Source organism: Babylonia areolata, chromosome 10 (genome assembly GCF_041734735.1).
Source record: "Babylonia areolata isolate BAREFJ2019XMU chromosome 10, ASM4173473v1, whole genome shotgun sequence".
In the NCBI taxonomy this organism is placed as follows: Eukaryota; Metazoa; Mollusca; class Gastropoda; order Neogastropoda; family Buccinidae; genus Babylonia; species Babylonia areolata.
In genome coordinates this window covers 6,318,560-6,380,734 of record NC_134885.1, presented here as the reverse complement: position 1 = coordinate 6,380,734, position 62,175 = coordinate 6,318,560, and the positions used below count along the sequence as shown (strand labels likewise).

The 62,175-nt window shown below is 41.8% G+C and overlaps 3 protein-coding genes across 4 annotated transcripts in view; 1 reads left to right on the top strand and 2 right to left on the bottom strand.

The window, feature by feature from the left end:
- Positions 1-3,400: 3,400 nt before the first annotated feature.
- On the bottom strand, positions 3,401-13,562 carry LOC143286421 (ropporin-1-like protein). Of its 2 annotated transcripts, none has more exons than XM_076593981.1 (6): positions 13,483-13,562; positions 12,281-12,430; positions 10,556-10,679; positions 9,199-9,360; positions 6,362-6,537; positions 3,401-3,938 (listed from the first exon to the last, which is right to left on the bottom strand). In XM_076593981.1, exons 2-6 carry the CDS (start codon positions 12,415-12,417, stop codon positions 3,872-3,874), a joined length of 666 nt encoding a protein of 221 aa, XP_076450096.1. In that variant the 5' UTR covers positions 12,418-12,430; positions 13,483-13,562; the 3' UTR covers positions 3,401-3,871. The 2 variants fall into 2 exon arrangements, with proteins under 2 accessions (XP_076450096.1, XP_076450097.1); XM_076593982.1 differs by having other exon boundaries at positions 13,460-13,526.
- Positions 13,563-13,857: 295 nt separating this feature from the next.
- LOC143286420 (uncharacterized) lies at positions 13,858-32,985 on the top strand. The gene is made up of 20 exons (XM_076593980.1): positions 13,858-13,894; positions 15,084-15,149; positions 15,687-15,831; positions 16,471-16,571; positions 17,130-17,150; positions 17,642-17,668; positions 18,761-18,825; positions 19,243-19,394; positions 19,876-19,979; positions 20,677-20,817; positions 21,991-22,093; positions 22,747-22,829; positions 24,057-24,173; positions 24,914-24,976; positions 26,346-26,509; positions 28,495-28,603; positions 28,959-29,078; positions 29,518-29,592; positions 30,575-30,691; positions 32,350-32,985. Exons 2-20 carry the CDS (start codon positions 15,105-15,107, stop codon positions 32,443-32,445), a joined length of 1,848 nt encoding a protein of 615 aa, XP_076450095.1. The 5' UTR covers positions 13,858-13,894; positions 15,084-15,104; the 3' UTR covers positions 32,446-32,985.
- Positions 32,986-57,964: 24,979 nt separating this feature from the next.
- LOC143286419 (kinesin-like protein KIF3B) overlaps positions 57,965-62,175 on the bottom strand; it is a 31,411-nt gene continuing 27,200 nt past the window's right edge. The window contains exons 21-24 of the mRNA XM_076593979.1: positions 61,940-62,045; positions 60,418-60,557; positions 59,360-59,416; positions 57,965-58,222 (exon numbers count right to left, since the gene is read on the bottom strand). Coding sequence (XP_076450094.1) covers positions 58,153-58,222; positions 59,360-59,416; positions 60,418-60,557; positions 61,940-62,045 — 373 coding nt within the window. The 3' untranslated portion in view covers positions 57,965-58,152. The remainder of the gene's footprint in view (positions 58,223-59,359; positions 59,417-60,417; positions 60,558-61,939; positions 62,046-62,175) is intronic.

The following is a 62,175-nucleotide window of genomic DNA, read 5'->3' as shown; positions in this document are numbered from 1 at the left end:
GTGTGGTGATCGAGACAGTGCGCGCGCGCGTGTGTGTGTTGTTGTTGTTTTTGGTTTCTCTTTCTTGCTTGCTGCTGTGTGGTGATCAAGACAGTGTGTGTGTGTGTGTGTGTGTGTGTGTGTGTGTGTGTGTGTGTGCATGTATTTGTGTGTGTGCGTGGAAAAGAAAACTCACCCCTCTCCCAGCCCCTGTGTGTGTGTGTGTGCGAGAGAGAGAAAGAGTGAGTGCGTGCGTGCGTGTGTGTGTGTGTGTATGTGTGTGTGAAAACGAACCTCATCCCTCTCCCAGCCTCCCCCCCCCCCCCACACACACACACCCCACTCTCCCTCCTAGCTCCCACCATCTCGTCCTCTCTTCTCTTCTCCAGATTTGAATACACGTCCGCTTTTGTCGGTGATTTTTTTCTGCTGCTTCTTCTTCTCTCTAATCGACCCCCCCCCCCCCCCCCCTTTTTGTTTTTCTTTGTCTTCCAGACTTTGTTTGCCCTTCCAAACCTTCTATATACTTGAAATTCTAACTTTCTCTTTCTCTCTCTCTTTTCTGTGCTTTCGATTATCTCGGCTCCTTTCTGCTTTTTTTAAAAATTTTATATATATATATACATATAAAAATTCCCTGAATGCGCGTGTTCGTTTGCAGTGACAAATTGTAATTATGACAAACTTATGAAACATGCTTTCAGCATTATTGTTTTGATGGAAGGCGCAATAGTATGAACTATTATTATTATTATCATTATATGCTTTCTTTCGTTCCTTGCTCTTTCATTTTGTCTCTTTTCTCCACTCCAGCTTTATTTCTCCTCTTCTCTCCTTCGCTTTCCATCTTACCTCCCTCCACCCCCACACCCCCACCCTACCAACCAGTCCCCCCCCTTCCCCCCCTCCCCCCCCCCCCACACACACCATAAACGTTCATTTAACTCTCTCCATACGAACGGCGAAAGAGACGACGTTAACAGCGTTTCACCCCAATTACCATCATCAAAATATTGCAAGCGAAAGGCTCTTATACTGAAGACGTGAATGTTGACAAAGAATACCACAATTCTGACGACGGAAGCTAAAGGCTGGGTCATTCAGACACCCACTGGACATCCGAGGGGTCTGTGTAGAGGAGAAGAGAGGACTGGCCGTACTGAGTGAGTTAAACGCGTTGGGTTACGCTGCTGGTCACACATCTGTTTTGCAGATGAGATGTGGTGAAGCGAATATGGATTTATCCGAATGCAGTGATGTCTCCTTGAGTAATAAACTCAACTCATGTATGCACACTCCATGACACATATAGACCCCCCCCCCCCTCCCGCAACAATAAATTATTAAACACAGACCTGCTCATGTGCTTGATACTGTAAGTGTTCAAATTAATGCACACAGATATAAGAATATACCCGTGTACAATTTCTGGGGTGTTTAAACTCAACCTACCCCTGTACATAAGCTGCAGAATAGTCAGGCGCTTAAATATTCTTAAACCAGCTAAATATTCTTGCTTTCACACAATTGCATTAATTTTGTATTCATTTGTTTGATTTTAAGTAAGCAGAGGTATGTGTATAATGGCTGCAAAGATGTTAAATTGATTCAGTTTCCTTGAGAGCATTGACACAACACACATACGCACACACACACGCATACGCACACATGTACACACAAGCAAATACCACACACATACATCATTCAAATATTCTAATAACTGATTCAACAGTGACACAATGAATAATATTTTATTGCATGATTATAAAAGGATGTTGACAGATAAAAAAAAAAATTTTTAATTAAAATGGCATAATGTACTACTGAGTATTACAATGAAACAAACAAGAAAAGCTAGAAAGTTGACAAACGCATCCCCTTCCTTCAAGAAACAAAGACAGCGTCATCCTCTGACCCTTATTTGGGGCATGAAGTATAGACATGATTTGCTTCGAAACACATTAGTTTAGTCAAAGAAAACACATCAAAGGTCAACTTACCAAATTCATTGGGTGATTTGATGAGCCAAAAATATTAAAAAAAAAAAAAAAAAAAAAAAAAAAAAAAATCTGAGCAATTATTCTAACACAAGAAATCGGTGATAATGTAAAGACAAGAACATGTCATATACCAATCTTTTCCTTATGATTTTTCCCACCTTTAAACACACTACCCTCTCTTCACACACACACACACACACACACACACACACACACACACACACACCTTGTCTGTGTCTTAAACCCAAACAGCCATTCCCAAAGCTTTACAAGCTTTGGTTGAAACCAACCAGTAGCGGTACGTACACACTGCACTGTCACATCATCAAGGTGCATTCTTCCATACTCTCTGCAAACTGTGGTACCTTCTCTCATGATTGGAACCCAAAGCTTCAACGGCAAAATCAATCCCTAATGAAATAAACTATCATGAAAAAAAAAAGAAAAAAAAAGAAATAGACAAATCTTGCCAGAAATAATCGGTTACGTTCTATAACTTTCGAGTTTTCAATTTATTCATCTCATCTCGTATGCAGAGGTTTCAGTGTTCTTGAAAAATACAACACCAAACAATTAAAAAAAAACAAAAAAAAACCCCACTAAATGCCACATTCACTTAACAAAAACAACATTTCGCCTGTCAGTAGCTCTCTTCATAATGTAGCTCACAGCTCTAATACATGGTATCCATCACTCTGTGCATTTTTTTAATGTGTTCAAATCCTTTGTCATCAATTTATAATTCATTCGGTGTCAGTCAAAACACATGCAATTTTTGAGACGCAAATGCCAGGGGAAGCAACTACATGATAAAGTTGTGTCAGATATTTCTATGGGCAGATAACCATGACAGACACAGCAGACCTATTCTTTCAACAATGCACTGTCAATGTTGGGAAAAAAGCTTGTTGATGTATTTTTAAGACATACTTCCAGTCTTGATATTTGGTATCCAGCTTGAAATCTTGGTATGTGTGAATTAACCCTCACTATTCAACAGATCAACACGACATTTGCTTCAAATCAGGAAGATGTATCAAAACTAATCAGTGTGACAAAACGCAGCTTCATTGTAAGAAATATGGATATGCATAACAGCTAAATACAAAAAAAAAAAAAGAAGAAAAAAAAAGAACATTACATATGCATGTAACAAGTGACAGGATAAAATGTAAACAAGAAACCATTCAAACTGGATGGATTTCTAAAAAAAAAAAAAAATAAAAAAAAACCCAATCAAAAGTATTCAGAGCTGGACGGATTTCTCTGTTTATAATAAATGTTTTCTTTACTTTTCAGATCACAATGCCAAACCATCACAGACATACATATTCTACATTATTCAAACACATACAAACACACACTCACAAACTGAAAATGTGCTCTCAGCATACACAGACATCTGCTCTGGGTGTAAAAAAAAAAAAAAAAAAAAACCTGCAGAAATCGAAGCTACTTTCTTTTGACCAAACAATTCACTGTCACTCTTAATTCAAGAGTGTTTTTAAACACTGCTCTTGACAAAACAGTCAGTGACCGTACCTCTCTGCATAAAATGCTTTCACCAGCTCTCATGGTACAATACACTCACCTCTCATATCTGGTCCAGGAAGAAGCAACAACAACAACAACACACACACAGGGTAAAAAAAAAAAAAAAAAAAAAAAAAAAAGTCTCTCCCTCTCTCTCTCTCTTCGCTAAGCAAAATTCCTTGCATGCCTCCTGATGCAGCTGAGAGGCGTTCTCTCCCCCCCCAAGTCCTGAGCTCTGATTCGTCTGCTGTGGAAACTGGCAACTTTGCCAGCCGCACACACACACAGGTTGATTGAGGCAGGGATGAAAGAGGGGATGACGATGCGGCGATGACGACAACGGCCCCGATGTTACCGTCCTAAGACATCTGAGGGCAGTCGGGACTGAGGAAGTTCCGCGGCATCACGTACCCGTCTTGCTTGTCTCTGTCAACATACCATGAAAACAACGCCTTCATCCACCTGAATATCTAGTCATCAGCCCCCATCCACATGTAATATGCAGCTTCTTCTGTTCAAACGAGTGTGTGTGTGTGAGTGTGTGTGTGTGTGTGTGTGCGCGCGTGTGTGTGTGTGTGTGTGTGTGTGTGTGTGTGTGTGTGTGTGTGTGTGTGTGTGTGTGCAGTGCGTGCATGCGTGAGTATGCACAAGTTTTTATACTGATATGCACTTGTACGTATCTTATTTCTACTGTATCTGTGTTTGTGTATGATTTTCGATTTATGTTCGTCTCTCGTTATGTACTATCCCCCCTTAATATTCCATGTGACCCCGGTACACTTGGTAATAAAGACATATTCTATTCTATTCTATTCTATGATCAAGAGTGAGAAACACAACTGATCAAAATCATAGTTTTTAGTTTCTAAAGGAGGCGAGGCGTCACTGCATTTGGACAAACCCGTTAATGTAAAAACCACATCCGCTAGGCAGACGACGGACCAGCTGCATAACCAAACACACTAGTCTTTTTTTATTTTTTTGTTTGTTTTTTTTTGGTTTTTGTTTGTTTTGGGTTTTTTTTGGTTTTTTTGTTGTTTTTTTTGTTTTTTGTTTTTTTGGGGGGTTTTGGGGGGGTTTTTTGTTTGGTTTTTTTTGTTGGTTTTTTTGTCTCAAGGCCTGACTAAACGCGTTGGGTTACGCTGCTGGTCAGGCGTCTGCTTGGCAGACGTGGTGTAGCGTATATGGTTTTGTCCGAACGCAGTGACGCCTCCTTGAGCTACTGAAACTGAAACTGAAACTAGTATGGCCTTAAGTGCATGCATATATGATTTATTTGTTTACGGTCAGAGAGTGGATTTTTTTTCCACAGAACTCTGCCAGAGGACAACACTTATGTTACCATGAGCTTTTTTTTTTTTTTTTACAGTGTGTCAAGTACGTGCTGCACACGAGACCTCAGTTTATCGTCTCGTCCGAATGACGACGTGCTCAGTTTGATTTTCTAGTCCAACTTGGAAGAAGGTGCGAGACTGGGATTTAAACCCATACTCTCACCGACACTTTATGACAAATGATGTAAGAGATAAAAATGACAAAGAAAGTAGCTGACCAGTTTTGAGAGAAGTGATACTTTCTAGACATTTCAATCATTTTCTGAACACACATAGTGTATCATATGTAGATTGCTGCCTTTAATACTTAACATAATCCATTTCTAAACAAGAGAGGCAAAGTCTTTCATGAGTCAAACATTCTCCTTACAAAGCTCAACATACAAATTGCTGTCAGAGTGACTTTTTGGTCACCGGTGTCTCAATATTGACACAATAATGTTATGAAAATTGTGCTCCCATTCAACATGTTACTTGCCAGTATTAATTCCCAAGGGCATGATAGACAAACTGTTAAAGAAATACAAACCATCATTCAGTTGAGAGAAAAAAACAAAAAAAACTTGGGTCCTGTGTGTAGCATGATAAACTGAGGTCCTCTGTGTAGCATGCACTTAGCACATGTAAAAGAACCCAAGGCAACAAAAGTGTTGTCCCTGGCAAAATTCTGCAGAAAATCTTTGATAAAAAAAAAAATTTTAATAAAAAACACACTTGCAGACCAAAAAAAAAAAAAAAAAAAGAAAACAGTTGCACTGTAGTAAAATGCTCTTCCTGTGGAGAGCAGTTTGAATTTCACACAGTGAAATCTGCTGTGAAAAAAACCAGCATTGCTATACAACACAATACAATCTGATCTTATCTTCACAGGATCTGTTTCATTCTTGTGCAACATGTTTGTAAAAATACAAATTGGTTTTACAAATATCTTGTCACCTCACCAGCTTCAGTTTCTTTGCTATCTGTGGTTGCTGAGAATGTTATGAATTACCACAGATGCTCACACACACACACACACACACAACCAGACACTACATACATATCTGGAAAGAAAACACACACACACACACACACACACACACACACACACACACACACACACAACCAAACACTACATACACATCTGCAAAGGAAACAAACATATACACACACATACACACACAACCAAACACTACACACATATCTGGAAAGGAAACACACACACACACACACACACACACACTTGACACCGCCCCCCCCACCCCCCACTCCCCCACCCTCCCCAAACCCCCTTCACATACTCCCCCTGCCCCTCCTCTGACCCCCAAATCCCTGAAAAGGAAAAACACACACACACAAACACACATGCAGAAACACACACACAAACCCAAACAACACACACACAAACCACCCCCTACACCTCCCGCCCCCACCCCAACCCCCACCCCACCACCCTCCCAACCACCAAATCCCCCCCCCCTCCCACACCCCCGATCCACACCAACACTGTGCGGTCACCCACCCCACCACACTTACACGTCATACTGGAGGTGGTTGATGACGTCGCTGACCTGCTCCTGGGAGATCTCGCCGTCGATCTTGGCCAGGTACTGGAAGAGGTCCTTGAACAGTGCGAAGGGGATGCGGGCAGGGCCGCCCTCAGGGTCAGCAGTCAGCACTTCACACACCGTCTTCATGGCGTCCGTGATGTTCTGTCACACACAATAGATTTGATTTGATTTGATTTGATTTGATTTGATATGGATACTTATTCAGCAGTGCCTATCCTCGGTCACGGGACCAAGCTCTAAGCTCTTTACTAACTCGGGGGGGGGGGGGGGGGTCATTTGCATAACTGGCTGTATGCCTTCCTGGGTAGAGCCGACTGACGGCTGTCATGATGACATGGTTTCGTGCAGGTAAGGCTTCATCAAATCACAGGCAAAATTTAAATGCTTCACTGACGTATCACAGAAACCCGCATCACCACACCCACTGCCAACACAGATGGTTGACACTCTCAGTACCAGGGACGAAAGATTGCAACGATGATGACAGTGTTTGACTGCTTGTCGACATCACTGAGATTTTACAAGCAGAAGATTCACACACTTAAAGAGGTGGATGAAGAACGAAGATTACCGCAGCATTTCTGATGATGGAATTTACATAGCTGGGCCATTCAAACACCCACTGGAAGTCAGATGGGGAAGGAAAGAGAGAAAACTGATTCCATCCTGAATTAGTTAAAAAGGTTAAAAGGTCCCAAAGTCTTTGGCAACCATCAGGGGCGGCAAACTCATATCCACTGTGTCCGGGGGCTAAGCATTGGAAGGCGGGGCCCAGTCCTCTCCTTCTCCAGTTTAAAATTTCCCCTGACAAAGTCCACACCTGGGTGGAGCGAGGAAAATCTGAGTAAAGCACCTTTCCCAAAGACACAACGCCATGCCCAAACTGGGTCTCAAACCCTATCTCTGGTACACTCGACACAGCTGGACTCAACACCAAAAAGTGATGGCAGTGTTTTTCAGGCATAGATGGGACATGTCACTCATAAATCTGATAATGACGTCTCGCCTGGTGACATCATTTTGATTTCACGTCATGATAAAGAAACATTTGCCTGATGAAGAACCTGTTGCTCAACACGCTGCCTCTTTTATCTCATGTAAGTTAACTTTTACCAAGATTCTTTTAGTCCACCCCATCACTGGTACTCATAAAGCATCTATCCTCAGTCAGAGACCAAGCTCCAGGTGCTTTACAAACTTAGGAGTCATTTGCACATTAGGCTGCCAACCTGCAGGCGCTCATCATTCGTTTCCTGTGTCATCAAGTCAGCCTTCAGTCACGCACGAACCCTCACCCACCCACCCACGCACACACATGCAATGTATATCAGGGTGGATTTTACTACAGAATTTTGCCAGACAACTCTATTGTTGCCCTGGGTTCTTTTTAAGTGCATGCTACAAACGGCACCTCAGTTTATCCTCTCATCCTAATGATTGCGGTCCAGACTGACAGTCAAGGTCTAGTGGGGGGGGGGGGGGGGGGGGGGGAGAAAACTTTGGCATGTGTGCACCTGCATCATCACATCTCTAATCTGCAGATGAAAAATGAATTGTTTTAGGACAAAATATGTCAGTCATGTTTCTTGCATCTGTGGTGCTCACATAACAGCCGATCATATACCAACTTGCGATATGTTAAAGTCTCAAATCCCTAACTGAAATCATCTTCAGTGTTGACAATCTTCAGCAGTCCATTGCTAATGTATGACTTTTTCAACTCCTTGTTAAATAGTCCAGTTAGTTCGCTGTTATAGTTGTTAGTTTTTCATTAGAAATATGTTATATTGTTATGATTTTTTGTTTATTTTTTACACAAAACTTAAATCAATAATTTTCACACACACACACACACACAACAAAAAAAAACAACAACACCAGCCCCCCTCCACACACACACACACACACACACTTTCACTTACACGTATGCATACACAGTAATTCCCATCCCCCTCCCCCTCGATTTTTTTCCTTCCCTCGTCTAATATCACTTACAGTGAAAAGACGTTAAACTAAAGAACGAAGGAATGATCATCACATCCACTGTTTGCATAGAGCCAAAATGCAGTGTGCTCTTCTTCTTCTGCATTTGTGGACTGATACTCCCATGTTCACTTGTACACATGTACAAGTGGGGTTTTATGCGTATGACCATTTTTAGGGGGCCTGCCACACTGGCAGCCTTATTCTGTTTGCAGGGATGGGCTTACTGGGTATGTTCTTGTTTCTGTTACCCACCTAATGCCGACACAGATTAAGGGATCTTCAACTTTCAGCATGCATATACACATGAAGGGGACTCAGACACAATTAAGCAGGACTGTGTTTATTTATTGACCCTGGAGATACAGAAAATAGACAGTATAAAATTAACACACTTTAGCCTCCCCCTCCTGCTCCAACTTCACACACACACACACACACACACACAAAACCTACACGCAAACAAAGGGAATTATTCACATCACACAGTAAATGTAAAACCCCTCCCTAACACACACACACACACACACACACACACACACACTCACACTCACACACACACACTCAACCCTACACACAAAAAGAAATCTTTCACATCACACAGTGAATTTTAGACCCCTCCCTAACACACACACACACACACAACCCTACACACAAAAAAGGAATCATCCACAACACACAGTAAACTTTACCCCCACCCCCACCCACCTATCACACACACACACACACACACACACACACACACACACCCTCCCCCCAGCCCCCCCCTCCCACACAACCCTCAACAAAAAAAACAACAACATAACAACAGCCACTCACATCGCCCAGTGCCGACGCGGCCAGAGCGAAGAATCGGTTCCACTCCACCTGGCCGCTGAAGCTGCCAATGCGCACCAGGTCGTCCAGCTGTTCCTTGGTCAGGGCCAGGTCCAGCCACTTGTCTTCGATCACGTTCAAAGCCACCGTCTTCTTGGGGCCCAGCTGCCCAACAACAAGAGATCCAATCGAATAAGCTAACAAAAACAATGAGAAACATGACATGTTTGCTTATGGTCCACCTGACTGCACAGGGCCATATCGGCACTGTCCACTGTCCAACTAAATATATTAAAAACTTTAAAAAAACAAAAAAAAAAAAAAAACCAGTATTAAGCACAAAGTTCTATCACATCACATAAGGAAAAAAGCAAACAAAGAAACCTGCAAAACTGCACAGTTCATGATATTTTTATTTATGTTTTAATTGCAACCATTTGACACTGAGACATAAGTGACAAAAGAATAATAAAATACACTGCAGTAAAGTACAAGACAATAAATTCAGCTCCTTGAGGCAAATAAGATCAGGCTGCCCTTCCGACTTAATTTTTCATCCCTAAATTTACAGCAACAACAACAACAACAAAAAGAGAGAGTAAAAACAATTAAAAAAAAAATGAATCTTAAAATTCTTTTAAACTTCAAACAATCAAAACCCAAACACACAAAAAACAAACAAAATAATGGCCAACCATGGTTGAATCATCTGACTAATCTTAGTTGCATCAAAGAACCCCAGAAGTGGCAAACAAACTAACAAAAAAAAAAAAAAAAAAAAAAAAAGAGAGAGAGAGAAATTGTGGTTTGAACATTTCTGGAGAGTAATAGCTGCATTGAACAACACTCCTTTTTGTGACTGATGAAACAATCAGGAAATAACAAATCAATGAGCAAAGACACACACATGCACATACACATACACAAATCAGGATTAACAAATAAATGGGCAAACAAACACGCATGCACATACACATACACACACACAAGTGCAAACCCATGGATCTGTAAAAAAAAAAACCAGGTCTGAACCAGGCCATGAATGTTCAACAGGCAACAGTCATGCAGCAAGAACAGCTTCTGTACTGCTCAACAAGGCATGGCACCCTACATCAAGCCAATGATGAGTAAGTCAAGAAGGGGCCCATCAGTCTACAGACTGTCTGAAAGACAGAAAGATAAGACCTGATAGATAGAGACCTGTTTTAAGATAAGACCTGACAGACACAGATCTGTTTAAAGATAAGACCTGACAGACACAGACCTGTTTAAAGATAAGACCTGATAGACACAGACCCGTTTAAAGATAAGACCTGACAGATACAGACCCGTTTAAAGATAAGACCTGATGGATACAGACCTGTTTATTCAGCACCTTGAGCAGTCCTGGTGTCAGACCGGTGTCTGTTTTCTGTGTGGCCACTGGCATCTCCAGTCTCTCTTTCACTGGAGGCATCTCCCCTTTGGCCATGGCTCGGAAGTAACTGCCACACATCAAACACACTGATGGCAAACAAAATTCAAGCTTAGAAAATAAATAAAAATAAAAATAAAATGAAATAACATCCACCCCCCCACCCCACCCCCACCCCCCCACCCCACCCTCCCAAAAAAAAAGATTTTGCAAAAGACTGCATAAAACAGATATTACACCTTTTATTTGTATTTTGCTTGTAGTGTTATTTTATCAATTAATATATAAAATTTATTCTTTTCACTTATGGTAGTAAAGATAAGTGAATCTCTCTCTCTCTCTCTCTCTCTCTCTCTCTCTCTCTATCTATATATATATATATATATATATATATCCATAATTAAAAAAAATTATATCAATATCTTGTACTGTCAGTACCTATTAGTATCTACCATATATATTTGTCAATACTGTTTTTCAATACACACACACACACACACACACACACACAAACACACAGAGAGAAATATCTATCTATATCTACCTACCTTCTACATAGATAGATAGACTGACAGATAGATAGATAGACAGACAGATATGGTCCCCATGTTGTTTACTTGTCTATGTTGTGATAATGCACCTGACCAAATTTCTCCAGTTGGAGATAATAAAGTTATTCTTATCTTATCTTCTTATCTTATCTTATCTTATCTAAGATAGATTGATAGATAGATTGATAGACAGAAATATACTGAATGTGATACTTTGGTGAAATTAATAAAAGCAAAGACTCACACACAGTGCCATGATTTATTAATGAAATCACTGATGTTTGACACTATGATATAGAAGGGACTTATTTTTTATTTTCTCTGAAACTAAGAATGGAATATGGTATCTTCACAACCTACACGTTGATGGCAAAATATACATTTACATATATGCTAAAACTGTATTCACCATCCTAATCTTCAACACTTTGTTTTTGACACTCTTGTCCGCTTTTCATGCTCAAACTTTTCTGCAGTTTCTATCATCATTGCATCCATCCCCTACCCACACCCCAAAACAAAACACGCACAAAATCACAACTTACGCAGAAAAACACACTGGTAACTCGGAGTTACATAAGAACATAAAGGAAATGTATGGTTTCATGGGAAAATATTACCATAATGATTTTCATAAGAGGCAAATCATTTCTCTAATCTGCAGATGAAAAATGAACTGTTTTAGGACAAAATATGTCAGTAATGTTTCTTGCATCCGTGGTGCTCACATAACAGCCGATCATATACCAACTTGCGATATGTTAAAGTCTCAAATCCCTGAATTGAAATCATCTTCAGTGTTGACGATCTTCAGCAGTCCATTGCTAATGTATGACTTTTTCAACTCCTTGTTAAATAGTCCAGTTGGTTCGCTGTTATAGTTGTTAGTTTTTCATTTGAAATATGTTATATTGTTATGTTTTTTTTATTTTGTTTATTTTTTAAACAAAATTTAAATCAATAATTTTCACACACACACACACACACACACTTTCACTTACTCGTATGCGTACACAGTAATTCCCCCCCCCCCCCCCCCCCACTCATTTTTTTTTTTCCTTCCCTCGTCTAATATCACTTACAGTGAAAAGATGTTAAACTAAAGAACGAACGAACTTACGCAGATGACCAGGCCAGGACGTCCTTGGGCTGAGTGCGGATGGCAGCCTTGGTGAACTGTTTCAAGATGTCCATCAGCTCTGGAGGGATGTTGATCTGCTGAGAGCAGTAGTACGGCTCATCTGGGTTGGATGGCATGATGGAGGTCTTGCTGAAATCATATTAGATACAAACAACACAGAGTTTTCACTGAAATGAATCTTCCACAAAGCACTCAGTACCAATATACACTGAGTGTCTCCAGATGACTAATTATGACTGTTCAATTTGTTACCATAAGATCTACAAAGGAAACAAATGTTTAGTCGATATGACTTTTTTTTTTTTTTAAACACAAAAGAATTATGTCATCCACATAGAAGTGTAGTAATCCATTTAACAGTGTGGGATGATAGCAAGAGATGAAAAAACACAGGTCTCTCATGGTATCTTAATTATTTCTATTAAGTATTATTCTTTTTTTTCTTTCTTATTATTTTTTTTTTTTTACTCACAGTGAGTCACACGCGCACATTCACCAATATAACTTTTAAGTTTTAATTAAATGTAAAACACCAACATGATGGTGTTACTTCAAATCCTCCATGCCTCAAAAGGGTCAAAGGACTGGCATTCTTCAACTGAATTGTATCAGTATCTGCATATATGTACTGACATAGGATAATACTCTGGCATCCAGTAGTCTGGCATTGCGCAACAGAATGGGCAGCTGTGCATAGTGCTCACTGTTGGGTTGTAACCAGCAGTGTGTGTGTGTGTGTGTGTGTGTGTGTGTGTGTGTGTGTGTGTGTGTGACGATAAAGACGATAAAGGCGTGAATCTGAGAATGAGTCTTGATGATTCATCTACTGACTAGTCACTGCATCGGTGCATGTGTGAAACATGGGTTTCTTGTAAAGTGCATTAATTCTGTGCACGGAAAGCAGAATTCATTCCACTACCTTCACCTATGGTCAGGACCGTTTACAAATGCTCCAAAACTTGCCAAAACAGACTACACACACACACATTACACTATGTGGCTCACAAGTTCATGGATGTGTAGTGTTGTGCACCATCTGACAATTATTTCTTGAAGTTGACTGACTTGAGTTCACTTCTGCAGTTTACTGGCACCTCCTGAATAAAACCCAATAGATAAGTAGATAGCGTACATATATCTTAGCAGATACAAACTTACTGTAAATCAAATCGCCCACTTACTTCCGAGTATTCGCAACAACGCTGATAATGTAGCAAACCAAAAGTCAAACACAACAGAACTGATGGTTGTTGCTGGCAACGATTGCGCAGACGCAGGAAGTCAGGGAGTTGTGTTTCCTTATTTCTCGCCTCATAATCTCAGTTAAAACTTTCGTTGCTTCAGCGCTATTGTCGGCATACTTTATCTGAATCAATCATAAAAAGGAAAAGAAAATGCAGTCTTTTTGTGAAAATATTTATGTTGCGGCTCAAAAGATATAACATTCAAGTCTAACCAAAATCAAATTATGAATCTCAGAAAGACGTCATAAATTATCGTCTGCTACATGCTTCCAGACGATCGAGCATCATTGTATAAGACCTTACCGTTTGTTACTGAGGCATAGCATTAAAAAAATCAGCGAAACAAAAGGTGAGAGACCTTTACGACAATGCACTAGAGAAAAGTAGGGAATAATACAGATTTTTTTAAAAGTCATTTTAAGGTAGTCCTTTTAAAATCTGATTCAGTAATTATTTTCCATCGTGGTCACTGAATTTTCTCTGGCATCTTAAGTATCTCCTTTTACGTTTTAGATACATTTGATTTACATGACGAATCAAAATCTGCTGGCAGCGCTATACTTGATGGTCTACCGAGTTAACTGTTAATCGAAAAACAAACACTGAAAACAGATAAAAGTTAACTGATGAATATCGATTTCTGTTAAAGAAATAAAATCGTCAGCAGTGTAATATCGACGAATATGGCACTGTTCTTATTTTTTTCTGTCTTTGAAACGCATTTTGCCTTCTTGATTATGACACATGGTTATGATTACCGATAAGTTTTTACGAATCAGTTACGCTGTGAACGCCCGTCAAAATACTATTTTGTTATCATCATCATCATCATATTATCGTTGTCATCATCGTCATTTTTATACAATAAAAAGTGTTTTCAAATCAAACCATGTATACATTGATTAAGTACTACAATGTGTTGATTTGTACTGAAACAGTAAACATGCAGTGTCATAATAATTATAGCCAGTACACTCTTGTCTGACAAAACGCAATACTTGTAGACACCACAGTGTGGCGACGTGCTCACTTGCGTACGTACGTGCGTGTTCCGCAGTTACTGTTTGTTTTTTATCTTTTAACAAAATTCATTATTTCTTATTTTATTTTTTATTCTTTTTACTTTAAGATTAGCGATACGAAGAGAAGAAAAATCAGACAAAGGTACATAATTCATACCATTTTGCCGATTGGTAGTGCAAACAACTTTGGGTTGAATTATGCCCCTTCGTCTAACTGTAGCAACAATAATTATCCCAGTTAAGTTGTTCGAGAATATTGATTCTTGCATTTGGAAGAAAACACAAAAGAGGAGTAGTAGACAAGAAATTATTTATTGTTTACCACTTCTCTCTGTCTCAGTCTCTCTCATTCTGTCTGTCTCTGTCTCTCCTACCAAAACAGGAATATGTGAGTTGAGACATATGGATGTCTGACGATGGCTGTAGAAGCTGAAATAGCACACACACACACACACACACACACACACACACACACACACACACACACAAGGATAACCATGTCACGCACTGTTACAGAAAACTGCTAAACAGTAGAAAATGGCCACATCCCAGATGGTAAGACCCGAGGAGAAAACTGGAACGGTAAGGAACCATTCCTACGTCCCTCGCTGTGATTCTCTCTCTCCCTCTCTCTTCCTTACTGTGTAATGTATAAGTATGTCCTATATTGGGCGAGGAGTGAATGAAAAAAACATAACAAAAAGCAACAACAAAAACAAAAACACGCGGTGATCGATTATCCCCGAAAATAAAGAATATGTCATAGTCTTTCTGTCACTCTCTCGCCCCCTTCTCCCCAAATGCACATGCTCAAGAAAAAAAAGTATGTGTGTGTTAGGACGGACAACCGTTGCCCGCGTACTAAAGCTCAAAGAGAGCAAACAGTCAGCACCCTTTTCGTTAATTCTAAAGATTTTTTTTTTTAATAGCAAACCGTGTGCTGTTGTTTATTGTTTGTAAGTGTTTGTAGCATTGTGTGCTATTGATTACAATTGTGTTCATGCTTTTGTGTGTTGATCAGTTTATGTTGATAAAAAAATAAAAAATAAAAATAATGACAACCATAAAACATCAAAATATTATGGATTGTTCATATATCGTTTGCTGTGTTTTCAACAGTGGGCGTCCATGTTTCCAGTGGAGCAAGTGACAGAGCAACAGTCTGCTTTATTTGCGAAAAAACTGTTGGCAGTTGCTATTTCAAACATCACCTACCTCAGAGCCATTTTCCCAGAACGTGCTTATGGAGACAGACGCTTAGGAGGTTGGTAATATTTGTCTTCCACTTTTGTACCATTCAGTGTGTGTACTTATATGACTACGTAGATGTGAATGTGCACGCTCGTGAGTGCGAATGAAGATGGTAAGCGGCAAACTGTGTAGGGTTGAAGGTGGGAAGCAGTCAACTGTATAGGGTTGAAGATTGGAAGCGGTAAAATGTGGTTGAAAATGGGAAGTGGTTATCTGTACTGGGTTGAAGATGGAAAGTGGTCAACTGTGTAGGGTTTAAAGTAGGAAACGATAACGTGTATGGGGGTGAAAATGGAAAGCGATAATCTGTGTTGGTTTTAAGATGGGAAGCATTATACTGTATTGGTCTGAAGATGGGAAGCGGTATACTATACTGGGTTGAAGATGGAAATCTGTAAGCTGTGTTAGCTGGAAGCTACGAAGCAGGAAAATGTATTGGGTTGATGGGAAGCGGTATTCTGTATTGGGTTAAAGATGGGAATCAGTTAGCTATATCAGCTTGACTGAAGATGCGAAGCATTAAAATGTATTGGGTTGAAGATGGGGAGCAGTAAAATGTATTGGGTTGAAGATATGTGTTACACGTACCAAAAGTTTTGCTGTTGGAAGTCAGTGTTTGAGCAGTTGGCTGACTGTAGTCACCTCTTCACAGATCTAAATCTGAAGATTCTGAGGGACGACAGCTCATGTCCTGGTGCTTCTCAGGTTATCAAGTGGGTGAAGGGGTGCTTCGACGCCTTGGATAAGAAATATGTAAGACATCTATCTTGTCAATAATGGTACTAGAATTATTAAGTGGTTGGCCGGTAATATAAAATCTCCTAAATACGCGTAAACACACGAATATGTACACAAGTTCAGAACAGCACACACATATGTGCACATACCATACCATAGGTATACCACAGGTACATATAAGATAACAACTCTCATATTTCAATTATTTGTTCATTTCTTTCTCTCTTTTTTTTCATGTTGGCATACCTTAAATTAAGGAGTGAATCTCTCTCTCTCTCTCTCTCTCTCTCTCTCTCTCTCTATCTATCTATCTATCTATCTATCTATCTATCTATCTCTGGACAGCATTGTGTGCTATTAATATTATATAGATTGGAAGAAAGGGCCACGCCTAAAATCTTAATCCTTAAATAAAGAACGTTTTGAGTTCTGAGTTCTGTCTCCTTCTATCTGTCTGTCTGTCTTTATGTGTATATCTCTCTTTTGTTTGTTTGTCTCTCATTAAGTTTGTTTTTGTGTTTGCTTATGTGTTACAAAACTGAATTCGTGTTTAACTTTTCTATTTATTTTCAGCTTCGGATGCTGCTGATCGGGGTATGTTGTCATGCAATATCCGGCTTTTTTTGTTGTTGTTTATGGGTGTATGGATAAAAAAAACCAACAGTTGTTCAATTGATGACATTGGCATGGTTATTTCTGGGTGTGTGGAATGCATGTGTGTATGTGCGCGGATATGTGTTCCAAGTTCAGTATTTTTGTTTGCTTTTGTTTTGCAGAATATAAGATGGGACACTTAATCGATATGAACCACATTAAATTTTGAAGATACAGTGATTATTTGATTAGCATCAGTCTCCAAACATAAATGCTGAAAAAGATACTTGTTTTTGTCAGTGTTTGTTCTCGTTGCGTTTAGCCCAGATAGAGCAATGTTAGAGCTGTATGACTTTCTGCATGTCTGCACATTTTTAACTGCAGTTGTGAACACAACATAGAATAGATGCTGTTATTCAGTTCAAGGATTATTTCCATTTGTACATGCAATACTACTAAAAATTATTCATTGATTTGTTTGTTCGTTTCAGATTTATGTTGACCCAGATGATCCACAAGTAAGTATGGTGTCTCTCAATTTCATAACAATAATCATGTCACTTAGCCTCACAAAAACTTGTAAGCCTATTTTGATATAGCCGACCTCTTGTTCAAAAGACGGGACAAACTACCAAACTGTAATTTGTGTAAAACACTAGTTTAATTCCACGTAACTATGAAATGAAATAAAAGCGACGAACCGACAGCGTGTCTCTCCCCGCGAAACCCATAGCTCTCCGTTAATACTGTGTTTTGCTCCGGGAAGTTGTTTTTTGATGGACTACGTAAATCAACATAATCAGTGTGCCAGATTCACTTTGTGTGTGAGTCCACTTCTTAGTTCAACATAAACTGGCGAACAATAAGTATGACAGGAAATCGGTTTTGACAAAAACAATAATTAATGGACAAGCAATAGAAAAGTATATTTGTTTGACACATTATTGTCTCCGTGCTATCCGTATTTTACGGGAAAATAAGTTGAAACTGCAATCCGGATTTTACAGAAAAATCAGGTGTAAGTGATATCCGGATTTTACAGGAAATTCAGTTGTCAGTGATATCCGGATTTTGCAGGAAAATCAGTTGTATGTGCAATCCGGATTTACAGAAAATTCAATTGTCAGTGATATTCGGATTTTAAAGGAAAATTAATTGTAAGTGCTACCCAGATGTTACAGGAAATTCCATTATAAATGTTATCCGGATTGTACAAGAAAATTAGCTGTAATTTGTGTGCTGTCCGGATTTTATAGGAAAGCAGTTTTAACCATGTGCATATAGACATAGATTTAAGGGAGAATAAATCATGAGAAAAAATTAAATGAAGAATGTTGAAAATGTTATTATGTTGTAATACAATACAATACAATACAATACAATACAATACAATACAATACTTCACATTTAGTACAGTGCAGCATCGTGCCAGGTGAAACTACTGACGCCATGCCACGCAATACAGTACAACAGTAGTCACGATACATAATTATTGTTACGTCAACTTGTATTTGGACACGTATGATAGGCGTGACCAATATCAATGCAGTCTTGTTTCCAAGGTGAAGGACTGACGTGAGCTATAGGTTGTTCTCGATTTCCTGTTGCAGACTGTGATCGAATCATACACATTCAAGTTCTCATACTCAACCCAGTGTGGAGTCGATGTGTACAGGTTGGTTGTGTCTATCTCAGTCTCAGTCTTTCTCCCCCCCCCCCTCTCTCCCTCCCTCTCCCCCACTCTCTTCCCCTCCTCTCTATCTTCCCCCTCTCTATTTCATCCTTTCTTTCCGTACCCTCTCTCTTCCTCTCTCTCTCTCTCTCTCTCTCTCTCTTAACACTTCTCTCCAGCGCTAGAGCACATGATTATTGTATGTGTGGCAGGATAAATTCACTGTTAAACAGTAAGGAAAACGAACAAAGAACACAGAACAGTGTGTTTGTTGTTTTGTGTGGGAATAACATTATGGCGATCCATTCACGGATGTGGAACCATACTAGCAAACTGAGATTTTCATTCGCGTGTGCATGCGGGTGCACGCATACGCACACGCACACGCACATAAAATCCACCCTCCCCAATGATGTGCAGAAACGGGAAAAAGATTACGAGCGTACATGGCACAGAGCAAACAAAGAAAGAAACTATACAGCTGCTACGCACCATCATTGTTCTGACTCAGAGTCTGCAGCCTCTGCCAGACAATGTTTTGATGACAATGAAGATTCTCTACTATGACGAAGGTATGGAGTGTAACTTTGGCTTTTTTCGTTTGCATAGTGCCTGCTTTGTCCTGTCTCTGAAGCGTGTGATAATCCTGGACTGAGAATCAGAATGAATGCTGCGCGCTCTTTGTGTGTGTGTGTGTGTGTGTGTGTGTGTGTGGTCGGGACTGCAAAAGAACAGGTTTGGCTATGGCATGCGTGTATGGGATTCATTTGGTGGCCTGAACTGGCTCAAGGCAATGCCACCGAGACGGAGTACCAACAGAAATAAATAAATATATGAGATAAAAATTAATAGTAATGGCAAAAAAAAAAAAAAAAATCTTGCTTATGAAAGGTAGCTAATAAAATTACAATGCCACCGAGACGGAGTACCAACAGAAATAAATAAATAAATGAGATAAAATAGTAATAGCAAAAAAAAAAGATCTTGCTTATGAAAGGTAGCTAATGAAATTTTGCTAAATGCTCTTGCTAATGAAAGGTTTTGTGATTGCAGTGACGCCCGCGGACTACGAGCCTCCAGGCTTTAAGTCGTCCAACTTTGACAGCTTCCAGTTTGAAGACGAACCCGTCAACATTAAACTTGGCGATGTCGCCACGGTACATGTTCCACTGTTTGTCGACGTTTTGAGAAACACTGTCTGCTGTTGACTATATATGCATCCTTACAGCTTGTTTGTTAGCTTGTTTGCGTTGCATCGTCCGTCATCTTGCCTGAAAAGTTGGATTCTGTTGGAATCAGCATAGCTACTTTTCTTATGAAGTGTCTGAGCGGTAAAGGCATGGAAAAGACGGGAATAGACTAAAAGTTTGACAGACAACAAAACTGTGAGTCGTTGCAGCTGTGCGTTCATATGATGTTGTTTTTTTACGTTGGATGGTACTCAATACATATGCAAGTATTGGTCTATGCTTGTGTTTTCCTGCTAGTCCTTGCCAATTTTGCACAAAACAATAGAATAAAATCACAGTAACTCTGAATGGAACAAAAAACATGTATGGACATGCACGTGTTTTGATCGCCTTAAAAAGGGGAATGTGATATATATATATATATATATATATATATATATATATATATATATATATATATCATATACATATGTGTGTGTGTGCGTGCGTGTGTGCATGTGTATGTGTTCGTGTGTGCTTGAGTATTTGAGAGTGCGGGTGTGTTTCCGAGTGCACGTAAGTACCTGCATGTTTATCTGGCACAATTAAGAGAAATAAACGTAAATAAGAAAAAGGAATTGTAGACACAGTGTGGAAACACTTTAAATGGGAATTGTTGGTGCAGCCTTTCCACGGCGTGAAGATGCGCATCAAGACGGACAAGAAGCAGTTCGACTTCAAGGACGAGGGATCAGGGGATATCACTGGGGGTCAATCCATCAGCAACAGCGGGCTTGACATGGAGCAGGACGGTCTGTCCCAACAGGTAACGCACACGCGTGCGCGCCCACAAACACACACATGCACGTACACACGCGCGCGCGCGCCATCATTGTGTGCCAACCCATCAACAGTGGACTGAATATAGAGCATGACAGCCTGTCCCATGAGGTCACATACACACACACACACACACACACACACACACACACACACACACACACACTGGCACACACAGGAAGTAGAATGCTTGTTATACATCTAACCTATTCTTTGATAACCCAGTGATGAGATTTATACAGAACAAGTAAACTGCCATAACCTCCTCACTGTCAGTATTATCAAGCTGGCCACGACAAGCAGTACACGAGAATGTGCATCGCCTAATAACAGAGGCGCCGTAGAAGAATCGGTTACGCGTTGGACTTCTGATCCAGTGTTCACTTTAATCAGGCTTTAAAGCCTGCCCGTTTCGGCAAGGTGTTGTGCCCTTGGAAAAGTCGCTTTAATCCGATTTTCCTCATATCACCCAGCTGTGAATGGGTACCCGACTTCGGTAGGGGAAGGTTGAAACGGTTGAAGGAGGGTATTGGGCCCCGCCTCCCTATGCCGAGCGGTAGACACAGTGGATGTGAACTGGCTACCCCGATGGTGCTCAAAGTGGATGGTACCAAGTGGTTAAAGCGTTGGACTTTCAATTTGAGGGTCCCGGGTTCAAATCTCGGTAACGGCGTCTGGTGGGAAAAGGGTGGAGATTTTTCCGATCTCCAAGGTCAACATAATGTGCAGACCTGCTAGTGCCTGAATCCCCTCCGTGTGTATATGCATGCAGAAGATCAAATAGGCACGTTAAAGATCGTGTAATTCATATCAGCGCTGGTGGGTCATGGAAACAAGAACATACCCAGCATGATCACCCCTGAAAACGAAGTATGGCCTGTATGGCGGGGTAAATAAACAAAACGGTCATACACATAAAATGTTACATGTCTGTCTGAGTGCGTATGTGTGCGCGCCTGAAATCTGATTGAATGACACAGGAAAGGAATGATGTGCGCCCAATGGCAGCCGTCAATCGGCTCTGCCCAGGTAAGCAACCTGTTGTGCAAATAACCCCGAGTTTGTAAAGCGCTTAGAGCTTGGTTTCCGACCGAGGATAGGCGCTATGTAATTATCTATATCATTAATTCATACCTTTAACCTTTAACTTTCCCGACAGCCAGGAGCTGAGGATGCACACGAGGACACGGGCAACGCCAACAGTGGACCAGGGGCCCAGCTCAAGGAGGCGGTCGTTCCTGTCAGTAGTCCTGCAAAACCAGGTGATCAGTGCTAAAGGACTCCATACAGATGTGCTCAATGGGCACACACACACACACACACACACACACACACACACACACACAAGCGCGCGAGCATTTCAACACGTATCGGTGGTTGAGTGAGGACGGTTTGTGCACGATAGAGAAAGGAAGAGAGAGAGAGAGAGAGCGTACATTGTCTTCAGACGGATTTTGATGGTCTGATCTCTTGAGACCAGTAAGTTTAGGTTTCTGTTGATTGGCAGGTCTTCGCTTGAAAGGGATATGAAAAATATTGTTGATCCTAAAATACGAGAATCGCATTATTCTGATGTTATCATCGATCTTAATTTTACAATGATAAATGCGTTGTCTTTAATGTCATTGCTTAACCCATACTGATTCTTCTTTCAAACTTTTTTTCCCTTGTTTTTTTGTTGCTGTTGCTGTTGTTGTTTTCTTTCCTTCTCATTCTCACTGCTTTACCAACATCCCACACTCTTCTTTAAGACTTTTTTCTCCTTTTCTTTCTTTCATTCTGTCGTTGCTTTTTTGTGTTTTTCCCTTCCTCTTCTCTGTGCATTCTGTCACTGTTTTGTTGTTTTATTCTTTCCTTTCTCTTTTCACGTCTTTTCTTGTCCCCTTTTTTTACATGCTACCCCTCCCGGCGTCAGAAACGGGGAAGATGACTGCAGATACAGACAACTCCGCTAAGGAAGACGAGTTCAGAGTGTCCTGTCCATGTGGGTGTAACGAGGTCAGTACCCCTGACAGCTTAGTCTTTTGTCAAGGACTCTGACTCTCAAACTAGGAGGCAAAATTGCACTGGCTCTTAGTGCTGCAGCCTTGGGGGCTAGTTGACCTTTGGGGACCATCCCAACGCCGACTGTCCTAAAACCCTCTTGGCCGAGCGAGTGGGAGTGTAATTTGGGCAAGACACTCTCCACTAGTCCAGATAGTTGGGACAGCAGTTACTTCCTCTGCTGTTCCGATGGTCATAGTCGAACACGACTGACTATCATACCTCACACCCTTGCTAGGCTGCTTTCCCTGTGAAAAACACGAAAAATAACAGTAGAAAAATATCAGTTACTTTCTAGAAGTACAGAGATGATCTTATTATTTTCTAATCAAGAGCTTCTTTCCTTCTTCTTCTCTCTCTCTCTCTCTCTCTCTGTGTCTCTCTCTCTTCCCTCTCCATCCCTTTCTTTGTCTCATTCCCTTTCTCTCTGTCATGCCTCCTCTCTACCCCTTATCCTTCCGCTTTCCTCCCTGTGCTCTTCGCCCCCCCCCCTTCTCACTCGTTCTGTCTCTCTCATTCTTTTTCTTTCCTCTCTCTCCCATTCTCTCACTGAATCTCCGCTTCTCTCCGTCTCTCAGTACTTCTATCTTCTTCGCTGTCCTTGTGTCATTCCCTTTCTCAGTGTCACGCTCTTCTGTTCTCCATTCATGCTCTCCCCCCATACCCCCCTCACTCTCTCAGACCTTTCTCTCTTTCTCATTTTGTCCAAATACTGTGTCCCTTCACAAAAGAATATTGTCAATGATAATGAAACATTGCCGATTTCATATTCTCTCTTTTGTTCATATTCTCTCTCTCTCTCTTTCACTCTCCCCCTCTCTCTCTCTCTTACATGTCTTTGTCCTCTACATATAATGTTATTGATGTATAAAAGTATGTGATGTAAATCTACATACTTAATAATTAATTTGCTTTTGTGCATACATTTTTCTTACCCCATTTCCCCCAGAGGGCCGGATGTAAAAAAAAGCATTTGTACTTATTCCCTTACCCACTTGAAATGAAATTTCATTCGTTCGTTCGTTCGTTCTCCCCTCCACTGTCTTTCTCTGTGTATGTCTGTCTGTCTCTGCACCCCTCTGCACCTTGTCCCTTCCCTGTCCCATTAAATATAAACCTCTCTGTCTCTCTCTGTGTGTCGTGAAGTAATGCTATGCCGTGCCGTGCTGTGCTGTGTGGCAGGACGACGGCCTGATGATCGTGTGTGACGTGTGCAGCCAGTGGCAGCACGCCGTGTGCTTCTGCATCCTGAGTGAGGAGCATGCTCCCGAGGAGCATGTCTGTGACTCCTGTGTCAAGGTGATTCAGTTTTTTTTTAACACACACTTCTTTGTGTGTGTGTGTATGTGTGTGTGTATGTGTGTGTGAGCATGTCTGTGACTCCTGTGCCAAGGTGATTAGTTTTTTTAGTTACACAGACACTGTCTGCCTGCCTCTGTGTGTCTGTGTGTGTCTGTGTCTGTGTAAGCTTGTCTGTGACTTCTGTGCCAAGGTGATTTAGTTACCAAGACACAGTTTTTGCCTCTGTGTGTGTGTGTGTGTGTGTGTGTGTGTGTGTGTGTGTGTGAATGTGCACATATGTGTGTCACGGTGAATGCGCGCGCGCGCGCATCTGTGTGTGTGTGTGCGTGTGTGACTGTGCACATATGTGTGTGAATGTGCGCGTGTGTGTGTGCGTAAATGGATCTGGGCCCGGCCTGAGTCAAGTTGGTTAGACATTCTGGAAGCGTAAGTCCCTGAGTACATATCATGATAATGTCAGTGCCACAATCCTTAAAAACGCTATTGTGGATATGCAGCGGTTGGATTGTACGATTCATTTTTAATCGATTTAATTTGGTTTGATTTGTGTCTGTTTCTGTGTGCGAATGTATGTATATATGTGTGCGTGTGTTAGAGAGTGTGTGTGCGTGTGCGCGCATTTGTATGTGTGTGTGTGTGTGTGTGTGCACGCGCGTGCTTGTGTATATGTGTTTGAAATAAGATATTGACAGACAAAAACCTATGTTTGTTTATGTGGGTTTTGTTTACGCGTGCAGGCGGACAGCACAAGAAAGCCTACCGATCCCTATCTGAAAGAGCTTAACTCCATAGCGGTTCAGGTATGTATGTCTCCCAAACACTCAAATACACCCCGTGTTCGTTTGGTTTATATGCAAACAAAAGATGGTTTGATACAAAATGTTTTTGTAGAATGTATATGCCCCCTGTTTTAAAATGGTACAGAAGACGAGACATATTTTGTTTGATGTCATCGGATGATGAAAATATTATATAATGCAGTTTTGCTTTGTATCTTTATAAAGATTTTCAGTTATTAAGAGAGACTATATCGTAGTTTTATTGGAAGCTGGTGATGGAAGAAGTCGCACTGTTTACAGTAACAATTACAATGACACATACAGCATCTTGTTGTCCCCTGTTCAAATGGGTCTATGACCTTAACTGAATAAACCATCTTGAATCTTGAATCTCTCTCTTTCCCTCCCCCTCACACACACACACACACACACACACACACACTCCCTCACATACACACCGCACACACAATCCCTAGTATTTTCCACAGAGAGTGAAATGATTAAAACTACCCACCACGCCCCCCATCTCCACCCCCACCGCCCCATCACACACACACACACACACACACACACACACACACACACTCAATGATATACATACCGCACACTCAATCCCTCCCAGTATTTTCTACACACAGTGAAGTGATGTGGGTGTGATAAGAAACTCTAGGGAGAGCTGGACAGTACAAGGTCTTCAGAGAAGAAGCCCCCCTCAGTCAAGTGTTTCGGCCCTCAACTCCTTACACACCCAGGTCATGACTCTTGGATGCCCTTGTATTGCCGCCTTTTTTTTCTTTCCTGGTCCTCAGCAGGTTCGAACCCGCGCCTCCAGGATGTCGCCACTTCAGGACTGAATCACCTTTTCTGGCAGACGTTTTAACCACTGAGCTATCGTAATCCTTATGAAGTTTACTTTCATTCCTTCTCGCCCAGATCCAACTGAAACTCTTTCTGCTGCTTCTGCAATTGCCTTATTGCCTTGAGAGCCCGTGTTCTCTCTCTGCCAGAAATCGACAGCTGTTTCATGAGGCTGTAGGCAGATGCGCTCACAAACCCTCTTGCACCAATCTCTGTGGTAAGGACTTTGGCTTGGAAGCCAGATTCTCTCAGGCTGCTGGCTAGACTAGCATACTTCTCGGTATTGTAGATGTGAGCTTCCTCTATTCTGCTTTCGTATGGCATGGTGAGCTCTATCAGAATCGCCTTGTTTGTTGCCTTGGAGTGGAATACTATGTCAGGTCTCATGCCGCTCTTGCCGATGGCTCAAACTACCCATCACGCCACTTCCCCACGCCCCACCAACACACACACACACACACTTTAATTGCTCAATACTCCTCGTGTACACCGACATCCACACACACACACACACACGCTGTCCCACGTGCAGGCCACGTGCCTGTGGAGGAGAACCCTGGTGGCGGTGATGGAGTTCAGCCGCCTGTTGCCCCAGCAGCTGGCCGCCAGACTGGGCGTGGACTGCAACGTGGCGCAGGGCCTCGTGCGGCGCCTGGAGAAGGAAGGCTTCGTCCTCGCTCCTAACAGGGACAAAAGGTATACACCAAGCTTTTCGCGGAATATTATTGTTTGAAAAGTTAGCTACGTGGTACAGTGTATTTTCCTTTTCACAACGTCCTTGTTCCTACCAAGGACTAAAAGTAACCCCTGCTTTTCGCGGAATATTATTAGACAAGAGAGGCAAGGCCTTCAAGACTCACTTGTCATACACTTTTTAAAAAAATCCAAGCTTTTTATGTATTGAGTATAATTTCAAAATGTAATGTTTAAGATGAGAAAGATCAGTTTAAAGCAAATTAAGTCCCCTAGCATTAATTACAGAGTAATTTCCCTTTTTTTACTATCTGCACCAAAACGTTTGCAAAATAAATAAAACTTCCATGCTTAGCAAAAGAAGTTCCTGTTTGAACAAAAAATGATAATAATGACTGCTCTAGTTGTTGGGTCAGAATATCAGATCAAAGTGCCAAGTTTAGAAAATACAAAAAATACAAATATAATAGTAAATGCAGTTTGCATATGATTAGGCTTCATTATTTTTTTTGTGTGTGCCCATCCCAGAGGTGCAATATTGTTTTAAACAAGATGACTGGAAAGAACTGAATTTTTCCTATTTTTATGCCTAATTTGGTGTCAACTGACAAAGTATTTGCAGAGAAAATGTCAATGTTAAAGTTTACCACACACACACACACACACACACACACAGACAACCGAACACCGGGTTAAAACATAGACTCACTTTGTTTACACAAGTGAGTCAAAAAGTAGGTTACGCGAAATATTGTCAAAAAAGTAAGCTGCGCATTACAGCGTGATTTCCTTTTCACAGCGTCCTCGCTTCTACCAAGGACAAAAGATATACCCCCTGCTTTTCGCGAAATAATGGTAGAACAATAAGCTACGATTTACAGCGTGTTTTCCTTTTCACAACATCCTCGTTCCTACCAAGGACAAAAGGTATACCCCTGCTTTTCACGGAATATTGTCGGATAAGTAAGCAGCGTGTTACATCGTGTCTTCTTTTTCACAACGTCCTCACCGCAACCAAGAACAAAAGGTAATCCTTGCTTTTCGCCGAATATTGTTTGAAAATTAGGCTACCTGTTACAGAGTGTTTTCCTTTTCACAACGTCCTCGTTCCTACCAAGGACAAAAGGTATACTCCAGCTTTTCGCGGAATATTATTGTTAGAAAAAGTAAGCTACGTGTTACAGCGTGTTTTCCTTGTCACAACGTCCTCACTGCAACCAACAGCAACAACAAAAAAGGGGAGTTGGATACTCCTTATATTGTTAGATAAGTAAGCTACGTGTTGCAGCGTATTTTCCTTTTCACAGCGTCCTCGTTCCTACCAAGGATAAAAGGCATGTCCCGTGCTTTCCTCGAAACATCGTTAGAAAAGTATGCTACGTGTTACATTGTGTTTCTCTTTTTACAACGTCCTCGCCGCAACCAAGGACAAAAGGTATGGCCTTGCTTTTCGCGAAATATTAATAGAAAAAGTAAGCTACGTTTTACAGCGTGTTTTCCTTTTCATAATGTTTTCACCCCCACAAGAGCAGAAAATATACCCACACACCTAACATAAAAATTGACGTTAACAGTGTTGTAGGTCTGGAAGTGTCAGCGTTTTGCTAAATAGGTTCCCGTTTCCCAATTTCCTGGGATGGTTGTCGACGGGTATCAATGTTAAACCCGACTGTAAGTAACTAACGAACACATGGTTATTGATTGTTGGTGCCTATTTAAACATTGTTATACACGGATGACATATTTTTCTTTTCAGAACGAACTGGCGACACGGTGTATTCACTGATACGTTCACTGCATCGCGATGTGTTTTAATACAGTGTATTTTGTTTTGTTGTATGAGCCATCATTGCAGTGGTTGTAACTTCTTATTGCATGCTTTTGTTAATTTCCGGGATGATTTTTGTGTTTACTGAACAGGAATGTTGTCGTGTGATGTTAGCTTTTGTTTTCCAGCACTAAGACAATGTCCATTACTTTTTTTACAGGTTGGGTAAAGTGGTACTGAAAAATAAACTAGAAAAGGAAGGCATCCCAGCTTACTTCAGACCTCCAAAGCCAACCGATGAACACAACAAAGAGAACGACACGAAAAAGGTGGGATAGATGAGTTTTATAATTAACACACTCTTCAGTATTCAGTAACGGGTTAATGTCTTAGGACAAGAGTAATCGACTACTGTTCCAATAGTTTTTTTAGTCCCTCTTTAGGGCAAGGGTTGGATGTAAAAAAGCATGTTCCATGCTCATCTATTACCTTCGTAAATAAAATAAAATTGACTTGGCTGCCTTTGTCTCTCTCCTTCTCTCCACCCCCTTTCTCTCTTCCCTCCATTTTTATCACTTTCCCTGTCCTCTCTCTCTCTCTCTCTCTCTCTCTCTCTCTCTCTTTCTCTACCTCTCTCTTTGTCGATACTTTGTCCATATTCAAATGTGCCCCAACAACTTACAGGAAGAAGTTGGCCCAATGGACACGACAGAAGACAATAACAAAGTTTTGAAAAAGGATGCAGACAGCAAGGCAGAGCTGAAACAGTCTGCCAGCAACAAACACTCGGACGTTCAGTCAAAGGTAACGTGGTGTTTTTGTGTGTGTGTATTTGTGGAGAGAGGTGTTTGTGTGTGTGTGTGTGTGTGTGCGCGCGCGCGCGCGCGTCTGTTTCAGTGAGTCCTTACAGTACCAAAATGTACAGTTCCCTGTAGTAACTAACTGGTTGAGCATTTAATAACCTTTCAAAAACTGAAACACCAATATTTTCTGAAATACTGCACAGTACTACCCAGTATCATTTTTTTTTATCAAACCAAACGGATCTGTTTCAGTATCAATTAGATATTTCCAAGAATATTGTAAAATCGACAATAACCACGGTTTTTAACGAATGGTATGGACTCAACAAAGAAAGAAAAAACGATTATCAAGCTTTTGGGTGAAAACTGTAGCAAGAGCAGGTAAATCAGTGGGGCCTGTTTCTTTACATATTCTTTATGATCGTGTGGTGTATGTGCAGCTGTGTGATGTGACGGAAAAGGCAGCGAACATCAGTCTGCACAGCCATCAACTCCGTTCTTCATCTGCACAAAAGGTATGGTTTGATTACCTGCTTTCTTCGTGACCCTGAACTGCGCTTTGTCCTTAAGTCAGAACCTAATGATATATACTGAGATAATAAAGTTATTCTGATTCTGATTCTGATGTAGGTAAGATCATTGGGAATTCACTCATAAGCGAATAAAAGAAGTACTGATGTTTGTCACTCAAACCAAATATTACCCATTCTCATTGCTGAATGCTTGTACATGAGCAAAATTTTAAACACGAAAGGTTGTGGACCTCGAAGAATTAGCATGAAGAATCGCTGGTCAAGTAACACAATACATGACCAGTTTGTTTATTATGATGATGGAAAGAGTTTAGACGCTACATACCTGTTGACCAGTGCTTTGAGATGCCACCTAGATTCTACCTTGGATCCATATGTAGACGTATTTCTTTATGTTGTTTATTCGTGGGTTTTGTTTGTGCCAGTGCAGGTAAGTTTGTGCGCCCATAATGATTAAAGTATGTGTTTGGAATTCTGTATCGTTCTGACAACGATAAAGACAGTTCTTTCTTTTTTTCAGTGTTGATGCGCATCGACACGCATAGCCTGATTCTGCCGTATCCGCTGTGCTCTCTCTCTCTCTCTCTCAAATTTTTTATAACTAATAGGCTGCTTAGAATCTGGGCGATATATTTTGCTTTTTCTTTGTTTTTGTTTTTTTATACAGATCACTTTGTGTGTGTGTGTGTGTGTGCAAAGAATAATTTATCCACTACAAACGCAATCACGCACAAGGTAGAAGGAAAGAAACTAGACAGGGTGTGCGTACCCGGATAGACGATGGGTGAAATACAACTTCGGAGATAGCCTGCATAAATATGGGTTGAAAACAGAAGAATATGCTCAGTGAATGACTGACAGAGAAATATATTTTCTGATGGTGAATTCCCGAGGTCACATATCAACATTTTTATGAAAACGTTAAAAAAACAAGAAAAATTGTGATCAAAACTGTTGCCGACAGAAGCCACCACAGGCCGTGCTGACAGCGAAGAACGACGAAGCCAGCACCTCGGGCAACACGAACAAAGAGAACAGCAAGAGACGAGGACAAAAGCGAGCTTTCTCTAAAGTGGACCAGGTGAAATATATATATACCTACCAGTGTGACGCCACACAGTGTTACTGTACATTCACTCGAACTACTGTCTGTGGACACTGACTGAACACCCTAAAGCGGATGCGCGCCCCCGCGCGCGCACACACACACGAACACACACACATAAAAATCACATAGTGTTGAAGCGAGGTGCACTGACAATAGTTGTGCAAGCAAACAGCACTTCTTGACACGTAGATGTCTTGTTCCTTAAGTTAACGAGTTTTCACTTTAAGTGCTTTGGATTCAATGTAAGTGTGTGTGTGTGTGTTTTATGCTTGCCTGCCTCTGTGTGTGTGTGTGTGTATGTGTGTGTGTTTATGCTTGCCTGCATGCGTGTGTATGAGTGTGTCGCTGTTGTCATTTGCTAGCAGGTTTATGTTTTATAACGTCTTTCTATTGCTCTCACGAACATCCCCACTCCCCTATCTATCCCTAAATCTCTCGTCTTTGGATAGAGGGTGAGTTCATTGAATGCTAGAGTGGTGACGTTACTTGTAATGTGCCCGACTAGGAAGCAAGTGTCCACTTACAGACCAGGATTTTCACTCCTCCGTCCACTTGACTGAGTGGTGGTCTGGATGCTAGTCATTCCGATGAAACAATAAACCAAGGCCCCGCGAGCAGCATTCTCTTAGCGCACGTAAAAAAAAACCCAAACAACCCAGGGCACCAAAAAGGTTGTCTCTGACAAAGTTCTGTAAGAATAAATCTACTTTTATTGTAAACTAAATACCCTTGATGACAGAAAAAAAACAAGAGGCAAAGCCTTCAAGACTCACTTGTGCTTCACACTTTATCCAGTAAAGGAATTATGATGAGAGAAAGAAAAGGTAAATCGTTAAAAATCGTTCTGTATTAGATATCACAATTATAAAATAAGTTTGGGAGAGAAAAAAAGGCACGCGGGCGGGATTGAACCATGCATGTTCAGTTTTGAAGCAAACAGACTAATCCCCATGGCTGCAACGCATCTGCCGTCACTTGACTAAAGTTAATATTTAATGCTGTTTTCTTCTTCGTGCGATAAATGACGTGATTGCACTGGACGTGATAACACCGTTTAAATAATGTTTTTTGTGTGTTTTTATGTGTTTTTGTGTGTTTCTCGATTATTCTTTTATTTCGGCGGTAAAGGAGACGTTGCCATCGCTTCAAGCACATCGTAACACATGGTAGATCTCTTTGATCTGCACGAACCAGACCACAACGGGCTGACGAACAAATGATCGATTCAGTTTTTCATTTATGTTCATTCCAGTTAATACAGTGTCCACCTTAGGGGACATTTTATATGCAGTAAACACGTTGATGGTGTAGTTAGTATCACTGTATGTGTTCTGTCCAGAATTTATATTTCTTTCCTTTTAATTGTGAACAAGAAAAATTAGGTCATGTCTACTCACCAAACACAACCTGCCTTCCAGCAAGTCAGTGGGAAGCAGTTTTTAGAATTTTTGGATTTCGGAACGAACCTTAACGAAATAAAACTGCTAATGATACCGAGTGTACGAAAAATTTTGCTAAACTTCACATGTCATTTTACATGGCTTTTTATCACAACACATGAACATTGTTAGATTCCACACGCCGAATTAACGCGGTTTCTGACCCCATGTTTGTTGGTTTCCCTTTCACAGGCAGAATTTGAGGTGAGCAACAGTCAAGAGATGCCATCCGGGCGAACCACCCGCCGCAGGAAGTGCAGCGATGTGCACAAGTCTATCATGGTGTGAAGGCCGGTGTGCCATGAATACACATTGACAGATCTTAATCTTTTCTTTGCAACAAGTCAGGCATTCACTGGCTATTCAACATAAAGAATGGACAATAGTGATTGAAAACTTTATCATTTCCCGTTTTACTATTGTTTTATTCTTTTGTTTTGTGTTTCTGATGTTGTTTTTTTCAATGCCTGTGACGTTTGTTTCTTCTCTCTGTCTCTCTCTTTCTCTGGGAGTGCGTGTATACCTTACACGTTTGTAAGTAGTATAAAAACGTTCTCACGACAACCCTGTCTTCATTGTTTTTTTCTTTTCATCTTGTTATTCACTTTCAAGTTCATAAGGTTGGCTTTTGTCTTCATTCTTGAATGGAATATGTTGAAAATACATTCATCGCTTGGCATTCAATGTTTCTATGTCTGACAGATGAACAAAGTTATTGTGGTTTTTCTTTAAGCAACGGCCACTGTTTTACAGGTAAAACAATGCCAGTAAAAATTGAATGCTTTGGAATTGCAGCTGACTACATTCTTATCGTTTCTCAAAGTTCAAATAAAAATTCGTTGATCATAAACAGTTTTCATTGTGGCTGCCTCAGATGCTGTGTGTGTGTGTGTGTGTGTGTGTAAACTTTGTACTGAAAAATGAGCCGCCGCCCCCCCCCTCCCCCCCCCCCCCCCCCCCCCCCAAAAAAAAAAAAACCGTACCGAGTCGAACACTGTTTTGTGAGTGTGTGTGTGTGTGTGATAGATATCTATTAAATGGTGTGCAGGTCACACTGTTACATGATTTAGCTTGGGAACTAAAAATAAATAAATAAATAAAAAGCTCTTAATAATCTAAAGGGTTTTGTTTGTTTTTTGAATAATTCTTGCCCCAACAGCTCTCAGGCCTTTCTACACGGTGCTCTTGTATGTTTTTGCTGTGTAAGATTCTTTATGCACCAGGTAACTGTGTACCATGGCATCAGATGTAGCAGTTTGCACTTCTGCCGTCGATTCCCCGTGCAGAAGAAAAAAAAAGAGCAATATAGCCAGTTGAATAACCAAAGATACGACATCAAGGAGAAAAAAACAAACTATAAAGCTGGATAATGGGGGGGAAAGGTTGTTTTTTGTTGTTGTTTTTTCAGACCAGAGGTGACACTTGAAGCAAACGCGTATTTCGGCCCTTAAATATAAAAAAAAGTCGGGTGAAGCGTTTTTATTTTTCTTTGAAAATCACCTCATGAAAATTACAACAAATTCAAATACAAAATGAAAAGTACACAATGTTGTGTAAAGGCCAAAATATTTTCCTCGACATGAAAGAACTACGCACAAAAAGGATATTATACCCCCAAACTTTTATATATACATGGGTAACTTTCTGCAACAGCTACACATTTTCGCATTTGTCTTGTGTGGTACTGGTCATTCTTCGGACAATATATGCTGCATGGCTGCTCAGTTGTCTTCCGGAGGATGCAAACTACCCACGGTGATTCTGTAGGTCGTTCGTCCAGGTATCTTCAAGAAAGGCAACCCCCACAAAAAAGTTAGAATCTCTATATGTGTAAGAAATATGTTTCGTTTTGTTTCTATCATGGGAAGTATGAGAGTCAGAACGTGGTTGTAGCGAGTTGTTTCCCTTCCAAGGAATTTCAGCTGGAGCAAAAACAAAATTTTATTGCTAGAAATGAAGCATGCAACAAACAAAGGAAAATGTAAGATTTGTGACGCCCTCTCTCTCCGAAACTTTTTTTTTTTTTGCCAATAAACAATGCATAAAATTCATAAATGCAAAAACAAAAAAAACAAACAAGATATTTACCGCTGCAGGTGTGGTTTTAAGTCTTCAGAAAGAATTTCAAAAGTAACACAGGTCTTAATAGTTTTATGTTTGGAGATCTAAACACACACTCACTCACACACACGCACACGCACGCACACACACACACACACACACACACACAGTATGTTCACATGTTTGCAAAATATTTTTTATTCGTACGTTTCAGCAAATCCTTCCACTCTTGAGAGTCGCGATCGGTTTTTGTCGCTTACGATACTTGGTCACAACGAAACTAGGTCACATCGGCATGCAGCCGCTTCTGTTAGATGTCGTCCCAGAATTATTAAGTTCTGACACAAAGGACATTACGCCCTCTGTCAGCAGAAACTAGTATTTTAAAACAAAGTATACCAACAAAAAAATAATAATAAAATTTTAAACACTCTGGAAACTTTTTTTTCTTTTTCTTTTTTTTCTTCAAATTTGTGACAAAGAAGATAGATACATGCACAGATGTAATATAAAAATGAAAGAACAATATTAAGTACCTGTTTTTGTTTCTATCTCGTCTTACCGAAGACCTCTCGCCTTCACTGAGTCCATTTTGTGGACGGGTAACATGTCCCAGGCGAGTGATGCTAACTGCATATCTTACGGGGTATTCTAACAATAAAAAAAGAGAACGGTTCAGTATACAGTTTTTCCACTACAAGATTTCTCCCAGCAGCCAAAAAGTAGTTATGCGCTGAAGATCAAATAGCCTGCACATTTCCGGACACTAGAGACGGCGTAGAAACTGACAAACCTTCCGGCATTACTATGAAAGAGACGAAACAAGGTGAATTTTTGTGTATCTTTTTTTTTTCTTTTTCTTTGTTCTTCATCCTCTCTACGTTTTTTTGTTTGTTTGTTTTTTTGGTGTTTTTTTGTTTGTTTGTTGTTGTTTGTTTTGTTGTGTTTTTTGGGTTTTTTTGGCGGGGGGGGGGGGGGGGGGGGGGGGGGAGAGGGGTAAAGAAAAAGAGAAATGGCTACTTCGTATCTTCCATGTAACGCGAACGACTGAAAAAAAAAATCGCGACAATTCAACGGTTAACACCTGGCCTGAAAGACTGATTGTGTTTGAGAGAGAGCATGGTAGTGGTTTCCACAGTTAAGCTCCTGAGAAAGAAAGAGCTTGTTGGCCATGCTGTGTCAGCAGAGGATCGATGGGCCCCGGAGGAAATGTATAGGGCCTATATGGAGAAATTCATATACATACACGGCAGCAGATCCTGTGATAATTATCTTTGAAGCAAAGACATGAGCACCTGTATCTTATTCTTTGTTCGGTTTGTTCAATCTTCGCTGAAGATGGAAGAACATTGCATGGGGGCGGGAAGGGGGTGCTAAGTGCGATAAAAAGAAAAAAACGATAATGATAATAATAATAAAACTTACATAAATTTGAAAAACATCCAGATTCTGTTAAAATATAAATGCAAGGTACACCCCAAAACAAGTCGAAAAACGCTGCTAAAATACATCATCAGGCCCTTACCTTCTTTCTAAACTGTGTTATTTCAACAATTGTTCACTTTCGAGAAAGGTTGCTCTTTTAACATGGATTTTCTCCTGAACTGGTGAGTGCGCCCATGTGACATGGTGACGTAATTGCAAATGGCGTCAATGTTGACGACTTCGTGATTATGACGCAAAGTTTAGTCACCCTAGCTAAGTAACAGATCGTTTCACCTCATGTCACTGTGAGCCGGAACATCAGACGCAAAAGCAGACGGCACAACAGAAACATTCGTTGAGTTAGAATTGACTTGTAGAACGTTAGGCCACCATTGGGACGTGGCGCGGAGAATGAAGACAACAGAGGAAGGGCAGGGGTTATCCACATCTGTTTCACCAGTCTGCGCAGGCCGTCACCAGAACATCGGAAACCGTTGTCGACACAGAAAATCTCCCACCGTCTGTGAAACTGTCCTCAACATAACTGACTGCGACAGACATAGGTCCAGAAAGGTAGGTCAAGGAATTTACTGGGGTTAGTAGTAGTAATAAAATTGGTAGTAGTAGTAGCAGTATAGGTAGGCCCTACTCAGAATCACAGAAATGTTTGGCTATAGGCTAAAAGCCTTTTGCCCTCATAATCAGTGTCCATTTAAGTGCTTTTGGGTGACTTGTTGTGAACAGACCCTTGTTTAAATCAGGCATAGTGTATACTACATTTATCTACAGCTCAATAAAGATTTAAATCCATGGTCCTTAAACTTTTAAGTTGGTTGTTGCAAAGGGACTGGCTTACAAATGTCCCATATATCAACTAAGTTTGCAAGTTGCATGTGCCTCATTCTGTCTTGATGCAAATCAATCATCAAAGAAAAAAATAAATGTTGCTAAAACTTTTGGATGTGTCCAAGAGATTTTTAAAAGTACCAGTAGATGGCGCTGTTTTCAGTCCTGGTGGCAGTGAGTTCCAGAGAGTAACAATTCTATTACTATTTACGGAAATATTGCCACTTGATTAGTTGATAAGAACGCACACAACGCATATGAATTTCTTCAGTTCTTAAAGTGTTCTTATTGACATCTTCCCCTTCACCCCTCCCCCTCACACACACTTAAATCTTGTGAAACATACACTGATACAGAACCCCCATGACCGTCTTCCATCTCTGACGGTCTAGCTCTCTGGTTGTGAGGTAATGAGAATGTGTTTCCTTATGTTTTCATGGAAGCTGCTACTCCTGGTCATTTTGGGTGACTTCTCCCTTCACTTTCCCTGAGAGTTCCAGTCATCTGACCTTGCCATTGTGTCTGGAATCATTCTTCACTATGCTTCTCTTTAGTGTTGCTGTTTTGTAATACCTCCATGGTTTCCTCGACGTCAGCTGCCAAAGTCCGAGTCTGCCTGCTCAAAGACCTACAAGAATCGCCGTAAAGCTGAAGAAATACCGCTACAGACTCAGTGTGAAGGACTTTTATTTTTCGCCTAACGAATCGTTTCCCTTCAGAACAGTCTTCTTGAAAGTGTCGTCACTACCTGACTGTGCAGTCTGTCAACGCCTTTTCAAAAGCCGGCTTGACTACCACTGGAGAGACATACCCACTCTCTAGTACCCAGAATGTCAAGAATAGGCAGTCTGGCAGACACAACACAATTTATTTTAGCATATTCTGTCCGCTGCGTTAAGTTGCTAAGTTTGGTTTGTTTATTGTTGTTTTTGTTTTTATCGACAGAACGACCGACATGCCATTTGGAAGGGCCTTAAACGTCATACACGTGAGGTCAAGTCGAGTCTGCTCGTTTGTATGATTGTGTTTTTCATGTTGTTGATTTTTCCAACCAGTTAAGGCAAACACTTCTTGCAGGCACATTTCCGCTCACTACCACCACCACCCTCACCACCCCAAAGCACGCCAGGAGAGTGCAGCCCCTTCCCAGCGCCACCTTCCCCTACACACTCCATCCCTTACCTGAACGTCGGCGCAAACAACGGCATGGACAACGACGATGGTGACCCTGTGGACTCTTTGACGTACTACCAACATAACGCCAAGCTCCGAACCGACGCTGCCAGCGAAGCGGGGAATGCGGCTGGCCGCGGGAAGAGAGAAGAGGGAGGATGTTCTTGGCGAGCGGAACGCGGGCACAGTGTTACGGACGTAGGGAGAGACGGCGGCCGGTGGATGGTGATGAAGCAAGAACTGACGGACCTGTCCGCTGCCATCAACCACCAGATCCACCGGCGCCCAGCACAGTCGCCCACACAGCCCTCGGGCAAGGGGTTCTCCAAGGACAACGTCCACGCTCCCACGGCGGCCTGCCACAGAACAGGATCGTCTTCTGAGGTGGACCACCACAGGTATCACAGGTCAGGAGGAGAAGGACAAGGGGGGAGGGGGTGGGAGTGTGTTCAGTTGTGTGAACATCTACATCTAAAGAGGCAGAGGAAGGTGGGATAGGGAACATTGGGGCAGAGGGGATGGTTGGTGGTTGGGGGCAGCAGTTCTGACCAAGATCTGACCATTGGGTGAATGTGTGATTCAAGAAACAAAATCGGCTGGTCTGTCTCCATTATTCTTGTGTGTGTGTGTGGCTTTGAAGTGGTTTTTTTTTTAAATGCTTTTTAACGACTTTTCTATAATCTGGGTATGATAAATTCAGTGGAAGGGCTGAAGTCCTCAGCACAGCCTGGTCTTATTTGCCTTATGAAGTTTAATGGTTAAGATAATACGCCATGGGCTTTATTTTTCTTCAGGTGAGACATGGTATCTGTTTTTAACACGGCTAAGTGTTTTATTTAGATTGGCAGTCCTGATATGACCCTGTGCGGTTGCGCCTGGACATAAGCAAAAAATGTCTAAATGTCCCAAGGCAACACGCGCACGAAGGAACAGCTACCACCAGCAGCTGTGACGACGCCCACCATCACCACACAACCAAACAGGAAGCCTCCTCCTCCACAGACCAGCACCTCCACCATCACCTCTACCACCACCAACAACAACCACACCACAGCCGCGACCACCACCACCTCCACCATCACCACTCCCGCCACCACCACCACCCACCCCCAGCCCACAGATCGCCAGGCAGTGACGTAACGGCCTTGTGGGAAGGGGTGAGGCGGGTGGAGCGGATGGTGAAGGAGGTGTGTCACACCCTGAGGGTCCTGGCTGCGGGTGGGGGCAGGTGGGGGCTGAGGGGTCGTAAAGGGGACCAGGAGGAGGAGAAGAAGGAAGAGGAGGTGAAGGAGGTGTGTCACAACCTGAGGACTCTATCTGGAGGTGGGGGTGTGGGTGGGGGGCAGGAGGAGGAGAAGGAAGAGGGGGTTGTGAGGGAGGTGTGTCACAACCTGAGGACTCTATCTGGAGGTGGGGGTGTGGGTGGGGGGCAGGAGGAGGAGAAGGAAGAGGGGGTGGTGAAGGAGGTGTGTCACAACCTGAAGTCCCTGGCGGGTGGTGTGGGTCTGGGTGGGGGTCAGGAGGAGAAGAAGGAAGAGGGGGTGGTGAAGGAGGTGTGTCACAACCTGAAGTCCCTGGCGGGTGGTGCGGGTCTGGGTGGGGGTCAGGAGGAGAAGGGGGAAGAGGGGGTGGTGAAGGAGGTGTGTCACAACCTGAGGACCCTGGTTGGGGGTGTGGGTGGGGGTCAGGAAGAGCAGAGAAGGAAGACGGGGGTGTGAAGGAGGTGTGTCACACCCTGAGGACCCTGTTTGAGGGTGGGGGTCGGGATGGGGACCAGGAGGAAGTGGAAGAGAAAGGTGAGATGGCGCAGGTGGTGTGTGGTCAAGAGGAGACAGCGCTGAGCAGGGTCCAGGTTCAACTTCAAGGTCAGCGGCGGCAGAAGGTGACCAGTAAGTGTCTTACGTCAGTATTGGTCTGTTGTCTCTGTCTGCGTGTCTGTTGGTCTGTATGTAGGTGCCTTATGGCTGTCTAAGTCTGTGTCTGCATGTCTGTTGGTGTGTATGTAGGTGCCTTATGGCTGTCTAAGTCTGTGTCTGCGTGTCTGTTGGTCTGTATGTAGGTGCCTTATGGCTGTCTGAGTCTGTGTCTGCGTGTCTGTTAGTGTGTATGTAGGTGCCTTATGGCTGTCTAAGTCTGTGTCTGCGTGTCTGTTGGTCTGTATGTAGGTGCCTTATGGCTGTCTGAGTGTGTCTGCGTGTCTGTTGGTGTGTATGTAGGTGCCTTATGGCTGTCTAAGTCTGTGTCTGCGTGTCTGTTGGTCTGTATGTAGGTGCCTTATGGCTGTCTAAGTCTGTGTCTGCCTGTTTTTCTGTCGCATGTATGTTGGTCTGTATGTATTGTCACACACACACACGCACACACACACACATGCACACATTCACGCACATACAAGCATTTGCACGCGACTGCATTCAAACCATATTGGCTATTTTTGGAAGTGCTGACACATACTTAATTTCCATTGTGAATTCTTTCGTAAAAATCACGTTGTTGACCTTTTTTATGTTTATGCAATATGTGTTTTGCCACTTTTTGTTCATCGATAATGTAAAATTTTCATGTCTTTTCCGTGTACCCTTAATGGAAAATCACTTCTTGTCTCGTGTTATCTTCTTTGTGTATTACTGATATACACAGACACCCTCGTTTGACGTGTACGTTAGTTGTTTTTGTCTTCGTTCAGTTACCACGACCGCATATCCCCAGACCATCGAGAAGAGAAGGAAGGATCAGCAGCAGCATCCGCCAGCATTGAGCCGCAGCATCCGCCCTGTGGCACCAAAACAGCCCTGTCCTCCTCCGACCTCCTGTTTGACTCTCCTACCGACAACCTGCCCCCTCCCCCACCACCATCACCCTCACCATCACCACCACCACCACCACCACCTCAAACCACAGCGGACAGAAGACTCCGAACAACGGAAGTGGCGACGTCAGTGACAGTGACCAGGTCAAGGCAATTCATGGACCTCCAGAGCGCCGACAAACACCCTCCACAAGACGCCTCCGATCAAAGCCCGGAGTCTGGTGAAGAGGAGACTGATGAAGTAGAAGTGGAAGAACATAAACCGGTGGTGGAGCAGTCGGCCTTGGCCTCAAGCCAAGGAGAGGGCAACATGGCACAAGGACCACAAGGCGAGGAAGACGGAACACCGAGGCAGCGAGCAGCGTGGAACATCCGACTGAACAACACCCAATCCATGCCGGCTCTATTGGGGGGTTCTGCGAGGGAGATCCAAAGACACACAGAAGACCCCCCTTGCTCCACACTGGAACTGTGGCCAGAACGCGAGGCGGGACTACCACTGTCCCAGGATCCTGTTGCTGGAGAGGAGGAGGAGAAGGAGGAGGAGGAGAGAGGTGGCGGCGGCAGGGGTGTGGGTGTGGAGGAGGAGCAGGAGGAGGGAGAGACGTGGAGGACGCCCAGTCAGGTCCTGCAGCAGGCTGAGATGTTGAGGTCCCTGTGGGACAGTCACAGAACGAGGGTCAGAGGTCAGTGGGTGCTCGGGTGGGTGTGTGTGGCCTCGGATCTCTGGCTTCTCCTCGTCTTTCTCTCCGTCTCTTACCTCTCTTTCTTTCTCCCTCGCTGCCTTTCTTCCCTTACCTTCCTTTTCTTCCTCTCTTATTCGCGCGTGTGCGCATGCACATTATTAAGTACTAAATGTTTCTTCTGATGAACTGCAGAAAATGTGTTTCACTGCAGTATATTTTCTGTTTTTTGTTTGTTTCTTTCTTTAATTTGTTGTTGTTGTTTTACCATACTCGTGATACTGTGTGTATAAATTTACTTTTTCCGTTTTTGTTTTGTTTTTGTTTGTTTTGTGGTAGTTTTTTGTGTTAAGTTAACATGAAAACAGGCCATTGTCATTGTGTGCTTGTTCCCATACCTCATTAAAAAGTTTCGATTTCCATTCCTAGAGCAATCTGTCGGATCCCGTTAGGTTGTTCAAACATAGAAAAAGGCGCTACTGTTTGAAGGCAATGATGATGGTGGTGGTGGTGGTGGTGGAAGATGACGATGAAGATGATGACGATGATGGTGGATGATGACGACGAAGATTTTTGATGATGACGACTGTGATCATGATCATGGTGATGATGATGACTGTAATGAAATGTGGATAACAAGGATGGTATATTTTGCATTGACCAGTTTCTCGTTGGAAATTTTTAGCTTTGGGTTGTTGTTTTTCTGCAATGAAAGTGTGGAATTTCCTTAAGCATTTCAGTTCACCCATAAAATGAAATTGAAATATAAACAACATAAATCACCCTATAATTGATTTCACTCCAGCTGCTAGAATCCCCCCCCCCTCCGCACCCCCTCCCCCCACCACAAGAAAATGAAATGAAATAAAAAATAAAAGGAAAGAACACACCTCACATAGTGAATTGATGTGATTTTAAAGAAAATACTGTGTTCACTTTCCTGTGGTAATGTTTTCATACGAATCACAATTTGCTTCTTTTTTTTTCAGGTTCTGCTGCTACGAATGTGTTTGTGCCAAAATTGAAATTGTCACGATAGATAATGGATATACTCAATGTATGCAGCTATTATCAATTAAAGTTTATCAGTGCAAAGATAATTAGATGTATCATAGCAGTGCATTTGTCAAAACTGATTTTTCTGCACAGTAAGATTTTGCAAGGGACAACCTTTTTTTCAGTAACAGTGGGTTCTTTTACGTGTGCGAAGCGCATCCGGCACACGGGACCTCAGTTTATTGTCTCAGCCGAATGACTTGACGCTCAGTTCGGTTTCTTCCAAGTGAACTCACTCAGTACGGCCAGTCCTCTCTTCTCCTCTACACAGACCCCTCGGATGTCCAGTGGGTGTCTGAATGACCCAACCTTTAGCTTCCGTCGTCAGAATTGTGGTATTCTTTGTCAACATTCACCTCTTCAGTATAACAGCCTTCCGCTTGCAATATTTTGATGATGGTAATTGGGCTGAAACGCTGTTAACGTAGTCTCTTTCGCCGTTCGTATGGAGAGAGTTAAACTTGGGAGAAAGGGCTAGAGTGGCAATCAAACCCAGACCCTCGCGGATACTGTATTGGCATATAACGGGGGCAATAGCCGAGTGGTTAAAGCGTCGGACTTTCAATCTGAGGGTTCCGGGTTCGAATCTCGGTAACTGGGCCTGGTGGGTAAAGTGTGGAGATTTTTCCAATCTCCCAGGTCAACACTGAACCTCCTTCGTGTGTATACGCAAGCAGAAGATCAAATACGCACGTTAAACATCCTGTAATCCATGTCAGCGTTCGGTGAATTATGGAAACAAGAACATACCCAGCATGCAGACCCCCGAAAACGGAGTATGGCTGCCTACATGGCGGGGTTAAAAGCGGTCATACACATAAAAGCCCACGCGTGTACATACAAGTGAACGTGGGAGTTGCAGCCTTCGAACGAAGAAGAAGAGTATTGGCAGATAAGCGTCTTAACTCACTCAGTACGGCCAGTCCTCTCTTCTCCTCTACACAGACCCCTCGGATGTCCAGTGGGTGTCAGAATTGTGGTATTCTTTGTCAACATTCACGTCTTCAGTATAAGAGCCTTCCGCTTGCAATATTTTGATGATGGTATTTGGGCTGAAACGCTGTTAACGTCGTCTCTTTCGCCGTTCGTATGGAAAGAGTTAAATTATTCTGCCACCGACCTGTGTCCAGACATGCTGACTGACTACAACAAAGAGAGCAATCGTGCTAGTCGTCTGGACCAGTGCCTGCAGAGAGGTCGCCAGATGATGACGACACTGCGGCACCAGCGGCGGCAGATCCAGCAGCAGATGGAGCAGAAGGAGGAGGAGATGGCCCAGGCTCTCAGGCATCACAAGAACGAGGCGGCTTTTCTGAGGCGGAAGGTGCTGGGCTTCCTGGAAGAGAAGAAGACTGCCATGGCGGGTGAGGTTTTTGTTGTTGTTGTTATTTGTTTGTTCGTTTGTGTGTGTGTGTGTGTGTGTTTGTGTGTGTCTGAGTTAGTGTGTGTGTGTGTGCATGTGTGTGTGTGTGTCTGAGTGTGTGTGTGTATGTGTTTGTGTGTGACCTGGTGTGAATACTGTGCACGTGCGCGTGTGTGTTTACATTTTTACTTGGAGTTTCTCAAGGATCGGAGGCGTCGCTGCGTTCAGACAAATCCATATACGCTACACCACATCTGCTGGGCAGCGATGGCTGACCATCAGTATAACCCAACGCGCTTAGTAAGGCCTTCAGCGCCTGCATGTACGTATATAGATCTGTGTACCTATGAGAGTGGATTTCTTCAACAGAATTTTGCCAAAGGACAACACTTATGTTGCCGTGAGTTCTTTATCAGGACGCCAAGTGCTTGCTACACACGGGGCCTCGGTTCATCGTCTTATCCGAATGGCTGGACGCTCAGTTTGATTTTCCTGTCAAACTTGGGCGAAAGGGCGAAACCGGGATTCGAACCCAGACCCTCACGTGCAGGTACATTTAACCATTTTGCCACCATGCAAAAACCACACACACACACACACACACACACACACACACACACACACACACACACACACACACACACACACACACACACACACCTGTTATACGCACACGTATATGTCCAAAAGTCTACTGTATCTGTGTTTCTATATGATTTTCGATTTATATTTCTTACCTCTTTATGTACCACCCCCGTTCCTCAATATTCCTTGTGAGCCTGGTACACTTGGTGATAAAGACATATTCTATTCTATTCCATTCTGTTCTGTTCTATTCTTGCTCTCTGTGTGTGCCGGTACAGCCGAGGAGAAGTGTGACGGTCGGCTGAAGGCGATGCTGGAGTCCTTGCTGTCCCTCTATCTGGACAGAGAACGGTTCCTGTCGCTGGACCTGGCCAAACAGAACAAGGTCAGTACCCAGTTTTACTGTGACACTGGGCTGACCTGACAGCACCACGTTTTCCCCTCTCTCGTATGTAAGTCTGTTTATCTAGACTGATAGATCCGAGTATAGACTTGTGTCACCATCATCATCATCATCATCATCATCTTCATCATCATTATCATCGTCGTCGTCGTCTTCTTCTTCTCCTTCTTCTTTTTCATTATAAACATCACATTCTTCTTCTCCTCCTCCTCCTCCTCCTCCTTCTTCTCCCTTTCTTCTGCCTTTGGGGCACCGCACTGAAGAACTGTTCACCAGATTCATCTAGGTCTGTCGGTTGTGCCTGAGTCTATGCAAACAGTTGTTGTTTTTTCCTGTCCATTGTAGTTCTCTTTTTTTTTTCTTTCTTTTTTTTCACAACAGATTTCTCGGCGTGAAATTTGGGCTGCTCTCCCCAGCGTCGCTACACTACAGCTCCACCCATTTTTTTGTATATTTTCCTGCGTGCAGTTTTATTTGTTTTTCCTATCGAAGTGGATTTTTCTACAGAATTTTGCCAGGAACAACCCTTTTGTTGCCGTAGGTTCTTTTACGTGCGCTAAGTGCATGCACACGGGACCTCGGTTTTTCGTCTCACCCGAATGACTAGCGTCTAGACCACCACTCAAGGACTAGTGGAGGGGGAGAATATATCGGCTGCTGAGTTGTGATTCGAACCAGCGCGCTCAGATTCTCTCGCTTCCTAGGCGGACGCTTTACCTCTAGGCCATCACTCCACAATTTTGACATCGTTCTCTCTCTCTCTCTCTCTCTCTCTCTCTCTCTCTCTCTCTTGTTTGTTTTTCTTGTCTTGCCCTTCTTCAACATTTCCTTGGGGGACTGTTTTAGTAAGACCATTGGATCTAGTTACTTGGCCATATCAACGTGTTTTCCTGCCTTCGTTCATGTCAGTAGATATTGATTTGGTCTAACGTGCTGCTTGGTTGCTAGGGGCATTTTTATTTTTTCATTTTTCATTGGTGGTGTGGTCAGTGTACCTAGGATGTTGTGATGATAACACCTGAATGCCTGGCGAACAAAACCAAACGTGTTGGTGTGGTTCAAATCCACACAAGTCCGATACCGTAGGCTTACCACCTCACGTTTCTGACCGCCAAGGTTGTATTGTATTGTATTGTATTGTTTTGTTTTGTTTTGATTTCTATTCTTTCATATTTTATTTTGATGTATTGTGTGTGTGTGTTTTTGTTTGTTTATTGGTTTTTTTTTGTTTTTTGTTTTGTTTCTGTTTTTTTGTTTTTTCAAAACAGACTTCTCTCTTGAAAATCGGTTGCTCTGCCAGGGAAGAGCACGTCGCCACTGTGCTGTGCCACCTTTTTTCTTTCTTTAACTTATTTTAGTTTATTTCATTTTGTTTTTGTTGTTGCTTGTTTCTTTGAGAACAGAGTGGGTGGAGTCTGGGGGTTTCTCTGCAAGTGTAAATATTTCACTGTCAAAGAGGATTTCTCTACATACATAATTTTCTTTTTTAACCAGAAACATTGTTTCCGTGGGATCTTTTACATGCGCTAAGTGCATAATCCACACGAGACATCGGCTCATTATCTCATACGAAAGACAAACACCCAGCCAACCACTCAAGTCTAATGAAGGTGGGGAGGGTATTAATTCGTGCACGAGTGTGTGTGTGTGTGTGTATGTGCCTGCGTGTGTGTGTTTGTCTGGGCGTGTGTGTGTGTGTGCGCGCACGCATATGTGCATGAATGTGTGTGTGTGTGTGTGTGTGTGTGTGTGTGCAGTCAGTTCTCTGACTAACTGTCTTTCCATGCAGATCAACGAACTGAAACTGCTGGTGGTACGACAACAGCTGGCCATGGAGGAACTGAAGGAACACAAAGCTGAACTCAACCAGGCCCTCAACACACTCATGCAGGTGTGCGCACACACACACACACACACACACACACACACACAACACACACACACACACACAGAGACACACACACACAGACACACACAACACACACACACACACACACACACACACACGTACACAACACACACACACACGTACATAACACACACACACACACACACACACACACACACACACACACACACACACACACACACAGACAGAGAGAGAGAGAGAGAGAGAGAGACTACAAAGACACACCTCGATCTCAAAATCAAATTCATATTCAGTAGAGTCCGTATGCGTGCATCATACATTCTCTCTCTCTCTCTCTCTCTCTCTCTCTCCCTCTCTCTCTCTCTCTCTCTCTCTCTCTCTTTCTCTCTGCCCTTTTCCCCATAAAACATATATAACATGAACAGTAGCATCTGTGTGCATTCATCACACACACACACACACACACACACACACACACACACACACACTTTACAGAGACACACCTCGAACTCCAACTAAAAAGTCCTATTCAATGTGCCTTTCCACCTTTCTGTTCACGTTATAATTATGCCATACAACATCGGTTGTTGCTTCTCCCATTCTGATGTCATTGACTTTGGTATTGGTTTTGTTAGATATCATTTGTTCTTTGAAGCAGAGGTCATACAACGCACTGTTTAGGCCTAGCTTATTCCATCTTTTGGAATTCAGAGTTATACACACAATGCGTGTGAAAAAGTCGTAGTGAGTGCAAGATCTTTGAGTTTGCCTCCACACAAATTTCAGTTCTATATAAGTACGCCATTTGTTATTGTTGTTGTTACAATTATTATTATTTGTTGTAGGTGGTGTTGTTACTACTACTACTACTACAACTACTGTTGATGTTCCTGTTCCTGTGATTATCTTCTTCTTCGTTCGTGGGCTGCAGCTCGCATGTACACGACTGGGCTTTTTCGTGTATGACCGTTTTTTCCCCCCCGCCATGTAGGCAGCCATACTCCGTTTTCGGGGGTCTGCATGCTGGGTATCTTCTTGTTTCCATAACCCACGAACGCTTACAAGGATTGCAGGATCTTTAACATGCATTTGTTTTTGTTTTTGTTTTATCTTTTGCGTGCGCATACACACGAAGGGGTTTCAGGCACAAGCAGGTCTGCACATATTATCATGTTGACCTGGGAGAAATCTCCACCTTTTACCCACCAGGCTCCGTTACCGAGATTCGAACCTGGGACTCTCAGATTAATTAAAAGTCCAACTCGATTATTGCACCCGTCACTGTTAATGTTGTGAATATTTACGTTTCAGTTTTTGCCAGAGCCCAGGAAGTCCCCACAGCCCAACCAGCCCAGGAGGTCCCCCTCACCAACAGCCCCCCGGGTGGGTGTCAGGCCTTGGTCCTGCCCGGGTGCCGGGCGGGGCTGTGGTGCAGGTGGGGGTGGGGGCAGTACCCGGGGTATGGGATTGAACGACGTGCTGCACTGCGAGCGATCCCTCTACCTCCCGGGCCACTCCACCTCCCCGGAGCTGGCAGCCGTCACCGTGTATGGCATCGGGGGTGGGTATAAAGTCAGGCTGGATGGTTGTTGTTGTCTCGTTCGTCATTTATCGGAAGGATTCCCCCGTCTCCTCGACAAAGGCGGCAGTACGTCGCAGGTCCTCCAGTCCTCCGTAGAGCTTCCGGGCCGCTGGAATTGGGTCGGGCCAGGTTTTCTCTCGGAGCGCTTGGTGGAGCGGGCAGGACTGCAGCAGATGTTCTGTTGTCTGGCTGCCTGTTCTGCAGGGGCACTGCTCTGTGTCGTGTATAGGTGGTGTTTCAGGCGGTTGTGGCCTGTCCTGAGCCTGAAAATGGCTACCTGCTCGCGATGGTGGATTGTGACCGTATGTCAGTTGTTGTTTTTTGTTGTTGTGTTTTTGTTTGTTTGTTTTGAATTTTGTTTTTGTTTGTTGTTGTTGTAGGTGATTTTGTTTCTTGTTTTTTTCCTCTCTTAATTTCTTTTCGGTCGTGTTTACGACAGTTCACATTGGAGCTGTTTTTACTGTTGAATGGTGATGGTGTGCAGGAGAGCGGAATGCCTTGAGCTGCCCCCCTGAAGAGGTGTTCGACGCCAGCCGCCCTTTCTGCCACGCGGACGGTGATCACTACAGCCCGCAGCACGCCGCCCAGTGCCCACCAGGCAGCATGCAGGACAGCGATGCCGAGACACTGCTGCAGGAACTCACCCTGCACGGCCCCGGCAGTGCCAACTTCACCCTGTCTGACCTTCACCCCTGACCGCTGCATGGGGGTGGGGTGGGTGGTGTGTGTGTGAGGTGGTGGTAGGGGGTGTGGGGAGTGGGTGGGTGGAGTAGTAGGGGCTGTGTGATACTGATCTTTTGGGGGTGGGGGGTGGACTTTAGGCAGAATTCTACACACCCAAAAAATTTGCATGTGAATAAAACTTCTGGTCCACTGTTGACTAGTGATCAGGGTTCTAGGCCCTGTTTCGACATGTTGTTGTGTCTTTGGGAAAGATGCTTTACTTTGATTTACTCACTCCACCCTGGTGTGAATGGGTACCTGACTTCGGTCGGAGGTTAAAATGGCGGAGGGAGAGGATTGCGCCCTGCCTTCCTATTCCGGACCCTAGACAGAGCCAATGTGAATTCACTGCCCCGATAAAAGGCTGATAGACCTTTAACTTATGTACGTGAGTGCGCATCGTAGGTGTGTCCGTCTGTGAGCATGCATGTATGGAATGTATGGATATACGCCTTTGTCCTGGCCCAATGAATCGAGAAAGAGTCAGAGACAATAATTAATATGGTAAAAGGAGGGCGAGTCAGAGACATATAATCAATATGGTAAAAGGAGGGGCCATTTCTCGAAGGTGAGCTGTTAAGTCAATAACTGTTGTCTGTGATTATCCTCGGTGTATATTTGTGTGCCCTGTTTTATTCAATGTTGAAATAAAAAGGCGTGTTTAGATTAAATAAAGATGCTAAATAATATGGGATTCTTTCTTCGACACAAGCTTGAATGTTCATAATCAAAATGGTGTTCATGTCTACATCCTGCCTGCCTGAGATAATGAATGTTGAAGACTTGAAGCCGTTGTCAGGTAACAGCCCTTCACTGATACCCTGACCTGTAAGCTCTGTCTGATCTCAGTGAGGTGACATCCCGTCACTGACATCCTGACCTGTAAGCCCTGTCATATCTCAGTGAGGTGACAGCCCTTCACTGACACCCTGACCTGTAAGCTCTATTTTATCTCGGTGAGGTGACAGCTCTTCACTGACATCCTGACCTATAAGCTCTGTCTGATCTCGGTAAGGTGACAGCCCTTCACTGACATGCTGATCTATAAGTTCTGTCTTATCTCAGTGAGGTGACAGCCCTTCACTGACACTCTGACTTGTCAACTCTGATCTCAGTGAGGCGACAGCCCTTCACTGACACCCTGACCTGTAAGTTCTGTTTTATCTCCGCGAGGTCACAGCCCTTCACTGACATTCTGACCTGTAAGTTGTTTCACCTCAGTGAGGTGACAGCCCTTCACTGACATCCTGACCTGTAAGCTCTGTTTTATCTCCGTGAGGTAACAGCCCTTCACTGACATCCTGACCTGTCAGCAGTTTTATCTCCGTGAGGTGACAGCCATTCACTGACATCCTGACCTGTAAACTCTGTTTTATCTCCGTGAGGTGACAGCCCTTCACTGACATCCTGACCTGTAAGCTCTGTTTCACCTCAGTGATGTGACAGCCCTTCACTGACATCCTGACCTGTAAGCTCTGTTTCACCTCAGTGATGTGACAGCCCTTCACAGACATCCTGACCTGTAAGCTCTGTCTGATCTCAGTGTGGTGACAGCCCTTCACTGACATCCTGACCTGTAAGCTGTTTCACCTCAGTGAGGTGACAGCCCTTCACTGACATCCTGACCTGTTAGCTCTGTTCTATCTCCGTGAGGTGACAGCCCTTCACTGACATCCTGACCTGTAAGCTGTTTTATCTCCGTGAGGTGACAGCCCTTCACTGACATCCTGACCTGTAAACTCTGTTTTACCTCAGTGATGTGACAGCCTTTCAATGACATCCTGACCTGTAAGCTGTCTGATCTCAGTGCGGTGACAGCCTTTTACTGACATCCTGACCTGTAAGCTCTGTCTTATCTCTGTGAGATGACAGCCCTTCACTGACATCCTGACCTGAAAGCTATGTCTTATCTCCGTGAGGGTGACAGCGTTTCACTGATGGGTACACTCATCAGTAGCAGTGAAGGGGTAAATCCCATTTATGCACACACAATATCAAAATCTTAAAGACCCTGCATTCCATGCAAGTGTTCAGTGAATTACGGAAACATCAATATAACCACATGTACCTAGCTAAAGCTAGAATATGGCTGCCAAAATGGTGGGGTACACAAAAAAGCCCGTCTGTGAAAATGGGTGAATGCAGAAATTGTATCCTGCAATATGATTTTTGAAAAGAATATGGAAACATACCACCACTCCCAACCACCAAAAAAAAAAAAAAAAAGAAGAACAAATGACAATCATCGTTTCCTGCGACTCTCTACCTTCGGTAATGCAGACTGCAACACACCTCTTGCTCACTCTCACTCACATTTACATGCACACACGACGCACACATGTACACGTGGATGTACACACAAACATGCACACACATATACATGTAAAACACACACACATATGTTAAACATTCACACAAACACACATACATGCACACACACATGTACACATAAACACCCATATTCACATAATTATACAAGTGCACAGATAGAGAGCAGCTATGGGTCTAATCTGAAAGGAGCACAAGCCGTTACACATGTACACACATATATACTTCTGTACACATACACACATGTATACTTGAACACATACAGATATATATATACACAAACACATGTACACACACATACACACATGTAAACAATTATACACATACAATGCTGCACACAAACACAAACACACACACAGCCAGTACATTCTTATCATAGAACATAGCACAAAGACAATGGCAAGTTGAATATAAATAAAACCTTTACTGATTTTAAAAGTGAACACAATGCCGAAAAAACAAAAAATAGTCCCATAAACCTTCCAGCAAACTCAGCTCAACACAAAATTCATACCTTAAACCCAAATTGTCACTATTACATATGTCTGTGAAAAAAAGTTACATTTTATTGGAGAAAAAAAAAGGAATCGTATATTGATGAACACATTTTACTGAGTTGAAAAAATCTGCAATGGTAAATACAGATGCTCTGAACAACATAAAAACAAAATCCAAAATAACATCATTCACATCAACAAGAATTTTTCTTTGCTTGTTTTAAACTGTGCCGAAGTTTAAAAAAAAAAAAAAAAGTGTTCTGGATGGTCAACATCAATACCTCATAAAATATCTCAAAATATTATCAGAAAATTCATTACATTAAAAAAAAAAAAAAGGGTGGGCATTCAATGTCAAAAATAGTTCTGTGCTACGACAATTAAAAAAGAAAAAAGAACTTCAAAGCCAAACAAAAAATACATAAAAATGGCCATATAGGCAAAAAACACTGCAGAAAGGACAGTTAGTGCCCATCCCAGTGTTCACAATTTCACTGCCTAGTTGCCAGAGCAAAACAGCATGGATATAGTACATCACAGACTGTGGAAAAGAGAAAACAAGTGTCGAGTCTTGTTCGAAAAAAAGAAAGGGGAATGGACTGGGAAGGCAGAAAAAGGATACAACAGTAAAGGAAGAAAAAAGCAGGAATACAGACAGAAATAGAAAGGAGGAAATTTCTAGCACATAATTTCCAGAAGGTGGGCATACTATTTATACTGAGACCCAGGCATCCCACAGGGGTAGTCCTACACATAAAAGCATACTCATGAATGTGGGAGTTGCACCACAAACACGAAAAAGAAACAACAAAACTGCTGATCTATTCCACGAGTGTTATTCATTTTGTTCTTTTTTTTTATGTTTTATTCCATCTAGTAACGAACTGGCATGGCAGATTACGACCATATTTCATGTCTACAGTCAGCAAAACTGAATCATTTGCACAGTCAAAATTCGAGTGTAAGGCAGATTATAGTTATTTTTCATGTCTACAGTCAGTAAAACTGAATCATTTAGCAAAGTCGCCTGTCAAGTCACCTATACACAGTATGCTTTTGCATCTTTTCATGTTAATTTACATGTGTATATATCATGTACATTTAAAAACATAATGACCAGAACTGCTTGTAATAAATAATTCAATAGAACCACAGTGGCAATACCTGATGATGTAAATTTGCAAAATGTAACGAACTGTTGGAGTGAGGAAAACAACCATATATCACAGATTGTGCGCTCATTGTGCCGACATTAAATAATGATAGAATACCACACCTTGTTATGCCAAAAAACAGTAACACACAATATCACAGATTCCTTTCCTTTTGTTTTGCACAATACTGCTATATCACAGAATACTTTGGTTATGCTAAAAAAAAAACAGTCAACAGCATGTCCTGATTTTCTTTCACTATCCCACAGAACTAGAACACCACATCACACAGAGATTCTTTGAGCTATCTCTTGTGATAAAATCTGCCCTACATTTCTGTTGCTGGATGCAACAAAAACCTTTCTATAAAATCATATAGAAGACATTGCCCAACTGTATATATATATAGGTAGTGGAAAATCTTATTTACAGTCACTGACAAAAAAAAAGAAGTAAAAACAGAACCAACATGTCAGTAATCTTTCTGGCTTTAAGTGTACACAGAAAAAATCATATCTCCAAAACTGAACACACTGTGTCACGGGTCAACAAATTTCAACTCTGTGAACAAAGAAAGATAAAACAAAAATTACCCTGCAACCCTGTATAGAATACTGCTCTGCCAGAGAGGACACAAGCGAAAGCAGATCTACAGCATGGAAAGATAGGGGTGGAAGGAGTAAATCATAAAAAATTAAAGTCAACCAGCTAATCAGAGTCTACAATACTGTTGTTTTTTTTCTTTTTTAATCATCAGAATCTACAATTCTTATTTATCATTTTTTGTCATAATTTTTATTTATTCAGTACACTCTATGATCCCATGTGTATTATGTATCTGGTGAAACTTTTTCTTTCAAATTGCCTAAAACAGAATGATTTTAACTTTTTTTTTTTCCTGAGCAGAACCACACAGTACAATTTCAGTGACACTACATATTCAGTGGTCAAAGTCAGTATACTGAGATTTCTACAGATAAAAAAAGTTGTGAAATACCTTAGCTTTATATCACACATACACAATATGATAATTTATGAACCATGATCTCCAGAACTGTCTATTTTAAAAAAAAAAAAAAAAAAATGTTCTCACAATTCAGTCAACACAACACCAAATACCCAACACATCCTGAGTATGTAATCCCTGCTCTCCGCATCCCAAAGTTCAATGAATACCACAAAGACACAAAGCTTTGACAACAATCTCTGATTTCCAATGTCTCCAACAATACAACAAAATACCACAACTATACACAATCAAAAACAACAATATGTCTGTACTCTTCCTTAAAGTGAGCACTATAGTAGGTAGCGGCAGCCCCCATGGCCGATGCCGGGAAACCTATGAACGCCTAAAAAATTGACTAATTTTGAAGTGCATTTTCTCAAATTTGATTTCATTTTGTGAAAAACTGTCCAACTGAAATAATCATTTATCATCCATATTTTTAATTTTTATTGTGTTTGCTTTATGCAATGCGTGCATGAGTTCGCGGATGGAAGAAAAAAAGTGTACTGTAACGCGAAATAGCGATCCTTGTTCAATGGCGGCCGGCGTCTTTCTGAGCGCGACACAGTTAGTTTCAACCACATAGTGGAAAAAATCGCATCCGTTGTTTTCCATTCATTGGTTACTGTTCGAAAAACTGGGCGCCGTGAAAGGCGAAAGTTCAAGGAGAACTTTCGTGTGTTTTTTTCCAAGCCTTGGGCGAAGTAGGGTAGTTAGATCTGAGCGCAAAGTTACGGGAATTTTTCGGCTATCTTTCAACGCCTCGCGCAGTTCGAAAATGAAATCTGACCCTACGGGTTACTGTATGAGCGGTAAAGAGCATTTTCTGCTGATTTCAATGGTATCCGAAACTAATATTTTTGATCCATGAGCAATTTGCTCAAGCGATTCAAAAGCAGGTACCCCTCTTCGTCAGTTGCGTCGGCCCAATCAACATTCGACACAGGAGAGCGGCACTTCAGCTAACACAAAAATGGCATTGTTTCTCCAGAAAATCTTAAGTTTCATCGGTAAGTTTTATATTATTTTTGAAAATGAATGTCTTTAGCACTTTCATGCACAATATTGAGCTGAAATTCTCTGAATCAGGATTTTGATCGATGTCAGTAACTGAGCAGCTTGGATCTATTTCATAAGTGTTTTCGTAACGTGACACCGTGTTTCAATCGGAACACGATTTATTTTTTTCGGAGTAAAACACACAAAAACTATTGATACAGAATGAAAAATGGACATGTTAAAACGGAGCCCATGAATTCCAATTACTAATATTTGATTGATTTTTGCTTTATTAAGCAAAATATTACCTGGGTCTAAAACCGGAAGTGCTCGGGACAGCATTAGCGTCGTCTGCTACAGACTCGGTTTGTGTTGAATAAGTGAGTAAACAAATTGGAATATGGTTTCTTTTTCATTCAGCATCACACAAAAGTCTGATATTCTAGTTGCATTTTGCTTCTATAGCTGTGAAACTTTATCTCAATATATACAGACAGATAGATACTATGCTCTCACATTCCAGAAAGAACAAGAACACCAATTCATACTAACCCCTCACCCCCCCCCCTCCCCCACGCCCCTCCTCCCCCTTTCTCCTCTGCAAACTTCACTTTCATAATTAGCTGAGAGTTGTATAGCCATTCCCCTCCTTTGTCTCTGAGAATCTCCCACCAATGGTAAGGAGAGGGGAGGGGGTTGTCAATGGTTGTGGCAAACTTGGCACTGAGCCAAATCACTGACCACTTGCTCTGGCTGAGAATCCCTGACTGCTGACAGTGATATAACCCACCATCTCCTCCCTCCAGTCATCCCCCTTCCCCATTTCTTTCCTGTCAGTGGAGTAGGTGTGTGTGTGTGTGTGAGAGAGAGAGAGCCAGAGCAAGTTTGCATTTGCACATGTATGCTTGTGAGTATGTGTATGTCTGAGTATGAAAAAAGTGTAATGTGAAGAGATATATGACTAATTTGAACAGTGCAGGCAACATCCTGTTTCTTCAAAAATTTAACACCAATTTTTAACAAACTAAAATTAGTAAAAAGAAAATCAGTACAATAACACCCATAGCCTAAGTTGTACATCAGGTTCAGTCAAGTCAAACTATATAACACTACCAGGAATCCAGCCATTAAGATAGTATAAATTAATTGTGTGTGTGTGTGTGTGTGTGTGTGTGCGCGCGCGCGCGGGAGGGGGGGGGTCATGTAACCCATGATATGCTGTGCATCTAGACTGCATGAAACAGAAAACAAAGGGAAGTAAACACATATTTCATGAAATGATAAAATGCAAAATACCATGCACATATTGTGAATGAAATATTCAGTTTGATATATATATAAGACATGCATTCTCACATACACACACAAATAAAGATGAGTACACAAAATATATATCAAAGAATAAGATACTAAGTATGATGTGCATATTAACAATAAAATATTCAATGTAAGTAATCATATACATGTATACATAAGACATTAAGTAATACTTTCATCTCAGTCATGAAATGTAGCACCCTGAAGTGGAATTTCTGAGTAAATAGTCGCATGCAACAAAGACATCCATAAGATGAACAGTACAAGTAGATGGCAAAGTTCTTGTCAGCAATTGGAAAGGACAGACCCCTAAAAATTCAGCCTCAATTGTCAAAGCATAAGTTGATGCTGCAACTGAGTTATTGTGTGAAAGGTAAGTGCGGCCATTTTGTTCAGTGCAGTGAATTTTGTGTTGCTGTTGAATGAATGCTTACCTGTTAGTATGCCATTTTATAATTCTGTTATCACAGTGTTTTCCTCCCACTCAAAACACTCAGAAATTGACAAAAGCCTAAACATATATTAAACTGAGAGCTCTGGTTTTGGTTTTAAGTTTTAAATTGAACATAACATTTGTTCTTTCTTATGAGCTGATCTGTGTATCTAACATGTTGCAGAAACAGCTGCTTATGGCAGGGTTTGCAAGACCTATTCCATGATCCAAAAAGGCCAGTATAAACATCTCAGGTAGTGAGCAGCATGTTATTGCTGATGCCAGGAAACCTGTGAGTGCCAAAAAATGAGAGATTTTTTGGTGTGCATTTTCTCTTGTGAATGCCATTTTGTGAAGAAATAAAGGTGCATCATCCACCTTTTATTTCTTATTTATTGTGTTTCTTCTATAATGAAATGCATGACTGGGTTCATGGATGGAAGAAAAAACTAGAGAGCTGAAAGAAAATAGATTCATATATCTGTCATTTTTGCTAGCAACTTATGTAATATTTGCTCCCTCCTGGGAACCTTTGTTGTGGAATGCCCCATCAACCTACCCATTCTGTATAATGCTCTCAAGTTGCATTCATTTAAAAATTTGTAGTAATTTTGAAGAAGATGATCAGCCTAGACCACTGGTAACTTATTGTGGCTGCAACTTCAATATTTTTTTCAAAAACAAAAATTTTGAAGAAGTCTCATCTGCAGCATGCACCCTTTTTTAATGAGAAAATCAGGTATCATTCCTTTTCTGCCAACTTTAGAGGGAAGTTTTAAGGTTGATTTTAATTTATTTTGAAAGCTGACATTTCACTTAATACACACACAAAATTTCATGGTCCTACTTGTGACAGTTACTGAAATATTCATCTTTGCAGCATGCTACCCCAGTAAACAGTCTTTTTTCCACTGGTCAAATTGAAGATTTTTCAAAGTTTGAGACTCTGATACTTAAAATTCAGTCAACTGTCCTGCCTGAAAAAAATTCAGTGCACTTTCTGTGATGTAATCTGCAAGATATTTTATTTTGAAATGCAACTGTCTATTCGTTTCAGTGCTGTAGACCTTCAAAGTTGCTATTCTGTACACACTGACACGTCTTGATTTTCTATTTCCTCCTACTTTGACAGACATATTTTCCAGTTTCTTTGCTGCTGAAGTGTTAGTGTTTTCTTGTGCAATATACCATTATCATATGGTTTTTAAAAGTATATGAGTTTTCATTACAGTACCCTCATGGACAGTATAATATAACTGTGAAAATGTGAGAATATTAAGTACTAACAGCATGTACGCATCGTCACATCTTTAAAATGGAATATCTTCAGAACCAATCAAGATATTCACTTACTTTTTTTTTGGTTTTTCTTATATTGTCATGTTGTTTGCCAAAAATCACATTTCAGTCATTGTAATGAATATTTAAATTTTCACTGCCGCCACCTAACTATAGCATGCAAGTATCAATAAATAACAAAAAAAGCAACCTTTTCCCACACTGTGAACACAGTATTGTATTGCAATGTGACTCGATATGGAATGTTCCAGATAAAAAAAAAATAGCATGCATGTATAACAAGTAAATAATAATTTTCAAGGTAAGAGAATACTCTACATGCCAAGTCTCCACGAATATTTGCACATGCAATGAACACAAAGTATCCATAAGACGACCTAGAACTACTTTGGTACAAGGCCTCTGGAGGATGGGAACTTCAGCTCTTCCAGTCGCTTGGGAACAGTTTTAGTTCTGGAAGCAGAAAAAATTTAAAAAAAAAAAAAAAAAAATCAAATCAAATCAACATCACAAACACTCAATAATTCTGCAAATCTTCATCCACCAGCAGTCTACAAAAAACAAAATTTCATTTCCCCAGTGTGTTAGATAAACTTCAGGGTTTCTGAAAAATTCAACAGCGAGTTAAATAAACTCTTAAGTATCAGAAAATTGTGCCAGTGTGTTAAATAAACTTCAAACTATCAGGAAATAGAAATATGTATGTATTTCTCTCTACTGGGGTGTTATGAAGACTGGGTGGCAACCAGTTCCAAGTCTCTGGGCTGTGAAACTAAAACTGCTTTCCCCAGCTGTCTTCGTTTCATGTTTGGAAGTTTGGATAGCTTTTCTCTGGGAGAATGAAGAGTGGTGTTTATAGAAAGTGAAGCACTGAAGTTTGAAGAGCTCTTCACTTAGAAAAAGAGGAGTGGCATGTAGGAAAGTGCAACAGATAAATACAGCAGAAGTGACCCATCAAAATGAAGACCTTGATTGTAGGAGATTTTAATGTAATACCATGCACTATTAAACAAAAAAAAACTTGGTTCATTTTCTGTTCAACTTCTGTTCATAGCCATGTGTCACAAATTAAACATTAATCATTTTGACATGCTGAATTATTCCCACAACAAAATCCAATGATTTTTTTTTTCACACACACCCACACCAACACTGTACCAATGGCAAACCAATTCAGATATTATTCTTTTGGGGGCACTGTACAGAAGAAATGGCCATAGCAATATAGATTTCTTTTCTTAACTGATGTCAGTAAATCTTCATAAGGTCCAGTGTGCTGCTTGAAGGTTTGGCACACTTGTTCATTGGCGATATGATCTGTGTATCAAGTTTTAGTACCTTGCGATCATACCTTACCATCTTGTCTTGAAGTCTTCTTTCCAAATCTGCCATGAGGGTTCATATCTTACTTGGATACAGGAAGATGCATGCAAGTTCAGATATTGATGATGCATGCATAATCAATTATCATACGAAGGTCTGCACTATTGATTTACTGAATGTATAGTCATTGTATAATAGTCTGCACTGTTGAACTAGTGATTTACTGAATGTATAGTCATTGTATAATAGTCTGCACTGTTGACTTACCTTCCACTTGTCACGTTCTTTTTCTTCCCCTTGTTTCTTCCCCCTGACAGAGCAGCTCTGGAAGAAAACCATACAATTGTTGTGCCAGTAGCTGAGATCATCTTGAATAAGAACATTGTCATTGTTCATTTTCACTGGTAAACACATTGCGTTACAGATAACATGTCAGTAGCTGAGATCACCTTGCAAAAGAACATTGTCATTATTTATGTTTAATGAGTAACTGGTAAATCACATTGCATTACAGATGACATGTCAGTAGCAAAGACCACCTTTAGCAAAGACCACCTTGCAAAAGAACATTGTCATTATTCATATACACAGGTAAACACACTGTATTACAGATGACAAGCCAGTAGCTGAGATCATCTTGCAAAAGAACATTGTCTATCATTATTCATCACCACAAAGTAACAGACAGACACACTCCATAACAGATGACATGCCAGTATCCGAGATTACCTTGCAAAAGAACAATGTCATTATTCATTTTCACAAACTAACTGGTAAACACATTGCATTACAGATAATAAAACACTGTCCTTGTGAAGACTGTTTAATAGTTTTTGAGAAAAAGACAAGAAAAGAAAAAAGTGGGGGGGAAAGAGGAGGATGGAGGCCCCACAAAAAAAGAAAAAGAAAAAACAACAACAAAAAACCAGAAAAAATGTGGGATAAAAGAAGGATGGAGACCCCACAAAAAAAAAACAAAAAAAACCATGACATAATAATATAAAGGCTTGTAGATGGATTGATGCCAAAAAAGCAGTTGTAGCTCAATCTACCATCTGAAAACAGACTTGTGACTCTGTGTTGTTTATATTGTAATGCGCTATATAATTTGGAATTCCGTTTTCCAGGAAATAGATTAAAAGAAGCTGAAAAGAACAACACAAAAAAAACCCACTCTGTCCTGCAGAAAGAGGAAACTGCTGATTCACGTCATCCAAAGGGAGTTCTCAGTTCTGTCAACACTGTCCTCATCCGGCAGAAACAGCCATCAGAACCAGCCAGACTTTCTGCGGTCATGGGGGGACCAGAACGATCCCTGAACTTACCGCCCATCGATGTCAATGTCGTCTTCATCCTGCAAAGCGGCCACCAGGGCGGCCTGCACTTTGGGAGCCACAGTGGGTCCGGAGTAGTCCTTGGTCGTTCTGCTGGGCATGTCCAGTTTGACCGTCAGGATGTTCTCTCCCTGGAAACATGCACTTTTTTTTTTAAACAAACTTCTGTCATTCACCCCATCACCCGAATGAGCGGTGTAGTCTTCTGCTACAACTGATGACGACAGCAGCAACAATAACAATGACAGGGATAACAAGAACACCAAGAATAACAATTACCATCATCATTACCATCATAAACAGTAATATCAACAGAGAATATTCATAATATTAATAATGATGACGACGACTTCAAGATAATCACACAGATGTTTTACTGCATGAATAACGAAACAAAAGTGACAACGACAATAACAGGAAAAAGAAAAAAAGATCACAGAACCACTGGCAGAATGTAATAATCATAAACACAAGTTACAAGGAGAGGGAGACACCATGGCTGAATCCATTAGGTGTTGGACTTCTGATCCACTGTTCACCAGTGATCAGGGTTCAAGGCCCCATTTTGACATGGTGCTGTGTCCTTGGGAAAGGCACTCTGGATTTCCTCGCTTCACTCTGGTGTAAATGGGTATCTGATTTCAGCTGGGGAAGGTTAAAACGTTAAAACAAGAGAACTGGACACGCCTTCCTATGCCAAGCCCTTGACACAATGGATATGGATTTATATAAAGCACTGGACTTTCAATCTGAGGATCCCCATTTCAAACCTAGGTTTGCCTGGTGGATAAAGGGTGGAGATTTTTCCAATCTCCCAGGTCAACATATTTGCAGACCTGCTAGTGCCTGAACCCCCTTCCTGTGTGTATGCAAGCAGAAGATCAAATATGCACGTTAAAGATCCTGTAATCCTATCAGTGTTTGGTGGGTTATGGAAACAAGAACATACCCAGCATCCACACTCCCAAAAACGGAGTATGGCTGCCTACATTCCTGGGTAAAAACGGTCATACATGAAAAAGTCCTTTCGTGTACATACGAGTGAACGTGGGAGTTGCAGCCCCCGAACAAAGAAGGAAGAAGAAGAATACAAGTTTCACTCTGTCAATACAGTAGCTTTCAGACCAACATCACGACATAACCAATCAGGAAAGACTGTTCCACCTGCCCTCTAGCCTTTCCTCAGTTTCAAGGAGGTGTCAATGCATTCAGACTGATCCGTATACCTGACACCTTACCAATGAATAACCCAACGACCAGGTAGATGAATTAAATAAATAAATAAAATATATGAAAGATTACATATATCAAAAATATATAAATGAAAGACATGAGGATGGCAAATCAATGAAACAACACAAGAATAAAAATAGGCACGTTCAGCGAACCTGTGTACGTCCACTCACACAGGCATACTCCCACAAGTGAACACACACACACCCACACATACACACACAAAGATACATACCACACATGAGACAGTTTGCAGTCTCACAGACACCCAGACCCTTACCTTGAAGCGAGGGTTGGTGCCCTTGGGATCAGCACGACAAGCAAATCGGGATCGAGGTCTTTTGCTGCCAAGGGCGGAGATTGGACGGGTCATCATTGTGCGATTGCTGCACAACACATACATGCTGGGTGAGTATGTGTGTGTGTGTGTGACTGTGTAGGTGAGAGTGGATGTGGGTGAAAGGATGGGTGGGTGTAAGAGTGAGTGTGTGCGTGTGCGTGTGTGCGTGTGCGTGT

Coding starts and splice junctions, on each gene's coding strand:
- LOC143286420 (XM_076593980.1), top strand. CDS start 15,105: ATGGCCACATCCCAGATGGTAAGACCCGAGGAGAAAACTGGAACG. Junction 17,669..18,760: donor TTGACCCAGATGATCCACAA/GTAAGTATGGTG, acceptor TTCCTGTTGCAG/ACTGTGATCGAATCATACAC. Junction 24,174..24,913: donor TCTGTGACTCCTGTGTCAAG/GTGATTCAGTTT, acceptor TTACGCGTGCAG/GCGGACAGCACAAGAAAGCC.
- LOC143286421 (XM_076593981.1), bottom strand. CDS start 12,417: ATGCCATCCAACCCAGATGAGCCGTACTACTGCTCTCAGCAGATCAAC. Junction 9,361..10,555: donor TCAAGGTGCTGAATAAACAG/GTCTGTATCCAT, acceptor GTTGTTGGGCAG/CTGGGCCCCAAGAAGACGGT. Junction 3,939..6,361: donor AACCACCTCCAGTATGACGT/GTAAGTGTGGTG, acceptor GTATGTTGACAG/AGACAAGCAAGACGGGTACG.